The following is a 72,089-nucleotide window of genomic DNA, read 5'->3' on the forward strand; positions in this document are numbered from 1 at the left end:
TCAGCCAGATGGAATTTAGGCTTGAGAAAGTTTGAGGAGCCCATGGAGCTGGAAGTACTCTCACCTGAGGCAATAGAAAACTCCCAGGCTGAAGCTAATCTATAAACCATGCCAATCAGCCAAATATATAAAGGGGGAACATTAGGAGAAAAATCAAATCCAGGAGAAGTCAGAAGTAGAAATGATCTAAATCAGAGTACACTGCCAAAGGAGGGAACCAAGGAGATAAGATCAATCGAAATCAAATCAGGACTAATTAGGGGCAAAAAAGCCACCATGATTGTCTGCAAAGCCTGCTAGCTATTGGGGCTGGGTTTATAGAGAGGCCAGGATGTCTTGAAGGGAATAGTAGGTAGATCAGCCCAATGAGAAGAGTCAGGCATGAGGGTGATTTATATTTCCTGTGGTGCCTCGCACACAGTAAGTTATCAACACTAAGCTAATAAAAAATAATTATTCATACACAATCCTGCTGGTTTGACAATTAATATGGGATATTACCATGCACCAGAATAGAATAAATAGAAGAGTGCGTCATTGGGTAAGCTATGAGGCCTCTCTATGATAGTGAGATGAGAAACTGCTCCAGAAGTCTGATAACCTTAGAACAACTAGGATGTGGCATATGGAAAAAGGAAGAGACACTCTTAGTTACTGAACACCAATGCATTACCAGTTGCCTTTATATATTTTTATTAATTCAATCCTCCAAGGGGTAGGCAGTACTCAAAATTTTACAGATGAAGAAACTACAATCTCTGAAAAGTTAAGTATCTTGCATAAGATCACACAGTCAGGATTTAAAGCTAGATCTGACTCCAGACTCCACGCTCTTTCCAAATATTCCAGTCTCTATCAAAGTTGGGAAGAGGTGCAGACTAGCCTAAGTGACAAATCTGAAAGATTGGTTCCCTCTCAAGGAAAGATCAAGAAGAATCTATGGAGGAAAGATATATATGTCTCTCCATGAAAAGATACCTCAACTCTACTTGAGTGACTTGGTTTACTTGACCTGCAGTAACAAAGCTATTGTCCAAGTAGAAACAACTACTATTTATTGAAAATCTAAGCTCAGCAAGGTGGTGCACTCCTGTAGTCCCAACTACTGGGGAGGTTGAGGAGGAAGGGTCTTGCTTGAGCCCAGGAGTTCAAGGCCAGCCTGGGCAACACAGCATGACCCCATCTCTTAGAAAGAAAGATCGGGCATGGTGGCTCACACCTGTAATCCCAGCACTTTGGGAGAACAAAGCAAGAGGATTGCTTGAGCCCAGGAGTTTGAGACCAGCCTGAGCCACAGAGTAGGATGCTGTCTCTATAAAAAATTTTTTTAAAAATTAGCTGGGCATGATGGTGCATGCCTGTAGTCTCAGCTACTCAGGAGTCTGAGCTGGGTGGATTGCTTGACCCTGGGAAGTTAAAGCTGCAGTGAGCTATGATGACGCTAACACACTCCAGCCTGGGTAATAGAATGAGACCCTATAAGAAAGAAAAGAAGGCCGGGTACGGTGGCTCACGCCTGTAATCCCAGCACTTTGGGAGGCCGAGGAGGGTGGATCATGAGGTCAAGAGATCGAGACCATCCTGGCCAACATGCTGAAACCCCGTCTCTACTAAAAATAGAAAAAAATTAGCTGAGCTTGGTGGCGTGCACCTGTAGTCCAGCTACACGGGAGGCTGAGGCAGGAGAATTGCTTGAACCCGGGAGGCGGAGGTTGCAGTCAGCCGAGATTGTGCCACTGCACTCCAGCCTGGCGCCTGGTGACAGAGTGAGGCTCTGTCTCAAACAAAAAAGAAAAAAAAAAGAAAAGAAAAGAAAAAGAAAGAAAAAAGAAAAGGGAAGGGGTGGGGAGGGGACAGGAGTGGAGGGAAGGGAAGAAGAGGGGAGGGAAGGGGAGAGGTGGGGAAGGGGATGGGAGGGGATGGGAGGGAAGGGAAGGGAAGGAAAGAAGTTATCCTCTGTGCTAGATGCTTTACATTTATTAAGTTCTATTATTTCCAAAGCATTTTCATAGCCATTATTTTGCCTGGCAGAGACGAGGTCTCACACATGGAAGAAGGCAAGAAGCCCAGTTGTCAGAAATGGTGAAACAAGATCAGAGCAACAATGATAACCCAACACTAAAACCCAGATGGCTAGGCTGGAACTGCCTAAAGTCAGGATTGGTCCAGAGACGCAGGTAGGGTTGAATCTGTGAGTGGGTGGCAAGCAAGTTAGTCCCTGTCTATGGAGGAAGAAAAGCAATGGGGCTATGAAATAGGCAGCGCCTGATGGCAATTTCATCAAAAAAGGCAAACAGCTCATGACATCCAAATGAAGGGACAACTTGACTTTGGCACCCTGGAGAATGTGGCAAATTGGGCTTATCCTTTGAGAATTATTACCCACAGCAAATGCAACAGAACTTGGAGTAATCAAGTTGAACAGAAAATCCTTAGCAGCAGTTGATGCTGTTGCACACTGTCACTTATTGAATCATCTCCCAATCGTGGCCCCAGATTTCCATGATAGAATCTCCTGCTTTGCATATTGACTCTCTGGCCACTCCTTCTCTGTTTCTTGCAAGTTCCTTTTATCTTTTCTCAATGTCCCCTAGCTCAAAGCCACCTAGTTATGTGAACCAGAAATCTAGACACTTTACTTAGAATTTTTCTCTACCCTGCCCCATGTCCAACTTACTATGAATTGCTATAAACTTTACCTGGTAAATATCCCTTTATTCACTTCTCTCCATCACCACAAACCTGGTCCCAGACACCAACACCTCTAACCTAGAATATTGGAACAGCCTCCTGGGATAGAATCTTGGCTCTCCCACATTCCAGCTATGTGTTCTTCAGCAAGTCTCTTCACTTCTCGGAGCTTCAATTTCCTCATAGGTTAAGCAGGGACAATAACAGGAGCTACCTTACAGGGTTGTTGCAAAGATTCAGTGACAATACGTATAAAATCCCTTTCAACAGTGCTTACTGAGTCCTACATAAATGATAGCTTATAAAATATTATCTGCATTCTCACTCACCCCACTTCATTCTTCACACTGCAGCCAAAGTGGCATTTTCCAAAATAAATATGATCATGTCCTCTCCATCTGCACTACGCATAAGCACCCACAGAACCCTCTAATGGATTCCCATTGCACTTAAGATAAAGTCAAAACTGCTTAACATAGACTAGAACAAGGCAGAGTATGAGTTTCTGCAGCATGAAGCCACAAATGAATTTTCCATTGTACTTTGTTTCACCTTCCTACTAGGATGCTAGCCTTCCCTGACTCCCTTACACCCCACCTGCTTCCTCTCACCCTATAGCCTCACATAGCCTCGTTCTGCCTGCCTAAAATGCTTTTTTTTTTTTTTTTTTTTTTTTTTTGAGACAGAGTTTCACTCTTGTCCCCCAGGCTGGGAGTGCAATGGCCCAATCTCGGCTCACTGCAACTTCTGCCTCCCAGGTTCAAGCGATTCTCCTGCCTCAGTCTCCTGAGTAGCTGGGGTTACAGGCACCCACCATCACACCCAGCTACCTTATGTATTTTTAGTAGAGATGGGGTTTCCCCATGGTGGCCAGGCTGGTCTTGAACCCCTGACCTCAGGCGATCCACCTGCTTTGGCCTCCCAAAATGCTGGGATTACAAGCATGAGCCACTGCACCCAGCCAATGCTTCCACTTTTTAACTGCACCTTATTCTTTGGTTTTCAGTTCAAGCCTCACTTCCCAAGGAAAGCTTTCCTGGCCAAAGATCTATAAAATGCTCTGAAATCGCCACATACCTCCCCATATTGCATATATCACAGTGGTCATTTTTTATTACTTTGTGTGATTAGAGGATTAGTTTCTGCTTTCTTGACCTGATATTAAGTTTCGCAACAGTAAGGAACCTGTTTTTTGTTCACTGCTACCTCACCAGCATATAGCATGTGTCTGGCACATAATAAGTGCTCAACAAATGGACAAACTAAATGAATGAAAAAATAAGTGAACCTAACTTGTGCATAAAAATCAAATTGAAGCAAAAGGAAATTAAAGTTGAAATCATGTCTGTAGATGACATTGTAAAAAGGTCTGGGCCTTGAAACAGGATGTGGAAGCTAAACTTCTTAAACCAAAATCGTGTTTAAAGAAACACAGGACAGCGACAGATGGAGTTTAGACTAATAAGAGAATCAGGGTGGAAGAGAGAGGGTTGTTCAATCCACTAAATTAAAAAACAACTAAGCAAAATTCTTAAAGTTGCATGCACGCACGTGTGTGTGTGTGTGTGTGTGTATGTGTACACATATGCATGTTTGCATTTAACAGTCTTTCACTTTTCAGGTTTTTAATCACTCCTAAGCTGTTTTTGACAGGAAAAGAGAAATCTGGGGGGGATAAAAGGATAAAAAAAATTAATAAGGATTCTTTATAAAAATTGAGCAGCTAATGTATTTTTCTGACTCTGAGGCTCACAACATAGCAGTTTATAATAAAGCAAACATTCAAGCTAAGAGCCTTGGATTTGAATCCAAAGTTGCTGATGTCAGACAGTTTTATTCCTGAGTCCAAGCCTACAAAATTCATTTAAATTTTTTTTTTGTTTGCACAGAGAACATACCAAGGTCTAACTATGTTTGAAAGATGTTTTTTGTTTTCATCTTGCAGGAAATGTAAGACCAAATTAAAGTTGTACATAGCACATGGATTGGGGCTTTTGGCTTTTATTTTTTTCTTCCTATATGACATTTATAGTTTCATGATTTGTTATAAAATTTTTTTTAGAAGAACAAAACAACACTGAGACTTAACACCAAAAATGTTTTCCTAGGTCACAAATATACACATTTTTCATTATTTTGTTGTTCAGAAATCCTAAATCTTTGACAGAGTAGCTATAGGTCATTAAGCAATTTGCCTCCCTATTCCAACACTCGGTTTAGCATTTATAAAATGAGTGAGTTAAAATAAATGATGTCTAAGTTTCCTTTAATGTTTCCAAATGTTAATTGTGGTAAAAAAACACACATAACGTAAAATTTACCATCTTAATCATTTTTAAATGTACAGTTCAGTAGTGTTAACTATATTCACGCTGTTGTCCAACCAATTTCCATAAATTTTTCATTTTGCAAGACTGAAACTTTGTATTTATTAAACAATAACTCCCCATTTCCCCCCTTTGCCCAGCTCCTGACAACCATCATTCTGCATTCTAGGAATTTGACTTTAGATACATACCTTATATGGGTGGAATCATACAGCATTTGTCTTTCTATGACTGGCTTATTTCCTGCATGCTGATAATCAACATTTTGAAAAACATAAAATGTGACTGGCTGCTTATTTCACTTAGCATAATGTCCTCAAGTTTCACCCTTGTTGGCACAAATAACAGGGTTTTCTTCTTTATTAAGGCTGAATAGTATTCTATTATGTATACATACCACCTTTTTTTTTTATTTGACGAGATGTGGTCTTCCTCTGTGGCCCAGACTGGGGTGCAGTGGTGGAATCTTGGCTCACTGCAACCGATGCCTCCCACGTTCAAATGATTATCTTGCCTCAAACTCCTGGGTAGCTGGGATTACAGGCGTGTGCCACCAAGCCCAGTTAATTTTTGTATTTTTAGTGGAGATGGGATTTCACCATGTTGGCCAGGCTGGTCTCGAACTCCTGACCTCAAGTGATTTGCCCACCTCGGCCTCCCAAAGTGCTGGGATTACAGGTGTGAGCCACCGTGCCTGGCCACCCACATTTTCTTTCTTGTAATAAGTTTTTAAGAGATAGGATCTTACTCTGTCACCCAGACTGGAGTGCTGCAGCATAATCATAGGTCACTGCAACCTTGAACTCCTGGGCTCAAAGTATCCTCCTGCTTCAGCCTCGCGAGTAGCTGGGACTACAGGAGCACACCACCACATCTGGCTTTTTCTTTCTTCACAGACCGGGTCTCTCTATGTTGCCCAGGCTGGTCTCAAACTCCTGGACTCAAGCAGTCCTCCTGCCTCAGCCTCCCAAAGCACTGGGATTACAGAGGTGAGCCACCGTGCCCAGCCTACACTACATTTTCTTTATCCATTAATCCATTGATGGATATTTACTTTGCTTCCACCACTTGGCTGTTGTGAACAGCTTCTATAAATACATGTGTGCAAATATTTCCTTTGAAGTCCTGCTTTTAATACTTGTAGATATATGGTCTGAAATGGGATTGCCAGATCATAAGGTAATTCCATTTTCAATTTTTTGAGGAAACTTCATACTATTTTCCATAGCAACCACACCATTTTACATTCTCACTAACGGTGTATAAGGGATCCAATTTCCCCGTATCTTCACCAATACTCATTATTTTCTACTTTTTTTTAACAGTAATCATCCTAACAGATGTGAGGACGTATCTTATTATCATTTTGATTTCCATTTTTCTAATGATTAGTGATGCTGAGCATCTTTTCATGTGCCTGTTGGCCATATGTCCATCATCTTTGGAGAAATGCCTATTTAAGTCATTTGCCAATTTTATACCCATGTTGTTTTTATTGTTGAGTTGTAATTCTTTATATATTCTGGATATTAACCACTTATTGAATATATGACTTGCAAATATTTTCTCCCATTCTATAGGTTGCCTTTTTACTCTGATGATTGTGACCTATAATGCACAAAAGTTTTAAAGTTTAATTTAGTCTACTTTTGCTTTTGTTGGCTGTATTGTTGTGTCACATCCAATAAACCATCACCAAATGCAACATCATGAAGTTTTGCTCTGTTTTCTTCTAGCAGTTTTATAGTTCTAGGTGTTACATTTAGATCTTTAATCTATTTTCAGTTAATTTTTGTATATGATGTAAGGTAGGGGTCCAGCTTTATAACTTTATTCTTTTGCATGCAGATATTATTTTCCCAAAACCTTTTTTTTTTTTTTGTAGAGACTGTACTTTCTCCATTAAGTGATCTAGGACGCTTGTCAAAAATCATTTGACCATATTCACTAGGACTTATTTCTGGGATATCTAGTCTATTCCATTGTTCTATGTGTTTGCCTTTTTGTTAGAACCACACTATTTTGATTACTACAGCTTTGGAATATGTTTCGGCATCAGGAAATATGAGATGCCCAACTTTGTTCTTTTTGAAGATTGTTTTAGCTATTCAGGGTCCCTGGAAATTCCATATGAATTTAACGATGGATTTTTCTATCTCAAAAAAATGCTATTGGAATTTTGATAGGGATTGCATTGAATCTGTACGTTGCTTGGGTAGTAATAACACCTTAACAATATTGTCTTCCAATCCATGAACACAAGGTATCTATCCATTTATGGGTATCTTCTTTAATTTCTTCTGGCAATGTTTGTAATTTTATTGTACAAGTCTTTCATCTGCTTGGCTAAATTTATTCCTAAGTATTTTATTCTTTTTGATGCTATTATAAATTAAATTTTTTCTTTTCACATTGATCATTACTAGTGTATAGAATAAAATAAATAAATAGGAAAAAATAAAAAATAAATGAAAAATAAAAATAAATAAAAAAAATAAATGCCACTGATTTGGGGGTGTTGATTTTGTATTCTGCAACTTTGCTAAATTCATCGAATAGGTTTTTTTGTGGCGTCTTCAACATATATGACTATGTCATATATGAACAGCGACTATTTTACTTCCTTCTGTCCAATTTGGATGCCTTTTATTTCTTTTTCTGGCCTAACTACTCTGGTTAGATCTTCCAGTACCATATTGAATCCCTCTAAAACTTATCACTTTCTAAGTAAACATTTGTATATTTTACAAGTTGTTATGCTAACAGAGTTGACAGCCTCTTTCTCCTCTATCCTTTTCCTAATCATTCACTGGTGGCTGTCAACTCTCTTCTCCTTTTTGTTCCTCCTCTAGTATTGCTCCCCCAACAACTCAACTTAGACTCCTCTTTCAAAGAAAGTCTGAATCAAAATTCAGACTCTTCTTTCTCTTGATTTAAAACATTGTTTTGAGGCTGGGTGTGGCTCACACCTATAATCCCAGTGGTTTGGGAGGCTGAGGTGGGAGTATCACTTGAGGCCAAGAGTTCAAGACCAGCCTGGTCAACATAGCAAGACCCCATCTCTGCAAAAAAAATTTGTTTTTCTTTTTTTTTTTCCAAGACAGAGTCTTGCTCTGTCGTCCAGGCTGGAGTGCAGTGGTGCAATCTCGGCTCACTGCAACCTCCACCTCCTGGGTTCAAGCAATTCTCCTGCCTCAGCCTCCCAAGTAGCTGGAATTACAGGTGCTGCCACTATGTCCAGCTAATTTTTGTATTTTTAGTAGAGACGGTGTTTCACCGTGTTGGCCAGGCTGGTCTCGAACTCCTAACCTTGTGATCTGTCCACCTCGGCCTCCCAAAGTGCTGGTATTACAGGCAAAAAAAAAAAAAAATTATATTAGCCAGTTGTGGCTGTGTGAGCCTGTAGTCCTAGCTTCTCAGGAGGCTGAGGTGGGTGTATCATTTGACCCTAGGAGATTGAGGATACAGTGAGTTATGTTGGCACCACTACACTAACTCCAGCATGGGTGACAGACACCGTGTCTCTCAAGTCAAACAAACAAACAAACAAATGAATGAATGAATAAATAAATAAAACATGGTTTTGGCTCTTTGTTTGCCACTGCTATGTGTGATTATAACTGATCTTTGTAATCCAGAAGCACCTCACATAAAGAATATATACTGGGCCAGGCCCAGTGGCTCACTCCTGTAATCCCAGCATTTTGGGATGCCAAGGCAGGAAGATCACTTGAGGCCAGGAATTTGAGACCTGCCTGAGCAACATAGTAAGACTTCTGTCTCTACAAAAAATATAAGAGAAAAAATTAGCCAGTCACGGTGGTATGCTCCTATAGTCCCAGCTACTCAGGAGATTGAGGTGGGAGGATTCCTTGAGCCCAGGAGTTCAAGAGCAGCCTGGGCAACATAGAGAGACCCCCATCTAACCAAAAAAAAAAAAAAAAAAAAAAAAAACTAAAAATTAGCCAGGAGTGGTGGTGTGTGCCTGCAGTTCCAGCTATTTGGGAGGCTGAGGTCGGGGGATCACTTGAGCCTAGGAGGACAAGGCTATAGTGAGCTATAATGACACTACTGTAGCCTAGGTGCCAGAGCAAGATCCTGTCTCTAGAAAAAACAAAAACAACAGTTTATTCTTCTACTTCTAATAACCCCTACTCCTAATAGTACCAATAAAATACTCAAAATAGGCTCTTCCTGTTACCAATGCATACATCTAAGTTCGCAGACCATAGAAAATTCACACACAAAAAAAATCCCCTCACCACTTGTTAATTGCTAAATCAGTTCATCTTCCACAAAAAGAAAACTTCTATTGTCATCAGCCCACAATATAAAAAAGAGGATTATTATGTGGTATGTCCTTGGCTGCCTCACAGAGTTGACCAGCTTGTTCTTTATGTCTTTGGGCCCATAAACACAAGCAAAGAGGTATTAATACTTTTCTCAAAGGCAATCAGCCAATTCCTGCACAAATGTTCTTTTACCTCCAGGGAGATGACTGTAAGTATGAATGGTGCTTAAGCTATTAAATGTTAATATGCTTAGCTCATTAAATTTTCTTAGGAATAATCTGCAGTAAGGGAGAGTCTATTAACATTCATATGCCTATCTGTATGTCTGCCAGGGGCATATGTGGTACCCAAAGAAACTTGGGGTAAGTCTTAACCAGAGCACAGCCTGAGCGTGAATGCTGCTAAGTGGGACACCTGCTGCCAAGGGGAGCCAGCCAGTCCCAGATGTGAGTAACATGGGGGAGCACTAGAGTGCTGAATATGAGAGTTATGGTGGATCAGGCCCCTTGAAAGAAACTGTCTGCATCATTTGAAAAAGAAAGGTGGAAAACGAGGCATGAGCTACAACTTAGATTACCATCATAGGATATTCTTATTTTTCAAAATACCTACAGATCGTTAAAATTTTTAATTATTAAATATTAGATACTTACAATGGAATGTCTGTTATGTATATGCAAATTATAAAGTATAGCCATAATACCTGTAAACCCAAATGTCCATCAAGGAGATGATGGAGGTCTGCTTTTGGCCTCTGTATTCCGGCCAAGTCTGTTATTTGGTTTTGATTTTGGCCTAGGTCTTTGGAAAGCTGAACAGCCAATGCCCACATCAACATCATTTCGGTTTCCCTGAACTTGTGCATGATCAGAGAACAGCATTTGGAATTATTATATCAAAATATCAAAATATTCAGTTTCAAATGTAAGTATTCTAGATTATATTTGGGCTGAAAATTACCTTGGTGTTCTCTAGATGTCAAAATTCTCAATCACTTGGAGCATAAATGCACATCTATTATTGCAGGAATAAAATGCTGCACTAATAAATAATGGTTGAGGAAGCTGTTAAATTTATGTACAAGTACAATGACTATGCACATCAAGTAGTTAAATAAACACAGAATCCTAGCTACTCAGAGGCTGAGACAGGAGAACCACTTGAGGCCAGGAGTTCAAAACTAACCTAGGCAACATAGCAAGACCCTATTTCTTAAAAATGAACAACAGGCAAATAGATTGAGTTAGTATAAACATTTTTAAAAGAGTGTGTTTACTAGATAACTATATGAAGAAAATTATATACTTTTTGAGCTAATAAATGTTTATAAAAATTATATAATAATTCTAGGGAAAATAGTAGAGATAGATTGGATAGTAACTCAAATATTTTTTATTGTTTGATGTACTTTGTGCTTCCAACATGAAACAACATCATCTTTAAGGATTGAATTTAACTTTCGAGTATCTAATTCCATATAGGTCATAAATAAGCCCTTTGAAGGAAAAGTCCTATTTGAGGCCTTAGTATTTTGTGAGGACGAATTTAAAAAGTCAGCATTGTCACCTCTAAGTTTCACAAGGAGGACAAAATCCAAAATCATTTATAACTACATCCATGACAAATCATCTTCAGCCCTCTACATAATAGAGAATGTACAGAGTATAACAAAGATGAAAATACTAAAGAAAATTGAAGCACCCTAAAAATAGCTTGTTTCTGTACTGACCTCAATTGACAGTGAGCATCTATTTAGTTTCATAAGTGTGTGGTTCCGTGTTCACAGGAGCAATCCAACAGTTAACAGTGTTAAAAAAGAATCATTGTTCCTGTACTGAAGGTAAAACTAAAACAATTTGGATATTAAACTGCTTAATAATGGAAGGGAAGTATAGCAATAATACATTTTTTAAATGAACTTTCAGATTTGTTCTATCTCAGATGTTCATTCTACAATGATGGAATTCGGTTTGGGCTGAATATTACACCAGACATTTTAGTATTTTGTAATTGTAATTTCTTTATTGCTATTTATCATTTTATCACATATATTTCTTAGTTTTGCTCATAATTGAACTTTCCTTTTTAAATTTTTAAATATATATAATACATATAATATTTTAAAATAATTTTTCCAAAAGCACGTTCCTTTACAAACACACACACACACACACACACACACACACACACACACATATACATTGCACTTTAGGCTCTGGAGTACATGTGCAGAACATGTAGGATTGTTGCATAGGTACACACGTGGCAATGTGATTTGCTGCCTCCATCCCCCCGTCACCTATATCTGGCATTTCGCCCCGTGTTATCCCTCCCCAGCTCCCTACCCTCCACTGTCCCTCCCCTAGCCCCCCTCAACAGACCCCAGTGTGTGATGTTCCCCTCCCTGTGTCCATGTGTTGCATTGTTCAACACCTGCCTATGAGTGAGAACATGTAGTGTTTGATATTCTGCTCTTGTGTCAGTTTGCTAAGAATGATGGTTTTCAGATTCATCCATGTCCCTACAAAGGACATGAACACATCTTTTTTTATGGCTGCATAGCATTCCATGGTGTATATGGGCCGCATTTTCCTTGTCTAGTCTATGATCAATGGGCACTTGGGTTGGTTCCAGGTCTTTGCTATTGTAAACAGTGCCACAGTGAACATACGTGTGCATGTGTCTTTATAATGGAACAATTTATACTCCTTTGGGTATATACCCAATAATGGGATTGCTGGGTCAAATGGAATTTCTATTTCTAGGTCCTTAAGGAAGTGCCACACTGTCTTCCACAATGGCTGAACTAACTTACACTCCCACCCACAGTATAAAACTGTTCCTATTTCTCCACATTCTCTCCAGCATCTGTTGTCTCCAGATTTTTTAATGATCGCTGTTCTAACCAGCATAAGATGGTATCTCAATGTGGTTTTGATTTGCATTTCTCTAATGACCAGTGGTGATGAGCATTTTTTCATATGTTTGCTGGCCTCATATATGTCTTCTTTTGGAAAGTGTCTGTTTAATCCTTCAACCACTTTTGAATGGGTTTGTTTGCTTTTTTTCATGTAAATCTGTTTTAGTTCTTTGTAGATTCTGGATATTAGTCCTTTGTCAGATGGGTAGATTGCAAAAATTTTTTCCCATTCTGTTGGTTGCCAGTTCACTCTAATGATTGTTTCTTTTACTGCGCAGAAGCTCTGGAGTTTAATTAGATCCCATTTATCTACTTTGGCTTTTGTTGACAATGCTTTTGGCGTTTTAGCCATGAAGTCCTTGCCTATGCCTATGTCCTGAATGGTTTTGCCTAGGTTTTCTTCTAGGATTTTTATGGTGTTCGGTCTTTAAGTCTTCAATCCATCTGGAGTTAATTTTAGTGTAAGGTGTCAGGAAGGAGTCCAATTTCTGCCTTCTGCACATGGCTAGCCAGTTTTCCCAACACCATTTATTAAACAGGGAATCTTTTTCCCATTGCTTGTTTTTGTCAGGTTTGTCAAAGATCAGATGACTGTAGATGTGTGGCGTTGCCTCCGAGGCCTTTGTTCTATTCCATTGGTCTATGTCTCTGTTTTGGTACCAGTACCATGCTGTTTTGATTACTGTAGCCTTGTAGTATAGCTTGAAGTCAGGTAGCGTGATGCCTCCAGCTTTGTTCTTTTTGCTTAGGATTGTCTTGGCTATGCAGGCTCTCTTGGTTCCATATGAAGTTTAAGGTGGTTTTTTCCAGTTCTGTGAAGAAGATCATTGGTAGTTTGATAGGGATAGCATTAAATCTATAAATTACTTTGGGCAGTATGGCCATTTTCACAATATTGATTCTTCCTAACCATGAACATGGAATGTTTTTCCATCTGTTTGTGTCCTCTCTTACTTCCTTGAGCAGTGGTTTGTAGTTCTCCTTGAAGAGGTCCTTTATATCCTTTGTTAGTTGTATTCCTAGGTATTATATTCTCTTTGTAGCAATTGTAAATGGAAGTTCGTTCTTGATTTGGCTTTCTTTAAGTCTGTTATTGGTATATAGGAATGCTTGTGATTTCTGCACGTTGATTTTGTATCCTGAGACTTTGCTGAAGTTGCTTATCAGTTTCAGGAGATTTTGGGCTGAGACGATGGGGTCTTCTAAATATACAATCATGCCGTCTGCAAATAGAGACAACTTGACTTCCTCCTTTCCTAATTGAATAAGCCTTTATTTCTTTTTCTTGCCTGATTGCTCTGGCTAGAACTTCCAATACTATATTGAATAGGAGTGGTGAGAGAGGGCATCCTTGTCTAGTGCCAGATTTCAAAGGGAATGCTTCCAATTTTTGCCCATTCAATATGACATTGGCTGTGGGTTTGTCATAAATAGCTTTCATTATTTTGAGATATGTTCTGTCGATACCTAGTTTATTGAGAGTTTTTAGCATAAAATGCTGCTGAACTTTCTTGAAGGCCTTCTCTGAATCTATTGAGATACTCATATGGTTTTTGTCCTAGGTTCTGTTTATGTAGTGGATTACATTTCTAGACTTGCATATGTTGAACCAGCCTTGCATCCCCGGGATGAAGCCTACTTGATCATGATGGATAAGCTTTTTGATGTGCTGTTGCAATTGGTTTTCCAGTACTTTATTGAAGATTTTTGCATCTCTGTTCATCATAGAAATTGGCCTGAAGTTTTCTTTTCTTGCTGAGTCTCTGCCAGGTTTTGGTATCAGGATGATGTTAGTCTCATAAAATGAGTTGGGGAGGATTCCCTCTTTTTGGATTTGTTTGGAATAGTTTCAGAAGGAGTGGTACCAGCTCCTCTTTGTACGTCTGGTAGAATTCAGCTGTGAACCCATCTGGACCTGGGCTTTTTTTGGTTGGTAGGCTATTAATTGCTGCCCCAACTTCAGCCCTTGTTCTTGGTCTATTCAGGGTTTTGACTTCTTCCTGGTTTAGGCTTGGTAGAGTGCAAGTGTCCAGGAATTTATCCATTTCTTCCAGGTTTACTGGTTTATGTGCATAGAGTTGTTTGTGGTAATCTTGGATGGTAGTTTGTATTTCTGTGGAATCGTTGGTGATATCCCATTTATCGTTTTATATGCATCTATTTGATTATTCTCTCTTTTCTTTTTTATTAATCTGGGTAGTGGTCTATTTTGTTGATCTTTTCCAAAAAACAGCTCCTGGATTTATTAATTTTTTGAAGGGTTTTTGTGTCTCTATCTCCTTCAGTTCTGGTATGATCTTAGTTATTTCTTGTCTTCTGCTAGCCTTTTTTTTTTTATCTTGCCCCTCTAGCTCTTTCAATTTTGATGATAGGGTGTCAATTTTAGATCTTTCCTTGCTTCTCATGTGGGCATTTATTGCTATGAATTTCCCTCTAGACACTGCTTTAAATGTGTCCCAGGATTTTGCTATGTTGTGTCTTTATTCTCATTGGTTTTGAAGAACACCTTTATTTCTGTCTTCATCTCATTGTTTACCCAGTCAACGTTCAAGAGTCAGTTGTTCAGTTTCCATGAAGTTGTGCAGTTCTGAGTTAGTTTCTTATCACTGAGTTCTAATTTGATTGCACTGTGGTCTAAGAGACTGTTTGTTATGATTTCTGTTCTTTTGCATTTGCTGAGGAGTGATTTACTTCCAATTATGTGGTAAATTTTAGAGTAGGTGTGATGTGGTGCTGAGAAGAATGTATATTCTGCGGATTTCGGGTGGAGAGTTCTGTAAATGTCTATTAGGTTTGCTTGGTCCAGGTCTGAGTTCAAGTCCTGGATATCCTTGTTAATATAATTTTTTTTGATACAGGAGCTTGCTCTGTTGCTGAGGCTGGAATGCAGAGTTGTAACCATGGTTCACTGCTACCTCGATCTCCCAGCCTCAAGTGATCCTCCCACCTCAGCCTCCTGAGTAGCTGGGATTATAGGTGTGTGCCACTATGCCTGACTAACTTTTTTTTATATAGAGACAAGATCTCTCAGACTGAACTTTCTATAGATAATATTACACTATATGAAACATTCTGGATGTTAACACTGAAGGTGAAATTGCTTTTTTCACTAAATATTATGTTTATGAGATTTGTTTTCTTTCCTACATCATGTTTCATCTTATGTTTATGCATAAATTTATTTATCTATTTTCTGTCAGTGGACATCAGTCTTGAACATCAGCCTCTATTTCTTTTTTTACTATTATTACCAAAGCTGCTCTAAATATTGTTACATGCCTCTTTATTTACATATACGAGAACTTCTCAGGAGTATTCCTTGGAGTTGAGCCATTGCATTGTAGAGGATGTGCATCTTCACTAGACCATAAGAAAGTGTTTTTGAAAGTGGTAACAGTAATTTATACTCTAACCACAGTATCCATACCTATTCTTTCTATGTAACTTCACAGCAATCTTGTGACAATGCTAAGGTTTACAGGTAGAAAGAACATGGGATTGTGAAATGAGAATTATTATAGGTGCCAGAAGACCTGCTTTTGGTTCTGCTGCTAACTCACTGTAGAACTTTAGATAAGCTGCTTCATTTTTCTGGGCCTCAGCTTATTCACTTCTCAAATGAAATGTTTGGATAAGGAAACCTTTGTGAACTTTCAGCTCTAAAATTCTCTTTAGTTTACAGTTGAGAACACTAAAACACAGAATGATTTGCTCTGCCCAAAGTATGGCATATCAGCAGAGCTCAAGTTCCTCATATGTGAAGGGAAGGTAGACTATATGATCTTGGATAGCACTTCCTATTTTACAGTGCTTGTCTGATAGTCCATAATTTCAGAGCCAAGGTTAATCACCATGCATCACATTAACTGATCTATTACTATAAACATTAATTTAGTGCATTCTATGTGCAAGTCAAACATTATATCTATTAAGGAGATAACGGGAAAAGTCCCTTGCCTTTCAGGAGCTAACAGTATTAGCAGAGGAGATAGGTAGGTAAACCAAGACCTATCACACTATAGTGAGATAAGAGCTATGATGCAAATGTACACACACCATGGTGGAAAGGAATACTTGTTGAAGGAAATAATGCTTGAATGGCATCTTGAAGGGTGAGTTATCTAGATGATAGAACAAAGTCTCCAGAACTTATCATACTCTGGGTTACTGACCATCACTCCCTCTGAAATATAAGCTCTATGAGGTCTCAAATTGGATTTTCCTGCCTTGTTCTTTGCATTTTTCCAAGCATCTAGTGCAGTGCATTGCGCAGAGTAGTCTCTTAATAAATAGTTATGAAATGAATGAAGAATAATAGTACCTTATTATCCTAAAACATTTGATAGTTTACAAAAATGCTACTCTGTACATTATTGTAATTGATCTTATCAGGTCCTTTTGGTACAGTAAAAACATATGGGATTGAAAAATAGTCCCTCAAATGGTAAGCATGAAAAGAGATTTTTAAAACACCCGATAAAGTTGTTGATGTTATTTTAACTATACAAAATCTGTTCTTAGCAGATGATGTTTCTTATATATGAGGAAAAATTAAATCTGAAATGAGGGAAAAAACTGCCAGAACAACTATCTCCTATTAAATGCATGAGGCACTCTGTCTCATATTACTGCCCTGCCTCTTTTGCCTGTATGTGCTCAAGAAATCAGAAAACAGACATAGGACTAATTGCTATGAAAAATCAATTCCTGTCATTTTCCATTTTTATCATGACAATGAATGTTGGATTGTTGTATCTGAATACAAGAATGGGTATTATTCAAGTAGAAGAAATCAGACATGAAACAAAGAGCAGCTCTGTGTGAAGAGTGGGGTTGAACATTTCTGAACTACATCAGAACCACTGCCTAGGATACCTCTTCAGTGTCTCATTCCTATTAATACCTTATTTTCCTGCAAAGCTGAACTGCTGCTTCAGAGCTATATTTTTAGACAATTATTCCTGATCTCAGCAAAGACCCAATCGGAGTCTCTCAGAGTCTACAAAGGGGTTGGCAAGGAGTGGAAGCAGTGAGACTTGCTGCTTCTCCAAACTAAATAGAGTAGTTTGGTTACTTTGATTGTTAGCACCTGTGTTCCCTCAGCTGCTAAGACCTTTATCACAATGAAGCTCCAGCTCACTCAAGGGTTAATTTCTAAAATCAGCATACATGGTAAAAATAGCAGAGTCAAGATTACTATTAATAACAACTTAAATATCCCATAAAATAGCATATAGGGGCCGGGCACTGTGGCTCGCGTCTGTAATCTCAGCACTTTGAGAAGCCAAGGTGGGCGGATCATGAGGTCAGGAGTTCAAGACCAGTCTGGCCAGCATGGTAAAACCCTGTCTCTACTAAAAATAAAAAAACTTAGTCGGGCATGGTGGTGCATGACTGTAGTCCCAGCTACTTGGGAGGCTGAGGCAGGAAAATTGCTGGAACCCAGCAGGTGGAGGTTGCAGTGAGCCGAGATCATGCCACTGCACTCCAGTCTGGGTGACAGAGCAAGACTCTGTCTCAAACAAACAAAAAAAAAAAAGCATATAGGTGGTTTGTGAGTACTACCTCGTATGCAAATATATTCTGTGCATAGGAATATTCTGTATATAATAGGTTATATAGGGAAAATATAACTTTCCATATTTTAACTACATAAAAAGAAGAGTGTTCAGAGCAGAAATCACAGAAGTACACCTATTCTGTTACTCTGTTTATTGGTGTAATTATTTAATGCTTATCACTCCCGCTAGTCTTCAATATCCATAAAGCCAGGAAACATATCTTATTTTGATGTTTTCTCTATCCTAAACTCCTACCCCAGTTGTGCTCAATAAATAGATGTCAACTGACTGACTTAAAGATGAAATGGGAAGATACAGTCAGGACAAAAGATTCATTTCAGAACCAGGCTGTTCTGCCACCATAGTGACCTCAATGATGACAATGTGTCCTAAGAGCTGTTGGGCCCTAAAGATCACCCTGCTGATTAGCAACTCTCAAGCTAGCTGCTGTATCACTCTGCTTCCTTCCTGCCAGCCTGAGATGTGGACCAGAAGGAGATCTTTGGTGGGTGGCATGTGTATACTAAAGGCCAAATGATAATCAGTTAACAACAATTATTTCTAACTTGGGTCAATAAAAGTATGGACTTTTATTATTTTATAAATGTAGCCTGCAATTTTACTTTGTAAATTTCTGGTTATTGCTTTTAATCACTCCTATATGTGAATTTTATCATTTCAGAAAGGTACCCTTTCAGTTTCCAGCTCAGAGAAGGCCAAGGTACAACCTTCTTCAGTCATCCTGAATCTGGTTTGATCCAACACCAGCCACTTCATCATGCCACCTAAGTTTAACCCCAATGAGATCAAAGTCATATACATAAGGTACACGGTAATGAAGTTGGTGACACATCTTCCCTGGCTCCCAAGATCAGCTCCCTGGATCTATCTCCAGAAAAGGCTGGATATGACATCACCAAGAGAATTGGTGACTGGAAGGGTCTGAGAATTATAGTGAAACAATCCATCAGAATAGACAGGTCCAGATTGAGGCAGTACCTTCTGTCTCTGCCCTGGTCATCGAAGCTCTCAAGGGACCAGCAAAAGACAGAAAGGAACAGAAAAGCATTAAACACAATGGAAATATCACTTTTGATGAGATTATCAACCTTGCCAGACAGATGTGACACTGATCTTTAGCCAGAGAACCCTCTGGTACCATTAAAGAGATCCTGGGGACTACCCAATCTATGGGATGAAATGTTGATGGCCGCCACCACCATCATGATGTCATAGAGGACATAAACCGTGGTACAGTGGAATGCCCAGCTAGTTAAGAAATACAAAAGAAAATATTTCAATAACGAATCATTTGACAACCAAAAAAAAAGTGGGGGAGGGCAGATGGTACTCTTGCTCAAGCCTTAACAAGATCTAGAAAAATGATGGAATAATCTGCTCCCATCTGTCAATTAGGTTTCATTGTACTGACAACCTTAGCTAGCATCATAGACCATGAAGAAACAAGATGAAATCACACAGAAGGGAAAGCCTGGGACTTTTTTTTCTAGGCATGTAATAAATACATACAAATAAAATGCCCTGATGGACCAAAAACAGGGGAAATGGGTTTATGAATGAGCTTTATTTTTTTATATTTTCCTGTGTTTTTAATAGTGTTCTATAATGATTATATGTTTTTTTTAATCAGAAGAATGCCGGGCGTGGTGGCTCATGCCTCTAATCCTGGTACTTTGAAAGGGTGAGGCAGGAGGATCAATCGAACACAGGAGTTCAAGACCAGCAGGGGAACATAGCAAAACCCTGTTTCTACTAAAAATAAAAATAAACTGGTCATGGTGACATGTTCCTGTAGTGTCAGCTACTTGGGAGGCTGAGGTGGAAGAACGGCTTGAGCCCAGGAGTTTGAGGCTGCAGTGAGCTATGATGGTGCCACCGCACTCCAGGCTGGGTGACAGTGAGACCATCTCTAAAAATGAAAAAGAAAAGAAAAAGAAGATTGTGAAAAAGAAAAGTTAAGAGACGCTGAAAATCTAACTGTGATTATACTATTTTAACTGTGTCAATATGTTACTTGATTATTTCTAACTTGGATCACTAAAAGTCAGTCTCTCCCAATTAGTACTCTTTTTGAGACAAAGTTGCAAATTACAGTCTCATCACACAACTTTCTCTTGAATTAAGTTTGTTTTGCATTTCAATTACCACCTTGAAATAAGTACCATTTCTAGGAGGTTATAAATGAGAGGCTTAGTAAGGATCAGTGAAGAAAGAGGGAGACCATGGCCGGGTGCTGTGGCTTATGCCTATAATCCCAACACTTAGGGAGGCCAAGGCAGGCAGATCACCTGAGGTCAGGAGTTCAAGACCAGCCTGTCCAACATGGAGAAACCCCATTTCTACTAAAAATACAAAATTAGCCAGGCGTGGTAGTGCATGCCTGTAATCCCAGTTACTTGGAAGGCTGAGGCAGGAGAATCACTTGAGCCCAGGAGGCGGAGGTTGCAGTAAGCCAAGATCGTGCCATTGCATTCCAGCCTGGGCAACAAGAGCAAAACTCATTCTAAAAAAGAAAAAATTGAAAATAAAAAGAAAGAGAGGGAAACCAGCCACACTGCTTATTTCCACACATTTCAAGTGTGACTACCACCTTCTCACCAACCACCCCTTAACTTTTAGCCATATTGACATTCTTTTTTTTTTAAAAAAAAAAAACAGGGTTTCGCTCTGTCGTCCAGGCTGGAGTGCAGTGGCGCAATCTCAGCTCACTGCAACCTCCACCTCCCAGGTTCAAATGATGCTCCTACCTCAGCCTCCCAAATAGCTGGGACTACAGGCGCACACCATCACACCCAGCTAATTTTTGTATTTTTAGTAGAGATGGGGTTTCACCATGTTGTCCAGGCTGGTCTTAAACTCCTGATCTCAAAGGATCCGCCCACCTTGGCCTCCTTGGGTCTGGGATTATAGGCATGAGCCACTGTGCCCACCTGACATAGACAGATCACTTTCTTGCAAATTTAGCTACCGTTTGTATAATCCACACTCTTCAACTGCATTCTATAAATGCAAATATGTATGAGGAGAAATAAGGAAGTAACTGAATCACAGAGTTATAAAGACTCTCATCACAGAACCATCTAAAAAGTCATGGAACAGTTGTAGCTTCCTTGTCTTACTTTATGTCAAGTACTGCCTGATACATCTACATCCTTTTACAGATAAGGTTAATTTCCTTTATATGCCTCAAACCCCATTGAATTAGAGACCTACTGTATTATAGTTCAAAATTAAATGAATGGAATTAGATGGAATGCAATATCACGAGAAGCACACTGGGCTGACCTGAGTTCTGAGCTCTGCTGCCAAGCATGACTTTGGGTTAAATGTCAGATTAGAAAGTTGAAATAAAATAACTTCATAGGCCATTTGAGTTCTAAAATTTCATTATTTTTCAGATTCCAAATTGCAAGCATACCACAATATGTTAAGTGACAACTCTTTGCTAGCAAATAATTTTTTCCTCTAGCAGCACCAGGATTTTTGCATGATGTCTATAATTCATATCATTCTGGCATCTATATAAATATTCCTACTAGTGAAATATAAATCTCTTATAGTCTGTGGCAGATTGAGCATGCAGCTGCTTTATCTTCCTCTCTGATCCATTTAGGCTGACTTAATTCTACCAGGTGAAGCTGAGTCAATGCTCTGACAATGATCTTCCAAGGTCCACCTAGGTCCTGCCTCTAAAATTAAGCTGGAAATTGCACCCAGTGCAATTCCTACTCACTAACTAGCACAGACTGAGAGCAACTGTGTTACTTCATTTAAGATGAAACAAAACTTTGTACATTGGCATCATGATGCAATTTTACATGAAGAGTATTGGCCATGGCCTAACATGGTGGTTCATGTCTGTAATCCCATACTTCGGCAGGCCAAGACAGGAGGACTGCTGGTGCCCAGGAGTTCAAGGTTATGGTGAGCTGTGATCCTGCCACTGCACTCCAGCCTGGGCAACAGAGTGAGACTTTGTCTCTAAAAGAATGTTTTTTAAAAACAATAATCTCACTATACTTCTATTCATAGTTTTCATTAGCAATTTTTGGGCCTTATTCTAAGTGGATCACTCCTAAATTTTCATCTCCATTTCCAGTTCAGAATAATCTCCTGGGTCCTAGACTCATATTTCCAACTGCTGAATGGTATCTCTCCTCCTTTTCTGTCCACAAACAACTGAGACTCAATAAGCATCATCTCCTGCCTCTGTTCCTTAAATCTATTCCTCTTTCTGTGTCTGTGATCTCTGAGGACAGCAACGCTTTCATCTTGGGGACTTGGGTTTTAAACCTCAGCACATCACCTTTGACTACCCTTTCTCATAAGTAATCAGTTGTCATGTTCTATCAAGTCATGTCAATCTGCCCCTCAGCATCTGTGTCATCATCTTCCCCACATGTCCACAGCCCTATCCTCTAATTAGGCACTATTCTCCCTGATTCTAGTCTCCAGTTTCTCCCCATCAATCCATCTCTCACATTGCTGCCAAATAAACTTTCCAGAAGTACAGATATAAGATTTATATTCCCCAACCCCAAAACTTCCAGAGGCCCCCAATTCCTGTAGAATACGGTTTTCAGATATTTTTATTTTTCAAAAGCAAATGAATGCTATCTTAGACAAAAACCTGTGACAGAACTCCAGTGTATAAAAGACACAAAAGTGATACCTTATTGAAACCCCCATTGCAGGTTTTTGGCTAAGACAGTGAAAGAGATCTGACCTAATCACTCCATCTTGCTTCTGGCTTCCAAGCTCTCCTTGCTCATTGTTGGGTGTAGGCTGAAATAACCTTGAGAGGAACTTAGTTCATAATATGTAGTTCAAAACAAAGATGATAATAGCCCTTTCCCAAAACAAACCTTCATGCCTGTGGACTAGATTGCCTTTGTTGGACTAACAAATTAGCCGCAGAATTACAAGTTATGGTTTAAGGGTCATGCAGCCGGAGGCTACAAGATTCTGACCCTCCCTAAACTGCTCCTAAAATCAGTACTTGAGATATTTTGCACACCCTGCACTTGATGGATCACCTGATACCTCTCAGATCAATAAACTGTCTCATCTGATCTCGTGTCCCCCCACCCAGCAACTGACTCAGCACAAAAGGACAGCTTCAACTTCCCATGATTTCATCTCCAACCCAACCAATAAGCACTCTTGACTCACTGGCCTTCCCTCACACACAAAATTATCTTCTGATCCCCGAATGCTCAGGGAGACTAAACTGAGTAATAATAAAACTTCGGTCTCCCACACAGCCAGCTCTGCATGAATTACTCTTTCTCTCTTTCAATTCCCCCGTCTTGAGAAATCGGCTCTGTCTAGGCAGCAGGCAAGGTGAGCCCATTGGGTGGTTAAATTATTAACATGAATTTATTTTGTAAGTTAAAACCCATAAATCTATGTATTTTAAAATCAATCAGTGAGAAAAATGGGACTGTTTTGATAAATACAAAAATCTGAAATCAAGTGCTAGGGAACTACATTCTTATATTAACATCGAATTTGATTCTCTTTTCGTTTTTGTTTTATAATAGAGCTGGGTCTCAGTGTATTGCCCAGGCTGAAGTGCAATGGCTATTCACAGGCACTATCATAAAACACTGCAACCTGGAGCTCCTAGGCTTAAGCAATTCTCAGACACCCAAGTGGCTGTGACTACAGGTGTGCCCCACCATGCCCCACTTATTTCTGTTTTTTTATTTTGGTGGCACAGTATTGAGAAAATTCTTACTCATAGATAAGTAGATGCAAATGCTAGCAATTTTAGCAGTTCATCTTGTAAGATACTTTATTTGTACAAGAAGCTTTACTATAAAGTCTACACAAAATAGGTCAAGAGGTAGCATAATTTTAATTGTCTCTACTATGTTAATTTTTATGTATTTTACATAGTTTTATTTTTATTACAATTTTATGTGTGTGTGTGTGTCTGTGTATGTGTGTCTGTGTGTGTGTGTGTGTGTGTGTGTGTGTGTGTGTGAATTTTTTTTTTTTTTTTTTGAGACAAGGTCTGGCTCTGTTGCCCAGCCTAGAATACAGTGGCACAATCTGGGCTCACTGCACTCTCCGCCTCCTGGGCTCAAGCAATGCTGCTGTTTCAGCCTCCTAAATAGCTGGGACTACAGATGTGTCTCACCATGCGTGGCTAATTTTTTGGTAGATACAGGGTTTTGCCATGTTGGCCAGGTCAGCCTCAAACTCCTAACCTCAAGCTATCTGCCCACCTCAACCTCCCAAAGTGCTGGGATTATAGGCACGTGCCACCATGCCCAGCCCTTTCACACATGCTTAAAAAGAAAGAAAAACTTGTTTTGCTTTTTCTAATTATTGCTGTGAGAATGTATATGTAAGAAAAGAAAATAATAAAATAGAGAAAAATTCTCCTTAATCCCTAAACCCAAGTATAACTACTATAAATGTTTTAGTGTAATTTCCTTCAGAGTATGATTGATAGTTAGGTTATAAAGAACTATGCCAAGCACTTAAATAGAACTATGCCAAGCACTTAAACAGAACTGTGCCAAGGACTTAGATATTATCTCATTAAATACTCACAAATACCCTATTACGCAATTAATTTTATTTTTTTCATTTTACATTAAGGAAACAGAGGATAAAATAGGTTGAGTAACTTGCCCAAGGTCACACAGTAAATTGCAGAGCCTGGCTTCAAACGAATATGTCTGACTCCAGAGACTATGTACTTAACCACAACACTGTATGGCTTTCCTTTTCATGCCCTCTTTCACTTACTTTAACTCTGCCCACTTTAATTTACTATTCCCTGAAGACATCTCCCTCTGCTCATGCCATTTCCTTTGCTAGGATTTCCCTTTTCCCCATTTCTGCCTAGTCAAATCCTGCTTATCATTTAAATGTCACCTAGTCCTGAAAATCTTCTCTAACTGACTTTAAGCTCTCCCTTCTAGAATGCCCAATAATACCCTTTCCTGTACTTTTTCATCTACTTTACTTCCTCATCCTGTATCAACCTCCTCCCCTTCCCCAGCCTCCCACACTCTAACAAAGACAGCAGGAGTTTACTATATTTGTCGGTGCTGAGTGACTAGTGGCCTTTCTCCAGTTCCCACGCTTTGGACCTGGGGCTGAGCAGTTGCTCTAGGAAGCAGCTACTGGGATAGAGGGAGGTGGCTTGGCCCTCTGATACTAAGTAGAAACTGGAGCTCCTCTGCACACAAGTCAAGAAAATGATTCCTTCTGTGATCTTGGCAAAGGCAATCTGCCACTCCTCCCCCCATCCTCCAACCCCACACCCCTGCTCCCAGGACTCCCTGTTGCTTTTTTATCTTCTTTTCCCGTGGAGCCTGCCCTTGACGTTCCTTTGAAGAGGATTTCCTCTTGATAAGTCATTTACAATGTGGGATAGTGCCAGCTTTGTGATGTGTCCTGGGTTCTGCAAGGACAAACTTGGTGGCTAAACAAATTTTCTTTGCTTTATTTCTAAGTTTTTGTGGCCCCCTAAGGAGGCCATTACAATTGAAAAGCAACGTTCTGGATCTGAGATTATGAAATGTAGTTCCACTGGCATTTCTGAGCTTTGCAAGTCATCCCTAGGGATCCTTGAAAGAAAGTGCAGACATATTTATCCAACTCATTTGTTAAGGGTGAAAGCAATGGATTGTCTGTACATAGGCCAACTGGAATGTAGCAGTTTCAAGTGACTGGGACTAGAAGCCACGAACCTTCTGGGCACATGCCCTTTATAGAAAGACAGTTTGCTAATGTATTTCTGATATGCCACACTCTTATTACAGGGGTATGGAAAAATGTCAGTCTCAAGCCTGAACTTTGCCTTGAATAAGATTTACACATCCAACTGCTTACCAGACATCTTTACCTGGATATAGGGCAGACATCTCAAATTTAACATGTCTAAATGAGTTCCTGATATCCCCTCTGCCCCCACCTACCCCACCCCCTAGGCACAAATCCTTCTCTTCCCTCAGTCTTCTTATCTCAGCTAAGGACAACCTCATTCTTCTGATTGCTCAGATCAAAAACTTCAGTGTCTAATGTGGTAATATATTGGGGAAATAAACAAACCTAAGTATCCTTCTTGTCTCCTCTTTTCTCTTTTCCCTTCTACCTCAAGGTTTTGTACTTGCTCTTCCCTCCACTTGGAAGGCACTTCCACCAGATCTCCACAAAGCTAGCTCCCTCACTCCCTTCAAGTCTTTATTGAAAACTCATCTTCTCATTGTGGCCTTACCTCACCTCTCTGTAAAATGGAAAAAAAAATACCATGACACTTCCAATCCTCCTCCCTGTTTTACTATTCTCCTCAGGACTAGGAAGAGCTAATAAACTATGCATTTTACTTATTTAGCATGGCAGTAGGCTGACCACTCCACTAAAAGGTAGTTCCATCAGGGCAGGAAATTTGTATCTTTTTATTCACTGCTTTATCAGCAGTGTCAGAACAGTGCCTGGCACATAGTAATCACTCAACAAACATCAAGTGAATAGATGTTGAATGAATGAAAGACGCCAGATCTGAATGAAGAGTGGTTTCACCCTAGTTTATAACTTTTCAAACTGCTTTCAGAGATTACATGGAGAAGGAACCCCAAGGAGTAAGGTTCCAGACCTCCAATCCCCTGCCTTTACCAGAAAAGACCCAAATCTTACATATTGGTCTTATACACAGATTTATTTTAAAGAAACATTACTTGGATAGTTTTATTATTATTATTGTTTGAAAACTATTGTTCTAATTCCAAAGAAATTAGATGTCATAACCTCCCAGGCTAAGAACAATCACTTTGCTTCAAAGGGCTGGATCCAGCAGATGCTTTCTTTTTTAAAAAATTCTTTTCCTTAAGAGATAGGCTCTCACTATGTTGCTCAAGCTAGAATTGAACTCCTGGCCTCAAGTGATCCTCCCACCTTAGCATGCTGCATTGAATCCTGCTATACCTGGTACTTTCTAGTTCCATGTTCCTCAAATTGGGATCCTATGATGTGGCTTGCGTGTCCCAGGAAATGCCATGGAATATTAAAATGGCATATTTTCCTGAGCAGCAGTTTTATCCCAAAATTTGGGAGCAAATGAAAATTTTCCATTCAAACAAAGGATGAAGTAGAATAAAAAGTTCTTATATTTTTAGACAGTAAAAGACAAGCTTTAACAGAAATTATGTACTTGCAAGAAGCCACTTTAAACTACTCCTTGTCAGAGGGTATATACTTTTCCTTACCATTTAATTACCATTAGAATTATGTGGGAAGCACCATGTCCAGGTAATCTTTTGTACTGTGAGAGGAACAGAGGAGATTAGAAATAAAGAGGTATCAGACTGAGTGCAGTGGCTCACATCTATAATCCAAGCACTTTGGGAGGCCAAGGCAGGAGGATCGCTTGAACCCAGGAGTTCGAGATCAGCATGGGCAACATAGCAAGACCCTGTCTCTACAAAAATAAAAATAAAAAATTTACCAGCTGTAGCGGCGTGCTTCTGTGGTCCCAGCTGTTCAGGAGGCTAAGGTGTAAGGATCGCTTGAGCCCAGGAGTTCAAGGCTGCAGTGAACTATGATGGTACCACTACAGGCGACAGAGACCTCATTGTTAACAAAATAAATTAAATAAATAAAATAAAATGTAAAATAAATAAATAAAAACTTTAAAGAAAATATGTGATAGTTGGAGCATGTAGACAGAAGTACTTCCCCAAAGAAGCCTGGGCCAACAGACAGATCAGCAAAGCCTGAAATTGCAGTGAAGCATTTATTTCATTCAATACATATTTACTGAGTACCTACTCCATATCCAGCACTAAAATTTAAAGAGTATAACATGAGGTTTTTTTTTTTTTCTTTTTGGTCAACCTACTCACCAAACATGTTTTTTTAAACATGAAAATGTTTTTAACAGTTACCACAATTATAGTTATCTAACCAACTAAAAACAGTGCTGGTAGTAATTAGGGACAGTGGAGGTGGCAAATATATAAACATCTTAAGTGTCCCTACTGATTGATAAGTCTGAGAACTCATTGGCTATAATAAGCCTACATTTAGGAAGCACAATTTTTACTGGCAGCATTTTCTAAAGTAGCTATCATTTATAGTGGGTTCATAATATTTATCGACTTCTTAGGAAGGAAAGTATCAGAGTCCTGGATGAGGGGATGGTTGATCTCCACAACTGATCTATGTAGCTATTCCACATTAGGAAATATTAAAGATGAAGAGCTCTGGATTGAAAAATATGAAGAACAGGAACCCCAGCTCTTGTACTAGCTCTGCCACTAAATCACTGTGTCACTTTCCCTTTAGGTTTCCTCATCAGTAAAATGAGGACTTTGGTGGATGAGATCCTCTCAAATGTTCCTTCTAGCTCTGATATCCTATGAGTCTATGAAACCCACATTCATAACCAAGCCACACAGTGTATATACATATCTGAAAGTCAACCACCACCACCACCGTGTGAGCAAATAAGTAGTCAGGGAAAACCCTGTTAAACAAATGAATTTTGCTCCATATTCTCATTTTCAATAGAGAGGAGAAAGAATTCAAAGCCCAAGAAACAGCACCACTTCACCCTCCTCCCACCCCATTCAAACACAAGATTATTCCTTAGCACTTCAAAAGTCAAATCATAGATTGTCACAAGTCCAAATCCAATCTACCAAACCCCATTTGGCTTGTTGGCAGATGTGGGAAAGCACTGAAGAGAATGTGGTCAATTACTATTAAAGATTTAGATATGATCTGGATTTACAGCTACCATGATCTAAACAAAAAGTTAAGAAGACCAAAGGTCCACACAGGAAGGTGAGAAAGTTCACATGGGAAAAGAAGTGGATGCCTGCTCAGTACTTGGCTCCTCTTCAGTTTTCTCTGAGAGCAACAGCAGTTCTTTCTAAATACTGTCTGGCCACACACCCACCTGACCTCATTTCAGGGGTTTAAAGCATTTAGTTTTCAGGTTGAGTTTTTAAAATACTACCAAATAATGAAGGGTCATAGCTAGAGGGCCCTCAGAGAGGAACTAGGCCATGGCTCCAACTGGTAGCAAGTAGATTGTATTCAGCACATTTTGTGAGATCAGCATAAAGAAATGGTGGATTTTTTTTGAAGGAGTTTTGCTCTTGTTGCCCAGACTGGAGTGCAATAGCATGATCTCAGCTCACTACAACCTCTGCTTCCGAGGTTCAAGTGATTCTCCTGCCTCAGCCTCCCGCATAGCTGGGATTACAGGCATGAGCCACCACGCCCAGCTAATTTTTTGTATTTTTAGTAGAGACAGGGTTTTTCCATGTTGGTCAGGCTGGTCTTGAACTCCTGACCTCAGATGATCTGCCTGCCTCGGCTTCCCAAAGTGCTTGGATTACAGCCATGAGCCACCGCACCCAGCCAGAAATGGTGGATTTTTAAAATATGTTTGAGAAGAGCACAAGCTCTTCTGTTTCTCCAGGTAGTCACCACTACTGGATTTCCACTGAATAGCCTGGGGCCAAAACGCTCTTGCGTTTGAGCTAAGACTCAGAGACCAGACTTTCCCATGACACCATTGCTGCCCTCTAGTCTCCCTGACTTCTGCAGCTGCCAGCCTTGTCACCAGCCACTATCCAACATGAAACAACTCCCAAGTCAAATCAGCCCAAGCCTTCTCTGAGAAGACTCTTAACTTGGACCAACAGTGCTTCCCCCTGCACTTCCTTGTATACTTTGGCATTGCAGCAAATACGGGAAAGCACTTTCAAGTGGGCTTTCTACTCATGGCAGGCAGGAGACAAGTGCAAGCCACAGCGGGGTTAGCAAGGTGCTTAGGTGCTGTCAACACCCTGAGCTGAAGGTTCAGACAGTCATGCAAATGCAGGCGCCTCTGTGTATTTGCAATTCACTAGAAAGCAGGTCCATCCAAGGGGTCTTAGTTATCAAGGTATTGAAAAAGATAAAAATACAAAAAGACCTGGTGACAGGGGACTGCTGCCTGGAAAGTAAGCAATGTAGTGAGTCCCTAAGGTCCTTTATTTGGGTTTCTGTAAGAATGCCTTCCATGTGTCCCAGAGTGTCCTGGACATTCCCACATTTCAGTATTATGTCCCACTGTCAGATCATATATCTCAATTTGTTGTTTCAAAAACGTAAGTACTAGGCTTAGACATATATTAGATCTCCACAAAGAGAATGAGACAGTACTGGCAATATTTATTTGGCAAGGAGATGAACAAAAGTATCTCAGGTATTTTTTTTTCTTCACTTCAATTTATTATTTTTTTTTATAAAGACAGAGTCTCACTCTCTTGCCAGACTTGAGTGCACTAGTATGAACACAGCTCACTTCAGCCTCAACCTCCTGGGCTCAAGTGATCCTCTCACCTCAGTCTCCCAAGTAGTTGGAACTATAGGCACGTACTACCATGCCTAGCTAATTTTTTTGAGGGGGTGGGGAGGAGACAGAGGTCTCACCATCTTGCCCAGGCTAGTTTTGAACTCCTGAACTCAAGCAATACTCCTGCCTTGGCCTTTCAAAGTGCTGGGAATACAGATGCAAGCCACTGCAACAGGCCTCAAATTCATTTCTTATTTCTAACACAGGCTGCCTTTTATTCCCACTCTCATTTCAAATTGAGACATTAGAATTTGTACTTGGCAGTGATGGAAGCTGGCATAGAAAAGATAAAAATTATACAGTATTATTTAAATCAAATGGTGCAAATTGGAGGCCTACGGGCATTGTCTATGTGGTGCATGGTGCATATGGTTTATTGCATCTTTTTTGTAAAATGTACTAACATTTAAAAAGTGGGAGATTTCGGGAGGGGATCCAAGATGTCCGATTAGGAGCTGCTCAGGATTGCAGCTCCCAGCGAAAGTGTGGAGGGTGAGTGGATGCCGCATTTCCAAATGAATTTTTATTGCCACAGACAAGGAGATTCCCAGGCAAAGGAGCCCCACAGGTCACCAATGTGGCTGTTTTCACCAGCACGGTTGTTTGGCCGGGGCGGCTGTTCTCCATACAAAATATATGGGTCCGGGCACTGTTTTAGCTGGCAATTGGACCTCCTGGGAGACAGAGTTGCCCATTCATCTGATTAAAAAGAAGACTGACACAGGGAGCCAGGCCAGGAGATTTCTGGGCAAAAAAGTGCCAGAAATCTCAGCGCAGCACAGCCAGCACAGTGGGTCACCACGCAGGAAATCACACAGATCCTGGTGCCTTTTCAACAGGTGACTGGAACAGCTGGGAGAGAGTCGACCATTCAACTAAAAAAAAAAAAAAAAAATGGGCTCTGAGGCAGGGAGCCATGTGATTAGGCTCGGCTGGTCCCACCCCCACAAAATAACAGCAATCAGAAATGCTCTGGATTGACAGTTTCACAGCAAGCACAGGTGAACCCAGGATGGTCCAGTTCTGTAGGCGAGGGGCGTCAGCCATTACCAAGGCAGTCCACCACTATGGAGGTAGTTTGCCATTGCTGAGGTAGCCTGCCATTGCCAAGGCAGCCTGCCATTACAGTCCACCATTATAGAGGTGGCCGCTATTGTGAAGGCAGTTCTAACTACACCTGTATAAACAGGACTGCAGGGAAGTTCACACGGCAGCTGGGCGGAGCCCACAGCAGCTTAGCAAAGCCTCTGCAGGCAGACAGAGACTAGGCTCCCTCCTCGCTGGGCAGGGCAGCCCTGAAAAAAGGCAGCAGCACAACAGAAACTCATAAATAAAGCATTAACTCCCTGGGACAGAGCACCTGGGGAAAAAAAAGGGGGGGTTATGAGCTCTGCTGCAGCAGACTTAAACGTACCTGCCCAGCAGCTCCAAATGAACAATGGAGCTCACAGCTCAGTACTTGAGCTCCTATAAAGGACAGACTGTCTCCTCAAGCAGCTCCCTGACCTCTGTATATCCAAAAAGTCACCTCATAAAGGAGAGCTCAGACTGACATCTGGTGGGTATTCTTCTGGGACAAAGATAGCAGAAGAAGAAATTGACAGCAACCCTTACTATTCTGCAGCCGCTGCAGGTGATCTCCAGGCAAGCAAGGCCTGGAGTGGACCTCAGCAGTCCTACAGCAGAGGGGCCAGACTGTTAGAAGGAAAATTAAGAAACAGAAATAACCTCATTATCAACAAACAGAAATCCACTCAGAGACCCAATCTGAAAGTCAACAACTACAAAGATGACAGGTAGATAAATCCACAAAGATGGGAAGAAACCAGCACAAAAAGGATGAAAACACCTGAAACCAGAGCACCTCTCCTCCTACAAGGGATCACAACTCCTCACCAACAAGGGAACAAGGCTGGATGGAGGATGAGTGTGATGAATTGACAGAATCAGGCTTCAGAAGGTAGATAATAAGAAACTTCTGTGAGCTAAAAGAACATGTTCTAACCCAATGCAAAGAAACTAAGAACGCTGAAAAAAGATTTGACGAAATGCTAAAGAGAATAAACAATTTAGACAGGAATATAAGTGAATTGATGGAGCTGAAAAACACAACAAGAGAACTTTGCGAAGCATACACAAGTTTCAACAGCCAAATTGACCAAGCAGAAGAAAGGATATCAGAGGTCGAAGATCAACTCAATGAAATAAAAGGAGAAGGCAAGAATAGAGAAAAAAGTATAAAAAGGAATGAACAAAGTCTCCAAGAAAAGTGGGACTATGTGAAAAGACCTAAACTACTTTTGATGGGTGTACCTGAATGTGACAGACAGAATGAATCCAAGCTGGAAAATTCTCTTCAGGATATTATCCAAGAAAACTTCCCCAATCTAGCAAGGCAGGCCAATATTCAAGTCCAAGAAATACACAGAACACCACAAAGACATTCCTCAAGAAGAGCAACCCCAAGGCACATAATCATCAGATTCACCAGGGTTGAAATGAAGGAGAAAATACTAAGGGCAGCCAGAGAGAAAGGTCAGGTTACTCACAAAGGGAAGCCCATCAGACTCACAGCAGATCTCTCAGCAGAAACCCTACAAGCCAGAAGAGAGTGGGGGCCAATATTCAACATCCTCAAAGAAAAGAACTTTCAACACAGAATTTCATATCCAGCCAAACTAAGCTTCATAAGTGAAGGAAAAATAAATCCTTTGCGAACAAGCAAATACTCAGAGATTTCATCACCACCAGGCCTCCTTTACAAGAGCTCCTGGAAGAGGCACTAAACATAGAAAGGAAAAACCAGTACCAGCCACTCCAAAAACTTACCAAATGGTAAAGAGCATCAACACAATGAAGAAACTGCATCAACTAACAGGCAAAACAGCCAGATAGCATCAAAATGGCAGGATCAAAGTCACACATAACAATATTAACCCTAAATGTAAATGGGTCAAACACCCCAATCAAAAGACACAGACTGGCAAATTGGATAAAAAATCAAAAAGCATTGGTGTGCTGTATCCAGGAAACCCATCTCACATGCAAGGATACACAAAGGCTCAAAATAAAGGAATGGAGGAAGATTTACCAAGTAAATGGAGAGCAAAAAAAAGCAGGAGTTGCAATTCTCATCTCTGATAAAGCAAACTTTAAACCAACAAAGATCAAAAGAGACAAAGAAGGACATTACATAATGGTAAAAGGATCAATGCAGCAAAAAGAGATAACGATCCTAAATATATATGCACCCAATACAGGAGCACCCAGATACGTAAGGCAAGTTCTTAATGACTTACAAAGAGACTTAGACTCCCAAACAATAATACTGGGAGACTTTACACCACATTGTCAATATTAGACAGATCAACGAGACAGAAAATTAACAAGGATATCCAAAATTTGAACTCAGATCAAGACAAAGCAAGCCTAATAGACATTTACAGAACTCTCCACTGCAGATCCACATAATGCATTCTTCTAAGCACCACATCACACCTACTCTAAAATTGACCACAAAATAGGAAGTAAATCACTCCTCAGCAAAAGCAAAAGAATGGAAATCATAACAAACAGTCTCTCAGACCACAGTGCAATCAAGTTAGGACTCAGAATTGAGAAACTAACTCAGAACCACGCAGCTTCATGGAAACTTAACAACTGGCTCTTGAATGTTGACTGGATAAACAATGAAATGAACGCAGAAATAAAGATGTTCTTTGAAACCAACGAGAATGAAGACACAACATACCGGAATCTCTGGGACACATTTAAAGCAGTCTCTAGAGGAAAATATATAGCAATAAATGCCCACATGAGAAGCAAGGAAAGATCTAAAATCAACACCCTATCATCAAAATTGAAAGAGCTAGAGGAGCAAGATCAAAGAAACTCAAAACCTAGCAGAAGACAAGAAACAACTAAATCAGAGCAGAACTGAAAGAAATAGAGACACAAAAAAAACCCTTCAAAAAATCAATAAATCCAGGAGCTGGTTTTTTGAAAAGATCAACAAAATAGACAGACCACTAGCCAGGTTAATAAAAAAGAAAAGAGAGAATAATCAAATAGATGCAATAAAAAACGATAAAGGGGATATCACCAATGATTCCACAGAAATACAAACCATCATCAGAGATTATTACAAACAACTCTATGCACATAAACTAGTAAACCTGGAAGAAATGCATAAATTCCTGGACACTTGCATCCTCCCAAGCCTAAACCAGAAAGAAATCGAAACCCTGAATAGACCAATAACAAGGTCTGAAGTTGAGGCAGCAATTAAGGGCCTACCACCCAATAAAAGCCCAGGTCCAGACGAGTTCACAGCCGAATTCTACCAGAGGAGCTGGTACCATTCCTTCTGAAACTATTCCAAACAATTCAAAAAGAGGGAATCCTTCCCAGATCATTTTATGAGACTAACATCATCCTGATACCAAAACCCAGCAGAGACTCAACAAGAAAAGAAAACTTCAGGCCAATATCCATGATGAACAGAGATGCAAAAATCTTCAATAAAATACTGGCAAACCGATTGCAACAGCACATCAAAAAGCTTATCCACCATGATCAAGTAGGCTTCATCCCGGGGATGCAAGGCTGGTTCAACATACACAAGTCTATAAACATAATTCACACATAAACAGAACCAAAGACAAAAACCACATGATTATCTCACTTGATGCAGAGAAGGCCTTTGATAAAATTCAACAACTCTTTATGCTAAAAACCCTCAATAAACTAGGTATTGACAGAATCTCAAAATAATAAAAGCTATTTACGACAAACCCAGCTGATATCACACTGAATGGGCAAAAACTGGAAGCATTCCCTTTGAAATCTGGCAATAGACAAGGATGCCTTCTCTCACCACTCCTATTCAATATAGTATTGGAAGTTCTAGCCAGAGCAATCAGGCAAGAAAAAGAAATAAAGGGTATTCAAATAGGAAAGGAGGAAGTCAAATTGTCTCTATTTACAGACAACATGATTGTACATCTAGAAGACCCCATTGTTTCAGCCCAAAATCTCCTGAAACTGATAAGCAACTTCAGCAAAGTCTCAGGGTACAAAATCAATGTGCAAAAGTCACAAGCATTCCTATACACCAATAACAGACTTAAAGAGAGCCAAATCAAGAACAAACTTCCATTCACAATTGCTACAAATAGAATAAAATACCTAGGAATACAACCAACAAGGAGTGTAAAAGACCTCTTCAAGGAGAATTACCAACCACTGCTCAAGGAAATCAGAGATGACACAAACAGATGGAGAAACATTCCATGGTCATGGTTAGGAAGAATCAATATCGTGAAAATGGCCATACTGCCCAAAGTAATTTATAGATTCAAGGCTATACTCACCAAGCTACCAATGACCTTCTTCACAGAACTGGAAAAAAACACCTTAAACTTCATATGGAACCAAAAGAGAGCCCGCATAGCCAAGTCAATTCTAAGCAAAAAGAACAAAGCGGGAGGCATCACACTACCAGGCTTCAAACTATACTACAAGGCTACAGTAATCAAAACAGCATGGTACTGGTACCAAAACAGAGATATAGACCAATGGAACAGAACAGAGGCCTCAGAGGCAACACAACACATCTACAGCTATCTGATCTTTGACAAACCTGACAAAAACAAGCAATGGGAAAAAGAATCCCTGTTTAATAAATGGTGTTGGGAAAACTGGTTAGCCATGTGCAGAAACCAGAAACTGGACCCCTTCCTGACACCTTACACTAAAATTAACTCCAGATGGATTAAAGACATAAGTGTTTAACAAATGGTGTTAAACACAAGACATAACACCATAAAAACCCTAGAAGAAAACCTAGGCAAAGCCATTCAGGACACAGGCGTAGGCAAGGACTTCATGACCAAAACAGCAAAAGCATTGGCAACAAAAGCCAAAATAGACAAATGGGACCTAATCAAACTCTACGGCTTCTGCACAGCAAAAGAAATAGTCATTACAGTGAATCGGCAACCAACAGAATGGGAAAAAATTTTTGCAATCTACCCATCTGACAAAGGACTAATATCCAGAATCTACAAAGAACTAAAACAGATTTACAAGAAAAAAACAAACAAGCCCATTCAAACATGGGCAAAGGATATGAACAGACACTGTACAAAAGAAGACATACATGAGGCCAGCAAACATATGAAAAAATGCTCATCATCACTGGTCATTAGAGAAATGCAAATTAAAACTACATTGAGATACCATCTCATGCCAGTTAGAATGATGATCATTAAAAAATCTGGAGACAACAGATGCTGGAGAGGATGTGGAGAAACAGGAACACTTTTACACTGTGGGTGGGAGTGTAAATTAGTGCAACCATTGTGGAAGACAGTGTGGTGATACCTCAAGGACCTAGAAATAGAAATTCCATTTGACCCAGCAATCCCATTACTGGGTATATATCCAAAGGATTATAAATCGTTCTACTGTAAGGACACGTGCACACAAATGTTCATTGCAGCACTCTTTACAATAGCAAATACCTGGAACCAACCCAAATGTCCATCGATGATAGACTGGACAGGGAAAATGTGGCACATATACACCATGGAATACTATGCAGCCATCAAAAACAATGAGTTCGTGTCCTTTGTAGGGACATGGATGAACCTGGAAACCATCATTCTCAGCAAACTGACACAAGAACAGAAAATCAAACACCACATGTTCTCACTCATAGGTGGGTGTTGAACAATGAGAACACATTGGACACAGGGAGGGGAGCATCACACACTGGGGTCTGTCGGGAGGAAATAGGGGATGGACAGTGGCGGGTGGGAAGTTGGGGAGAGATAGCATGGGGAGAAATGCCAGATATAGGTGATGGGGAGGAAGGCAGCAAATCACCGTGCCATGTGTGTAACTATGCAACAATCTTGCATGTTCTTCACATGTACCCCCAAACCTAAAGTGCAATAAAAAAAGTGGGAGATTTCACATAAAAATCTGTATTTCCATCTTTTCTTGAAAAATCACATTGTAAGGCAATACTGAGCCCATATTCTCCTGTGTCAACAATTGGCCAGAGCTGAAAAGAAGCTGCCCCGTTAGACCAGACGTGTATTCTCTATGCATGCGGTGAGGTAGTGACATTCCTCTCCATTCCCTATTGCCTCCTTGACACCATAGCTGGGTATCAGGAGCCCTTTATCATTGCATTTGAACTGTTATTTTTCTTCCAGTAAAGAAGTTGAAATATTTCTCCTGTCCATGCCTAACAAAAATAAGAAGACAAAAATAAATATAAACTCTATATTTTAAGAAAAAAATGGGAAGAAGAGCATTTTTTACAGAAGTGAAGAATATTACTGTGTATTCATATGCAAAACAAATGTGTCTTTCCTGAAAATACAATCTGGCTTGTATCACTCATTTAAATAACCTGTCTGCCCTGACAGGCATCCGAGTTGCCACTTCTGCTTTAAATGAACAAATATTAGTCCTAGTGCCCTTTGCAGCTTAGAGGATAGTGCCTACTTAGATTCCAGAATTTTCTACTATTAGTTAAACAGATGCTGACTCAGGAAATCACATAATAAATCTTCATCCTTAGCTGGGCAGGGTAGCACCCACCTGTAGTCTCAGCTACTCAGGAAGCTGAGACAGGAGAATCCCTTGAGCCCAGGAGTTCGAGGCTTCAGTGAGCTATGAACGTTTCACTGCACTCCAGCCTGAACAACTGAGTGAGCCCATCTCTTAAAAGGAAAGAAGGGAAGGAGGGAGAGAAGAAAAGAGAAAGGAAAAGAAAGGAAGGGAAGGGAAGGGAAGAAAGGGGAAAGGAAAGGGGAAAGAAAAGGAAGAGAGAGAAAGAGAAAGGAGGGAGGGAGGAGGGGAGGAGGGGAGGAAGAGGGGAGGAAGGAAGGAGAAAATGAAGGAAGGAAGGAAGGAAGGAGGAAGGGAGGGAGGAGGGAGGGAGGGATGGAGGGAGGGAGGGAATAAAGAAAGAAAAACAAAAATAAAAGACCTCTTTAATTTTTTTTTCTTGCTTACCTTTCCTATGGTACCGATCCTTTTTATTCAAAATGCCCCAGTAGTGTAGACATATCTAATCCATGTTAGGAAATTCCACAAGGAATACACACACACACACACACACACACACACACACACACACACACCCTCTAGTTAATTTTATCTGCATAATAAACTCTCACCCTGAAGGTGGATTTTAGATGATGCTATGCTGCTCTTTGGTATCTTCCACAATAAGAGAGCGTGGAATACTAGACAAGCACTGATATACTCCTATACACTTTACATTTTGCCTAGAACTGTTTAATATATATATATTAAAAATATATATATATATCACTTTTCTATAATGTATTAGACAGTTTGTAACTCTCCCATTCACTCTCAAGTTGACTGAAAACAGAATTTGTATCCACTTCATCTTAATGTTCTTATGGCACATAGTACAGAGCCATGCCCTGAGCAGGTACTCAAACTATAGTGGATGGGTGGGTGGATGGATGAATGGATGGATGGGTAGGTGGATGGAGAATGGATAGATAGATGGATGAGAGAATGAATAGATATCTTTCATTGTCCATCACTGCTTAACCATTTTGTTCTTTTGCTTCATCATTTTTCCTTTAGGGACCTGTGGGTAGAGTTAAAAACATGGCTACAAAAGCAAGTGAAGATAGTAAAGAAAAATGAGTGTTTCACACTTACATGAGACATGAATATAGTTCCTTAGTTCAACACAGATACAGATATGTAAGACCATTCAGTCAGTGATGATCAAAGCCACCTGCTACTCTGAGACCTCCTTCATCCCATCAGACTGTTTCACCAGTAATTTGCCTCTTAGTTAGTTCAGCCTCATAATCAACTCCTGTGAACATTAGTCCTAAAAGGCACTGCCTAAAATACTGGGCTCTGTTTCTACCCAACCCGGGCCCAACAACTTACAATACAAAGGAGGATACAAATTTTGGAGAGAACATAATTTGATGGTATCTATATTCTCTCCTTTGATTACTTTGAGAGTAGACCGTGTTCCAATGTACTATAAAGTTTGCTAACACTAATTATGCTTTTTAATTTTTTATTTATTTTTATTTTTTGAGACAGGGTCTCACTTTGTTGCCCAGACTGGAGTGCAGTGGTGCAATCACAGCTCACTGCAGCCTCAACCTCCTGAGCTGAAGCCATCCTCCACCTTAGCCTCCCAAGTAGCTGGGACCACAAGTGCATTCTACCACCCCTGGCTATTCTTTTATTTTTTGTAGAGACAGGCTCTTACTATATTGCTCAGGCTGGTCATAAGCTCCTGGGTTCAAGCAACACTCCTGCCTCAGCCTGTCAAAGTGTTGGGATTACAGGTATGAGCCACCCTGCCCAGCATTGCTTATTTTTTAAAGATTACCTCTTCTACAGTCTTTTTTATTAAGAGCTAGTTCTGCCATGTATGGATAAAACCATAAGTGGTTACTAAGACTATACCTGTTTTTTTATATCATATTCCTTTTCCATCCATTCAAACAGTACTTGTTCCTATCCACCCAAACATTCATCCTAGATTTATCCTAGACCATAGACCATTATAGCCGGAAACAATTTTTACGATTGCCTAGTCCAACTTCCTCATTTTACAATGTGTTAGTTCTTTGTTGATGCTTTAACAAATTACCGCAAACTTAGTGGCTTAAAACAATACAAATTTATTTTCTTATAGTTCATAAGGCTAGATGTCCAAAATTACTCACACTGGGCTAAAGTCAAGGTGTTAGCAGTGCTGGGTCCTTCTGGAGTCTCTAGGAGGGAACCCTTCTCCTTGACTTTTTCAGCTTCTAATGATTACCTGTATTCCTTGGCTGGTGGCTCCTTTCTCTGTTTTCAAAACACATTACTCTGCCCTCTACTTCCATCATCACACTGCCTCCTCATCCTCCTATGAATCCTCTTGCCTCTTTTATAATGACCATTGTGATTATACTGGTCTCACTCAAATAATCCAGGCTGATCCCACCATATCAAGATGCTTAATTTAATCTACAATGTCCCTTTTACCATGTAAGGTAACAGTCATATCTTCCAAATATTAGGGCATGGACATATTGGAAAGGGGCGTTATTCAGCCTAACACAATAAATGAAAAGTTTGGGGTTCAGAAAAGGGTAGTGACTTGTCCTAGATTAAGTACTTAGGTCCTCTGACTTTCCAACTACCATTTATGACACAGCAAATTTTTATAGGGTTAAGCACTTTGTGTCTTCCAAGGTAACAATCAGCTAATCTGATAAACCATCTTGAAATGGCTAGAAAACGTTCAGAATCCACCTCCCTTTTCCAGAGAACATCTTTTTATTCTAGCATGGCCTTCCTGGGTTACTTTATGGTGAGAATGTCAGAGCAGGTCAAGAAGAGGGGGTCAGTGGGAGTGACACAGAGGGGAGGTGGGCCAGACTAGGGTTCTCAGGGTGATCAAAAGTGATGGAGGCTGAGCTGATTAGCAGGAATGTATAACCTTGTTGAGAATTCTGAAAATTATACAAGTAGAATATAGAATGCATTATAATCAATATATGAACAAATATATAAATAGTGTATACTGTCTCCTATTGGTATCCATTAAAGATCAGAGAAAATAAACATTTTTCAGCAAAACACATGAGGGAAATTATTATGTAACATTTTTCAGCAAAATACATAAGGGAAACAAAATCACATAAGGGAAATTATAAAGTATATTCATGGATAATGAATCAAATTGGTATAATTAAGCTCTTATCAAAGCAAATGCATTTTTTTCTTAAAGGTATTAATGAGATATTTTTAAAGGATATTTTGAAATACAGTAGTATGAGGAGCACCATATTCCTAAATAATTTCCTTCACACTTAAGCAGAATCTATAAATCTCATACTCACCACAAGTTGAATTCACCACCTCCTAGCCTGACTGTGAATGAGTTGTTGTCACTTTTCAGACAGCATACAGAAAACTTTCATTTTCATTTATTCTGACACTACGTAGGAAGCACAAATTCTATTTACAATAAAGAAACATGACAAAGAAGCACTCCATCTTTTGGTTACAGTTAAATTCACACTAAATATAAAATTATTGATTGCTGCCCAGACATAAGCTACAAAGCATAACTCTAAAAGTCAACGAATTTAAATGGCACCAAAACTGTAGTGAACATCCAGTCAGACAATAAATTTAGTGCAGTGCATCCCTAAAGGGGAATTATCATTAGACTCAATACTTTATCTATGTGGGCAAACACGTCTGCACAGAAACGGTACATTCCTCTCTACAGGCAAGCCATAGAAATCTAGTTTATGTATCCCATTACTAACAAAGAATTCACAGTGAAAACAAAAAATAGTCTTTTGAAGAAAATGATGGGACCTCCAACCAAAACAAAGCCAAACAAATTCAATATCTTCACACATAAGTCTGATTATTCAAGCACTGGATTCTTATTGTTTTTTCTCCAGGTTAATCAACTACCATTTAACCCAGTCATTGGAGATGCAAGCCCTCCCTTGAGGGTGACAGGTCCTATCATTGTTCAAACACAAGGCATCTTTTCTTCAGTCACCCAAGCCTGATCTACCAAGGTCCCTGGAGCTGCCAGCCCTTCTTTAACAAGCCTCCTTTCTCTTGCTGTGTGGGGAAAGTTTCCATCCTCTCTAAGCCTCAATTTCCTCATCTGAAAAATGAGGATAAGAAAACAATAAATATCTCATAGATTTATCATGAGAATGAAAGATGTAACTTTAATATAGAGAACTTGGTTGGGTGCCTGCCACATAGTAGGTGATTATTAAAATATAACTAAAAATGATAAGAGCAATGACCATTATGAGTTTTTTCCACTTAATTTATCTCCATCTGGACAGATGAGATCCTCACACTTGCTGTGTTTCCATCAACTTAGATATAATAATTCCAATGTTTTCTGCAAGGTATTTTACTTGGCCAGCCCTACTCCCTATATCTGGCCTGAACATAATTTCTGGCCAACTGCCAATCTTTGGAAATGATGAAAATAATGTATCTAAAGCCCACAGTTAGACTGACACAAAATCATGGAATTTTGAGCTGGAAAGTACCCAAAATATCGATATCAACTAGTCCAGGGTTTCCTAACTTAGATTGTACTGTGGCCTGGGTTAGTATTGAAATTCCTTACCCTGGACAGCAGGAATAAGATAGGGAAGGTGAGGAAGGGCAAGGAAAGAACCAGGAGTTCATTTAAAATATTTCCTTACTTAATTATGGATTGGCTGTTTGGAAAGAACAGTCAAACCCAAACATCTTCTTATTAGAAATGGAAAATCTAGGAGCCATGCAGGTTAAGTGATTTGCTCCAAATCATACAAAACATAAGTAGTATAGGTTGAATTAGCATCCAAATTTCCTGGTTCCCAATCCAGTGCTCTTTCCTCTATACCATGCTGCTTCTGGGCACAACTTTGTATTTGAATAGACTCTACTGAGCTCAAGGCTGTAAAATATCATTAACATATCTGGTCTAACCATTTGAGATGTGGATTCACACCATTATGGGTCTTTTATACAGCCAGGCCCTTTCCAAAAGGATAAATTCTTATCTGTTTGCCTTATCTGCACAAGGGCTCCAGCTCTATTCAACTCTAAACTATACTGGCTGCTGGCTCTGCTACTCATCACACTCTATCCACCTAGCCCTTTATAGCTACATAATATTATTTTCCTCCTGGTAATAATCTCTGGTATCTGGCCCTCAGTAACTATTCAATGTGTACCTGCAGACTAACTGATCAAATGAGTAACTGCAACTTTGACTGTCTGTATTGACAATGGAGCCTCATGCATCCTTGGATAACAACCAATTTAGAATGACCCAATTCTCAGGACCTGCCTACACAGCAGCAACTATAGGTGCTGGGAAGATGAGACTCAGGGAGCTCATTGCTTAGGACAGGCAAGCTGTTCACAAGCTGATGACTGGAGGTGAGCAACACAGCTCTTAAAAGACTGGTTTTAGGCTGGGCACGGTGGCTCACACCTGTAATCCCAGGACTTTAGGAGGCTGAGGTGGGTGGATCACAAGGTCAGAAGTTCGAGACCAGCCTGACCAACATGGTGAAACCCTGTCTCTACTAAAAATACAAAAATTAGCCGGGTGTGGTAGCACATGCCTATAATCCCAGCTACTCGGGAGGCTGAGGTAGGAGAATTGCTTGAACCTGGCAGGCAGAGGTTGTGGTGAGCCAAGATTGCGCCATTGCACTCCACCCTGGGAAACAAGAATGAAACTCCATCTCAAAAAAAAAAAAAAAAAAAAAGACTGGTTTTAAATCCCAGCACTTTGGGAGGCAAAGGTGGGATGATCACTTGAGGCCAAGAGTTTAAGATCAGCCTGGGAAATATAGTGAGACCCTGTCTCTACCAAAGGGAGAGAGAGAGAGACAGACAGACAGACAGACAGATACTGGTTTTGATCCTAACAAGTTGACACATTTTTGACCTGGTGACCTCCCGACTAGAGTTTTTCATAGGTTTAACTTCTGCCTGATTTCTACTTCATTTTGCCTTTCTTCACTGGACAACCTTAGCAGAGCACCTGGCAAATAGCAGGCAAGCACTCCACAAAGGTGTAATGAACTCAACTTCCTCTTGCTACTTGAAATCTGTTTCCCAATCTTCTCCATGACATGCAACTGGGAGTCATATGGAGTTCAGTTATCCTTAAATTTAAAAGAAAAACAAAGATGTTCTTCAGCCTTATGACCTTTGGAACGCTGGATTTTTTGGCAGTGCTGACCTTATTTTTTGCTTTGTTGGCTTGGGGGTTTTATTTTCTCCATTTTCTGCTACCTATGGCCTTACTTGCCCTAAGCAGTGTAAGTGTAGGAAGCTGCCTGAGTTTTGGCAATCCTTCCCTCCAACTTCAGCCATGACATATACAACACGGCATGGGCAAGATGCTAGCTAAGTGGAGGGCTTTGACAGCTGCCAGACTTGGATTCAATTCTTGGCCACCACTTACTTCCCAACTGTGTGACATTAATCAAGTTACTTCACCTTTTTGTGCCTAAGATTCCTTATCTATAAAATAAGAATAACAACAATATGTATCAGTGGTATAAGAAAAAATGTACTTGACTCTGTCCCTGGTTCCTGGCACAAAGCTCCTAAAACCCTTGGAATTTCCTGAGTGATAGGAGTGTCTTGTTATTCATAACGAATCTTTTTCAAACAGACCTGGGTTTATTCTATTCAGTTGATGCAGGGTAGGGCCCCTATATAGCTTCTGGATGGGAGCTGGTCACCAGAAAGACTAAATGTGACTAGAGTATTGGAACTTTCAGTCCTACTCCCAGACCTCCAGGGAAGGGAGGAGGGCTGGAAATTATGTTCTATAAAAACTCTTGAAAAAAGAGATCTGGAGAGCTTCTGGGTTGGTTAACATGTTGATGTGCTGGACAGAAGGGCATGCAAGCTCCATGTATCCCCCACCCCAGGCCCTCATGTCTTGCCTTATGCATTTCTTTCATTTGGCTGTTCCTAAGTTGCATAATAAACCAGTAATAATAAGTGAAATGTTTTCCTGAGTTATTTGAAGTTTTATTTTGTTTGTTGTTTGGTTTTGGTTTTGGTTTTCTGAGATGGAGTCTTGCTCTGTTGCCCAGAGTGTGGTGGCACTACCTCAGCTCACTGCAACGTCTGCCTCCAGAGTTCAAGTGATTCTCATGTCTCAGCCTCCCAAGTAGCTGAGATTACAGGTGCCTGCCACCACACCTGGATAATTTTTGTATTTGTAGTAGAGACGGGGTTTTGCTATGTTGGCCAGGCTGGTCTCAAACTCCTGACCTCAAGTGATCACCTGCCTCGGCCTCCCAAAGTGCTGGGATTATAGGAGTGAGCCACCATGCCTGGCCCGAGTTCTTTTATTTATGGAATTATTGAACCTGAGAGGGGTTGTGGGAATCCCTGAATGGTAATCAACTGGACAGAAGTGTAGGTCATATGAGAACCACATCTGTGGCTGGTGTCTGAATTGGGGCTAGTCTTGTGTGATGAAGCCCTTAAACCATGAGGTCTGGACTAACTGCAGGTAGCTAGTGTCAGAATTTAATTGAATTGTTGGACACCCAGTTGATGACCACAGTGAATTAGAGAATTTTTTTGTCTGTTTGAAAAAAATATATCCTGTATGATGTCAGTAGAAAAAAACAACAGACTACCTCACAGAGTTGCTGTGAGGATTAAATAAAATTATCTGTGATATACAGATTAGTTAATAAAGAACAGCTATTCCTATTAGTTGCATGACTGCTTCTTCTGTAGTTCCCGATTCATGCCCAAAGTCTTCTGCCAGTCCCCATCGAACCCTATGTGCTGCTTTTCTTCTCGCACTAGACCTATCTCTCTCTCCCTAGCTACTAGCTGAATTAGTGCTAAAATTAGATGATCATTCATACCCAGCCATCTACCCCAAAGCATGATATTGCCATGTGCCTCACTCATAGCTCCATCTGTGCTACTAGGCCCAAACCATCAGATGAGACCCTCTGGACATAAATACTTGCCAATTATGGGTGAAATTTTTCTCATCTCTTCAGATGCTGAGACATGGATAGCAGGTGACTATCCTTGGATGAGAGTCTTAGCTGCTGATTCAGCTCAATCTTGGGCTTCTCCCCATCTCCGCTGAATCTCAGCATGCCTCACAGCTGAGTACATATGGGTTTGACTTAAAAGGCAGAACAAGACATTAAGGTAATGGTGGTCTCATGACTTGCAGGGTGACTGACACTACCAAAGATCTTAACAGTAACTTCAAAAAGAATTTAAGACTAATCTTTATCTTAGAATATAATTACTAATATTCCTGGGATGTTCAAGAAGGTTACCTTTTGTCTAAAAAACAATCAGATCTCTTTCCATGTCATTCACACATCACCAGGAGTCTCTGACTTCTTTTTGAGAGTCTATATATTCCAGCAAAAAAATTTAAATATTATATTTTCTACTAACACTCCCCAGGGAAGAAGTACATAGAAAGGACTGTTGAGACCATTATGACTCTCCTGCAACAAGAATCTGCTTGTCTGAGACCACCACAGGAGGCAGAATGAATGGTACTTCTCTGTTGATTTTCTTAAGGATTCTAATCCAATTACCTTCAGTTCCTAAGTCAAAATAAGACTTTCCTGAACAAAGATAGAAGTGAATTCATTTGGACAAGTGAAGTCTGTTGGTTCAAAACCAAACCCCAAACCGTCATGCATATGTATCTTTCTTTATATAACAGACTTGTTACTAAATGTGCTGCACGTGAAAAGGCTATTTAAAAATAAATTGGCCCACATTTTGAGCACACCAGAGGAGCTTGCTATTTAAAAGAATCTCTGTGAGACATTTTTTAGAGCAAATAACCATCCATTAATTTATTTGCAAATTTTGGATTTCCACACATTGCTTTTACTTTAATGGGAAAATGGTAACATATTTTCTACTGATTCCCAAAAGTACAAAGTCATGACCAGATCATGCCAAAATCTTACCATCTCTGCATTATGACAACAATCAGCTAGAACTGTCTTAGTTCCTGGTTACTGACACATAGTGCCATAGGATCTCAAAGGGCCTTGATGATCAGGATCCCACTCTACAACAGATCTAAAATAAGCTGCCACCCCAGAACCAAGATTACCAAAAAAATGACCAAGCTGGTGACAAAGATATTTTTATGCCTATTCCAAGCACAGATCACAGATCATATACCAGGTACACATTCTAATCCAAGTGATAAAATGCTGGAATCATGTGCCAAAAGTGGCACCAAATGTGCCACCCAAGATGGCTGCAGGACACTTACATGCTAGTGCAATCAACAATGTGTGAGTGGAGTCACTGGGAAACTGCAGCCAAATTTTCTACAGGGGATGTCTGGAAGCCAGGAGGGAGAGAGCAGCAGTCCAATTTAGAATTGATGAGCTGGCGGACATTTAGAAGCAATGAGATGAAGAGAGAGAAGTTTTCTCCTCATTTCCCAGGCAGTCAGCACCCTGCCCCATTCTCTTCCCTAAGCTTTTCTACTTTTTACAACTTCTTTATACTTTTTGACATTTCAGAATACACAGGCATCCAAAAGCCCCACATTTCCTGACAACTCTCTCTCTCTGTTTACTCCCAGCTTATCCACCAAACAAACCCTTCAGAGTTTCTCATCTTTGTTAACATGTATAGGGCTCCAATGATAGGGTTGATTTTGTCTACTTTAAACAATAATTCACTTTGAATATTTATGTATATGCTCCTTTCTCCTATCGAGCATTTAGGGTAGCTTTTATTTAAAAACACAAAACAACAGAAGAAAAAGATAAACACAACTTTAGGGTTTTTTTGAGACAAGATCTTGCTATGTTGCCCAGGCTGGTCTTAAACTCCTGGGCATGAGAGATCCTCCTGCTTCAGCCTCCTGAGTAGCTAGGACTGCAGGCATGTGCCACTGCGCCCAGCTGAAACAGAATTCCACAATGGCAATGTTAAGGGGATGTGGTGTAATGAGGGTGGAGAATAAAGCAACATAGTTCAGCTACGTAACTTTTCTGGTGAACGGACTAAATACAGGGATATAACTTAGAGAATCCTGGGGAATGAATGGCAAATTTGTGACTTTGACTCTCCCTCTCAAATATCAACTGTCTTAGGCTTCCCCTGAGAGAATGGGGGTATACTTGAACTGGGCTATAATTGGGGAGATTTCCCCTTAGGTGGTATATAATTAAGTGCCAAACTGAGTGGCAGTTAGTGCTCTCAGAGATCAGAGGCAGAGAGATCAGTGGGCAGTGTAGCAACTGCGAAAGCTTTCTGGAGCAAGCCAGAGACGAGGCTGGAATTCTGCATACCTGAATTGCTTCTTTTCCACTACTGTTTCTCAGTGATCACGCCTACCCTCCCAGAAGCTTGGTAAAAAGGGCGCCTGTTTCCCATATAGCTATTCAGCAAATGAATGAACACCCCATCTCATACAAATTTCAGGAGATTAAACCTAAATCTTTATAACTGAAAAGTGAAAACATTTGGCCATTTGGGGTCCAGGGGAGCCAAATAGTTGGTGACTATAATTACATGGCCTTCACTAGGACAGAGGCAACTGCCCCTGAAATGACCTACTGTTGTCTGTAGCCTGGGGAAACTGTGTCTATTACTTGCTCAGGTGCATTAACTCTTGGCAGAACTGATATTTAAGAGTCCTGAGGTATGTATGGGGTCATAGGCTGGGCTCCCTGCCCAATGTGCATATTTGTCTAAAAATGCTGCTTCTCATCATACCTGATTTGGCCTGTCAGAGACGACACATATTTACACATGTATTCAACACAGCTCTCACTGGAAGGACATCTAATATGTGTTTAAAATAATTAAACATAGGTAACATTTCTATAAGACTTATTTTATGCCAAGAGCTGTTCTAAGCTCATTACATATATTAAATCATTTAATCCTCACGAGGTAAATGTTATCATTGTCATTTCACAGATGAGAAAACTGAAGCACAGAGAAGTAAAGGGACTCACCATGAGTTTCACAGTCAATACATGGCGAAGCTGTGATTTCAGCCCAAGCTGTCTGACTCCAGTGTCTTTGCTTTTAAATATTATGTTATGCTTTCTGATCTGTAGAGCAAGAGGCAAAGGACTAACTATCCTGTATCACCTACGCTGGTCCAGATGGCATATAACATATAGCCCAGATAGCAGGGTGATTATCAGGAGAACACAGACTAGGCTGCCAACTACTTGTTATAATTTGAGAAGAGCTGGACAGAATTGCCTGCCCAAAAATCTCTCTCACCTCCTGCAAAAATACCCCAAATTTTCACCATCAGAAAGTCACTTCTTAGCCGGGCATGGTGGCTCACTCCTGTAATCCCAGCACTTTGGGAGGCCGAGGCAGGTGGATCACCTGAGGTCAGGAGTTCAAGACCAGCCTGGCCAACATGGTGAAACCCCATCTCTATTAAAATACAAACATTAGCTGGGTGTGGTGGTGGGTGCCTGTAATCCCAGCTACTCAGGAGGCTGAGGCAGGAGAATTGCTTGAATCTGGGAGGCGGAGGTTGCAGTGAGTCAAGATCACACCACTGTACTCCAGCCTGGGCAACAGAGCAAGACTCTTTCTCAATAAATAAATAAATTGAATAAATAAATAAATTAATAAAATAAAAAACGAAAGTCACTTCTCTATATCTTAGAGTCTTTTCCATTTTCAAAAATCCCCTATTAAAAGGTATCACTGAGAAAGGTAATCTCTTAAATAATTATCAGGCATCTACAGTGTGATTTTTAAAACAGTAAATTGGGCTTCCAGTCAGAAGAAGGGTTCTAATTCTGACTCTGTCAATTATTGCCTATGTGACTTTGGGCAAAACAAGCGGATTTTGGTTTCTTTATCTGTTAAGTGGCAATGCTAACACCTTCTGCAACTCCCTTATGGGATTGTCATTGGAATTTAGTGGTTGCAAAAGCATTTTGCAGACTTTAAAAGATTATACAACTATAAGGTATTATTGTGATCAGGTAAACCTCTAGTAAGATTAGATAAGTTAGTTGACAACCTGAGAAATGTATGCAGCCAGTGTAAGATGGACAGACTGACAGGGTGTAGTCCAAAAAGAATCATGTCACAAGCTAAGCATGGTAGTACATGCCTGTAGTCCCAGCGTCTCAGGGGGCTGAAGTAGAAGAATCACCTGAGCCCAGGAGTTCAAGATTTAAGACCAGCATCACAACATAGTGAGACATTCACTCTCTCTCTCTCTCTCTCTCTCTCTCTCTCTCTCACACACACACACACACACACACACACACACACACACACACACATACACACACACATTATGTCACAGGCAATTCAGAACTCTCAGCCTGGGTAGAGATGGCCACCACCCAACTGAGTCTCTTTCAGGCAGGCTAACACTTTAGCATGAATCTCCTCTGGTTGTCCCTGGCTCTTCTTAGCTTTGGCCTCTGTGACTGCATACTCTGTATTGCTATTTCAGAGCCCCAGGCTTGGTCCTAGGTTCTGGGCCCTAGTACTCTTTCTTGAACTTTCTCCTCTAGTGTGCTGGTCCTGGCAGCAGCTCCACCTGTGGTCCAATATACCTTTCCACTGACTTCCTCAACTCACTCAGCCTTCCAGTTACAGCAGTGCTCCAGATCCTTGCTTCTCTGCCTTGGTCAACAAGTATCTATTAAGTGCCTGGGTTTTTTGTTGTTGTTGTTATTTTTCGTGGGGGTGGGGAGGGGTTGTACCAAATTTCTTTATTTGAAGGAATGGTACAAATCAAAGAACTTAAGTGGTACAACTTATAGAAAAGGTAAAGGAAACCCCAACATGTATGCACTGCCTTGGTGACGAGGGAAGTCACCCATGCCTATGGGAAAATTAGCGTAAGGCTTAGCTCTCATTATCACTGTCTTCCAGGGTGAGCTTGTCAAAGAAATATTCTGCCAAGCCAGATTCAGGGGCTCCCATCTTGTGGGAGTTGGTCACATGGTCACCCAATTCTTTGATGGATTTCACCTGCTCATTCAGGTAATGTATCTCAATGAAGTCAACACAGTGGGGGCCATTTTTGTCAGTGGCCAGTTTGTGCAGTTCCAGTAGTGACTGATTCACATTTTTCATCAAGTGTAATGCATACTGCATTGCATTCAGCCCACTCTCCCAGTCATCATGGTCTTTAGTGACTGTTAAATGACAGGCACAGTGCCCCTCCACCAGGTAAGTGGTTTCTATGGCTGTAACAGCAGGTAACTGGAGGTGACAGGCAGGGCACAGGGGCACCATGATGAAGGAGAGAAACATGGAAAAGTAACGGGCAAAAAGGTAGACAGGAACGGTCACTCATACGTGTAATCCCAGCACTTTGAGAGGACCACTTGAAGCTAGGAGTTCGAGACTAGTCTGAGCAACAAAGGGAGACCTAGTGTCTATAAAAAAAATGTTTTAAAATTAGCCAGGTATAGTGACACTTGCCTGTGGTCCCAACTACTTGGGAGGCTGAAGTGGGAGGATCGCTTGAGACCGGGAGTTTGACACTGCAGTGAGCTGTGATTACACCACTGCACTCCAGCGTGGGTGACAAAGTGAGACCCTGTCTCAAATAATTATACAAAAAAGTAAAAGGTAAAAAAAAAAGTCTTGTCTGCTTCACTCTTCTGCATTACAGAGTGTAATTGTTACATAGGTAACTTGATGAAGCATCTACCCTGCGTTGCACACTTGGGACAGATAGAAAAACATGCTCCCTGAACTAGAAAGACAATATAATGGGGGTAAATAGACAATTACAAGTCTCTCCAAAGGCCTAAGCACCTCTAAGGAGACATCATTTTGTAAAGAATCTCTTTCTTTGGTCATCAGTTTCTCCCCCTAAAGTTGCTAAAGCCTAAAAGGCCTTAAATAAAACATAATACAGCAGTTTGAATAGTTGTGCCAATGCTGTTTGAAATATAAATTGTGATGGACTACTTTTTTTTCTGCCATACATATTTTCCCCTCGTTTCTTTTTTAAGTTTTGTTGGGATTTAACATGCATACTGTAAAGTGCACAAATCTCAAGTGAATCACTCAATAAAATTTTACTTATGTATACACCCATGTAACCACTGCCCACATCAAGATATAAAATATTCTAGCACACCAGAAATCTCCCTTGTACCACAAAATCAATCCCATCTGCACCACAATGAGATAACCACTATTTTGAGGTCATGTAGTAGTCTTTTTTTTATATATATTTTTAGCACTGGGAAGTTAGATTTGTCTGGGGAGCTCCAGCTCCTGAATACTGGACCTTCTTCAATGTACTTGGGCAGCACAACCCCTAAATATTTTGCCATCTTCAATGTGCTTAGGCTGTTCACACTCTATTTTTCTGACTACTCTCCCTCCTCCTTAAAAACATCCAGCTGTCACTAAAAGAAAGAGGGACAGCTAGAGGGAACAGACACAAGTAAGGTTTATTACACTGTTGGAACTTACTGACAAAGTGTTATCACTTTGCTAGAGGGCCAAGAAAAGATTCAGCTTTGTTGAGAGCCCATGGGGTATTAGGACAACTCCACCTAATTTATTACCTATTAACAGCATGCCTTACTTGAAGCAGAATGAAAATGCCACTCTTATTTCCCCTTTGGAAATGTCCCTTTATTTTCTCCACTGGAACTCAGGAGAATGGAGGGTATCATCAGTTTGCTTGTGCTCTGTCCATATGGTGTGAATCTGTGTTGTGTTCTAAATGTCCACCCATCTAACAAGACTGCTCTTTGCTTCACCTGTGCAACTAAGGAATGAGTATTTAATCAAACCAACATATAATGGAAGCAATAATTACACAATATCAATTATAATGAAGGTTGATTCATGGTGCAATGGGATACAAGAGGAAGGAGAATCTGAGTGCAAAAATCCTTCCCAGAAGAAGGTGTGCTTGAGTTCACTGGAAGAGGGAACAGCATTGACACAGGTTGGAATATATAAAGGCATGGAAATATCTGGGGACTCAGCTCAGCATTGCTACAGCACGAAAAGATGGACATATGAGGAGATAACTCTACAGAAAAAGATAAAGCCCAGATCATGAAGTATTTTATATGACCTACAACGAAGTTTAGATTTATACTATAGGAAATGGAGAACCACAAAACTAAAGAATTTTGAGTTTATGCTCAACCGTTTTCCTGCATGGCTGTACAATTTTGCATTGCCATCAGCAATGAGTGAGAGTTCCTGTTGCTTCACATTCTCATCAGAATTCGGTGTTGTCAGTGTTCTGGATTTTGGTCATTCTAATAGGTTTGTGGTGGTAGCTCACTGATGTTCTAATTTGTGTTTCCCTGATGATATATAATGTGGAGTGTCTTTTTGTATGCTTTCCATACATATATTTTCTTTCGTGATCCATTAAGGTCTTTTTCGTGATCCATTAAGGTCCATTAAGGTCTTTGGTCTATTTTGTTAATTGTATTATTTTTATTGTTGATTTAAATAATTCTTTGTATATTTTGGATAACAATTCTATAACAGATATTTATTTTACAATTTTTTCCCAATTGGTGGCTTCTCTTTCCATTCTATTGTCTGTGTCTTTCATACAGCAGAGATATTTAATTTTAATAAAGTCCAGTTTGTCCATTCAAAAAAAAAAAAGAATTTTGAGTTTAAGAATGATTCAATCAGATTTGTATTTTTCAAAAGTTACTCTTCCAGCAGTGTGGAGAACATAATAGAATAGGGGTGAGACTGAAGACTACTGCAATGATCCAGCTGGAGCCTGATGAGATGACAATATAACATCCAGGTGGAGATATTCTATAGGCAGTCAGGTTTGGAGCTTAGAAAACTAGGCTGAAGGTCAGCTTCAGAGTCATATGTATATAAATGATAGTGCTTAGACTGTTCAGGGAGAAATACAGGACAGAGTACAAGGTCAAGGTTAGAGCTTTGTGAAACAACACTGAAGGTGTCAGCCAAGGAAGAGGAGCCAGAGAATGAGGTAAGATAAATAAACAAAAACCAAAGATTATCACAGTAGCCAAAGGATGGAAGCTTTTTAAGGAGGGAGTGGTTAATATTTCATATGCTGTAATGCATTGCAAGATAAGAAGTGGCCAGTGGTTTGATATGGAGGTCACTGGTGACCTTAGCAAGAACAGTATCAGTACTAGATCACACCACATTAAAGAGTGAACAGGAATGAGGAAGCAGAGGCAAGTAGTTAGCTTATCTAGAGCAGGAAGAAAGGACATAGAATATCTAGAGGGGAAACCACAGCTGAAAGGAGCTGTGTATACAATGGTATATAAGATTGTTAGAAAATATTATTCCACTGGAGGTGTTATAAAAGGGAGCCAGGTATCAGATGAAATACTGGCCAAGATAACTTTTAAGACAGAGATTTTATGATTCCGACAGATAAAGGGTGATATGGCTGAAGCTTTCAACATAAAAGTTTTCTCAGGTTCACAGGAGCTTCCTGAACTGTCAAGGTAGAACAAAAATAATTAAATACATTTAAGTGCTATAAATACAAAAAAATGATTGGAAAGTGTGAATGCAACCAAAACCATTTTGAGGCCTTTGGTGTTTAAAGGCCTAAGGTTAAACAAAAACACAACCTATGGAAAGGTAGGATACAAGTCATTTGTCTTTCTAGGATTTTACCGAATTGGTGTATAGATACAATTTTTAAAATCCTGTGTGGCTGCAATTTACTGACAGAAAAAGCAAGTCAAAATATAATGACTCAGTCAGGTGTGGCGGTGCATGGCTGTAATCCCAGCTACTGGGGAGGATCACTTGAACCCAGGTATTCAGGACCAGCCTGGGCAACATGGCAAGTGACTCTATCTCTTTAAAAAGGCCTACAATTTATAATTTAACATATTTTTGTTTTAGAGACAGGGTCTCACCGTCTTGTCCAGGCTGGCCTCAAATTCAATTGATCCTCCCACTTCAGCCTCCCAAAGTGCTGGGATTACAGGCATAAGCCACCACACCTGGCCTATTTTTCTTACTAAGTACGGGAAAACATCTTTAATGTCTTCACAACATGGGCTAGGAAGATGCGTAATTAAAACTGAGAGCTAAAATACTCATGGGTGATTCATATATTCAGCCAACAAATATTTAGGGAGCACCTATTATAAGCCAGGCATTGCTCTAGTCACTGGGTGTTAACAACAACAAAAACGATGTCTTTTTGCCTCTTCATACAATGAGTTAGAAAAAAAAAAGATGTTTGTGTAACTCTTCCTGAAACTTAAGACATTTAGAAGAACCGCCATATTTCCAAAATATTTGGGTATGCAGTAATTCATATTTTAAGGCCATATTTATCTTACTATATTTAAAGCATGGCATATTAGAGCTGGGGGACCATAAAGGATCACTGGCCTACCCTATCCCATTTCACAGATGGCAGAACTGAAGTGACAAGAAGTTTAAAATACAATTTTTAACTATTAGAGCCAGGGTTACAACCCAGAATTCAGCACTCTGTACCAGTGAAAATTACACAAATAAAACCACATCTCTCCTCAGCACCTGCACTCACCTCTACTACCTCTTTTGATCAGTTTTTCAATAATCAGTTCCGCATTTTTTCTCTAAAATAAATAGCAAAGTGTCTATGAGTCTATGACCCTTGGGCACTTTGCCCGGATTTAAAAGATAGAGCTTAGCAACTGCAAACATCTCTCATCAATGCCTTCGTTATTGGGAGGTGGAAGTGGGGGCAGCTGGCAAAGATTGCCTAGCTTTGGGCATTTAACTAAAACGTCCAAAATTCCAGGAAGATACTGGGGATGTTTTATCTTCATTGTCTGGCTTCTAGGGAGGAGAATGTGTTGTCTTAAAATTTCTATTCAGAATTTTAATTAAATTGTGGCCTGTGGCAAAATAGAAAGACATTAAAATCAAATGCTAGTGTCTCTTTTTTTATTTTATGGGCTCTCATCTCTGACTAGTTCTTGCTGAAATAATTTAATGTCTTTTCAGCAAATGGACTGTTCAGGCTATTTAGTTTAATGCTTCTTATAACCTGGCAAGTATGTGCTTTATAATTCAGTAATTTCTGCTCTCCCCCACCCCCATCCTCACGTACACACTTTTCTCCACAACCTCTGCCCAACAGAATGGCATGAATGCACCTGAAGGCGAAAGCTTCCTCACATAGACTGGTGGAGATTGTTGTACGCTAAGCACATTGCATTTGACATTAATGGGTCAGAGGTGCTTCTACATTGAAATCAGAAGGTGGGGAGTACTCACAGTGTAGTTAATGAGGCCTGCTGGTCTGAGACTAATGCCTGAAATCTCATCTTTACTGATCCATTGTACTGCATGAAGGGAAAACTGCTCTTAAAAATATATAAGATCTAGGCAGGGCGTGTCACTCACGCATGTAATCCCAGCACTTTGGGAGGCCAAGGTAGGCGGATCACTTGAGGTCAGGAGTTCAAGACCAGCCTGGCCAATATGGTGAAACCTCATCTCTACTAAAAATACTAAAATTGGCTGGATGTGGTGGCATGTGCCTGTAATCCCAGCTGCTTAGGAGGCTGAGGCAGGAAAATCGCTTCAACTCAGGAGGCAGAGGTTGCAGTGAGCTGAGATCATGCCACTACACTCCAGCCAGGGTAAAAAAGCGAGACTCTGTCTCAAAAATAAAAATAAATAAAAATAAAAAATATATATACATATATATGTATGTGTATACATATATATACATATATGTTATACATTCTATATATGTATATATAATATATATATACATATATAATGTATATATAATATATATATACATATATAATGTATATATAATATATATATATTATACATATATATACATATATATGTATGTACGTATATATTACATATATACATACATATATATACATATATATATGTATGTATATATATTCCACATGGGAAAGGGGACAGCAGAATTTACCTGGAGGGAGTAGGGGAGATGCTGTTCTTCTATCTAGCACAACACCATTATACACCCTTTCGTGATAAAGCCAAAGCCTGAGGCACAGTCTGAAATGGGGAGATTTAGTCAAGGGGGTCTAACTGCCTGCATAATAAAGTAGAAAGGAGAACTTTCTTGGGATAAAGAGATTGTTCTTGTGCAAAATTATCTTTCCTTCCCCTGAACAGAGCCCCAGAAATAGGAGCTGGAAAGAGAATGCAAGAAGAGAGGGTGAAGATGGTAAAAAATCGGCTCTGTATTTCTAATAGCTAACTTCCAAGGCATGTTTACTATGTTCTTCCAGGCATGGGGTGAAGTGCCTTTCCTCATTACTTCATTCAATCTTCCCAACACTCTTATGAAATAGCAACCATTAGTCTCTTCATTTTGCAGATCTGTAAGTTGTAGTTCAGTGATATTACATGACTTACTGAAGATCTCACAGATACTAAGTAACAGAGTGGGCAGTCATACATGTCAAACCCTCTAACTTCTCTAAATGAAAGGGGGAAATGGTGCAAACATTTAAAACCTGGGCCTACAAGCTCTTAAGCTCACTTCACCTGAATAATAATGTTGATAACAGTGTTGGCAATAAGCTGACAGGTATTGGGTGCTCATTATGTACTAAACACTGTGCTAAGCATTTTACACAAGTCAGTTTATTTACTCATAACAATACTGTGGGGAAAATATTTTAATTCACTCTATTTTACAAATGAAAAACTGAAGTCTTCAAGTTTAAGCAACTTGCTCTAACTAGGAAATGGAAAAGCTATGGAGTAACAGCAGCCCCCCACAACATTATGGGATAGTAGGGCCTAAGAAGAGAGCAAGCTACCCGTAAGACATTCTTACAGAGACAGGAGACAGCTAGGTGTCCCCTGGAGAAACTGCACGCCTTCAAGCCTAAAACAGCCTGAAGACTGGAAAACCAGACTGCTAATCCCAGATGAAGCCCACCCTTTCCCAACTGATTCTTCTGAATAATGCCCACTTGTGCACTGGGAGGATAGGGCGGAGCCTCGGAAAGTTCTCGACCTTTGCAGGTGGGAAGAGCCTGGGCTTTCCTGTTCCTGTGTGGTGACCTAGGATTCAATCTGTGAGGTTGGAAATCTGCTACCAGGCTTCTCTATCGTTTTGCTGAGACTAGTTTTCATTTTTCCGTTTTGCCTAATAAATTCCACTTTCCTAACCCTTCTGTGTGTCGGTGAGCCTAATCTATCTTGGTCATGTGACAAGACCCCGGTTTTAGCTGAACTAAGGAGAAAGTTCTGCTAAATATGGGCATTTTTGCCCATTTTTGTGAATATGGGCATTTTTGTCATGTTTAGATTCTCTATAATGGGATGCAGCCAGGAATCTTCTGGAACCCGGATATTTGATATCAAATTTTACATTGCTCCTACTCTATACTGTGATCTATCCTGAAAAGGTAAGTCTTGTGACATTTATACCCTATGCAGTGGAGACATAATAGAGAATTAAATATTTCAGAGCTGAGATAAGGACTGCTAAAAATAGAGAAAAGAAAAAAAGAAATACTTGGTGAATGAATTAGTTCTATCTATAATCACTAGTTTTCCACTTTTAAATTCTGCAGCCCTGTAAGCTCCGTCTCTATGATGAGTTGAATCCTTTTATATGTGTTTTGAATGCACCAAAGTTTTTGAATAATGAAAGGTAATAAATAAGGGAAATGACTTATTTGTGCTTAAATAGGACGTGGAAAAATCTAAAAGGAAATCGTTCTCCCAAGGCTCTCATTGTCTTGGTAAGGGGAAATCTGCTGTGAGGGTCAGGCATCCAAGGAGAGAAGAAAAGTAAAGAATGCCAAGAGGAATGCTGGAAGTGAGCTAAAAGGAAACCAACACTTACTGAGTGCCGGTACCAGGCCCTTTTATATACTATAACTCATGTAATTCTCACAGCAATCCCAATAGCTCTATTTTATAAATAACAAAATTTAGATTCAAAAATTAAATAACTTACTCAAAGATTGACATATAGAAAGTGATGAAGCTGGAGTTTCATCTCTCATCTGACTTCGAGTTTGAACTCTGTCTAGAACACTCACTGCCTCTTCAAGTAGAGAGTTGAAAACAGAAGGGCATTTTAATTAAGTGAAGAAAAGAAAACATTTCAGGCTTAGAAAGACAAAAATATATGGCAAAGAACTTGTGGAAACGTTCAAACCAAAAAAGGAAGACTTTAGGAAGCTGAAAGGCAGGCTTTCACTGAGATAACCTTTAGGGAAGCAGTAAAGCCTGGAATTCTAAACTCTCTGTTATCAGTATTTCCTCACTTGGTAATTGTAGCAACTCAGCTGCAGCAAAAGAGTAACAGCTGTGGCCAAGAAAGCACACCAGAGCAAGCAATGCAAGATGGTGGTGAGTAAAGATAGCAGTGTCCCCAAGGCCACTGCTCAGAGACCTTTCCCTAGGCTTTGAATGGCAGAAGGGGATGGCAGGACTTACTGTCAGCCCACAGCATCTACCCCTCACCTCTCTTGACCTTATTACTGATAATATGACCCTGCACATATAGCTATCAACAACTAATTTTTATCAACAACTAGTTTTTTTGGAGCCTCACAGTTTTCAGTCTTCTTTTCAGGGTTATACCAGGTCATGCAAGTCGTATCTAGGCCTTGGAAGTAAACACTGTTCCCTACATCTAAAATACCCACTTCACTAGTGTTTTTCCAGTTCCTCCAAGAAGTATATGTTAAGACCATATTAAACATTGAAAGATGTTATCAGGGGAAATGCTCGTATGAAAGAAAATCTGGAGTGAGCTATGATGAAAGTCTGACCCTGAATGAGGAAGAGGAAGAGGAGGTTGGGTGGAAGCATCCTATTGTATAGACTAAAGAAGCTTTTGCAAATCCTTGAGCCAAATTTGGCCAACAAAGGAGTCCACATGTCTCTCAGGAAGGAGTCTGTCTTACTTTCCTCACAGTACTCAGTTATGGGAGGCAACAGCCTATGGGAAGTGCCACAACACAGCAGCTGAAGCTGTCTGTCAGTTACACTCTATTTTAGGAGGTCTTTCAGGCACATTCTAATGGCCCCGACATGACTTCTGTCATCTCTGTCACTTCTTCCACAAATCTAAGCTCAAGGATCATTTTATAAGAGATACCTTTCCTGACCCCAACCCTCCACCGCAATCAAAATAAACTCTCCTTCAGAGAAATTATCTCAGTTTATACATATATATTCATTAGTGTGATTATTAGATTAATGACTATTTCCCTTGCTAAGTTATTTTTTGTTATATATATATATATAATTGCACTTTAGGCTCTGTGGTACATGTGCAAAACATGCAGGATTGTTGCATAGGTACATACATGGCAATGTGGTTTGCTGCCTCCATCCCCCCCCCATCACCTATATCTGGCATTTCGGCCCCTGTTATCCCTCCCCAACCTCCCTACCCTCACTGTCCCTCCCCTATTCTCCCCCAACAGACCCCAGTATGTGATGCTCCCCTCCCTGTGTCCATGTGTTCTCATTGTTCAACACCTGCCTGTGAGTGAGAACATGCAGTGTTTGATTTTCTGTTCTTGTGTCAGTTTGCTGAAACTGATGGTTTCCAAATTCATCCATATCCCTACATAGGACATGAACTTATCATTTTTTATGGCTGCTTTAGTATTCCACGGTGTACATGTGCCACATTTTCCTTGTCTAGTCTATCACTGATGGGCATTTAGGTTGGTTCTAGGTCTTTGCTATCATAAACAGTGCTGCAATGAACATATGTGTGCATGTGTCTTTATAATAGAATGATTTATAATCCTTTGGTTATATACCCAATAATGGGATTGCTGGGTCAAATGGAATTTCTATTTCTAGGTCCTTGAGGAATCGCCACACTGTCTTCCACAATGGTTGAACTAATTTACACTCTCACCAACAGTGTAAAAGTGTTCCTATTTCTCCACATGCTCTCCAGCATCTGTCTCCAGATTTTTTAATGATCGCCATTCTAACTGGTATCAGATGGTATCTCAATGTGGTTTTGATTTGCATTTCTCTAATGACCAGTGATGATGAGCATTTTTTCACATGTTTGTTGGACTCATAAATGTCTTCTTTTGAAAAGTGTCTGTTCATGGGCTTCTCCCACTTTTGAATGGGTTTGTTCATTTTTTCTTGTAAATTTGTTTTAGTTCTTTGTAGATTCTGGATATTAGCCCTTTGTCAGATGGGTAGATTGCAAAAATTTTTTCCCATTCTGTTGGTTGCTGGTTCGCTCTAATGATTATTTCTTTTGCTGTGCAGAAGCTCTGGAGCTTAATTAGATCCCATTTGTCTATTTTGGCTTTTGTTGCCAATGCTTTTGGTGTTTTAGCCATGAAGTCCTTGCCTATGCCTATGTCCTGAATGGTTTTGCCTAGGTTTTCTTCTAGGATTTTTATGGTGTTAGGTCTCATATTTAAGTCTTTAATCCATCTGGAGTTAATTTTAGTGTAAGGTGTCAGAAGGGGGTCCAGTTTCTGCTTTCTGCACATGGCTAGCCAGTTTTCCCAACACCATTTATTAAACAGGGAATCCTTTCCCCATTGCTTGTTTTTGTCAGCTTTGTCAAAGATCAGATGGTTATAGATGTGTGGCGTTACCTCTGAGGCCTCTGTTCTGTTCCTTTGGTCTGTATCTCTGTTTTGGTACCAGTACCATGGTGTTTTGATTACTGTAGCCTTGTACTATAGTTTGAAGTCAGGTAGCGTGATGCCTCCAGCTTTGTCCTTTTTGCTTAGGATTATCTTTGCTATGCGGACTCTTTTTTGGCTCCATATGAAGTTTAAGGTAGATTTTTTCAGTTCTGTGAAGAGGGTCATAGGTAGCTTGAAAGGGATAGCATTAAATCTATAAATTACTTTGGGCAGTATGGCCATTTTCACAATATTGATTCTTCCTAACCATGACCATGGAATGTTTTTCCATATGTTTGTGTCCTCTCTTATTTCCTTGAGCAGTCATTGGTAGTTCTCCTTGAAGAGGTCCTCTACATCCTTTGTTAGTTGTGTTCCTAGGTATCTTATTCTCTTTGTAGCAATTGTGAATGGAAGTTCGTTCTTGATTTGGCTCTCTTTAAGTCTATCATTGGTGTATAGGAATGCTTGTGATTTCTGCACATTGATTTTGTATCCTGAGACTTTGCTGAAGTTGCTTATCAGTTTCAGGAGATTTTGGGCTGAGACGATGGGGTCTTCTAAATATACAATTATGTCATTGGCAAATAGAGACAATTTGACTTCCTCCTTACCTAATTGAATACCTTTATTTCTTTTTCTTGACTGATTGCTCTGGCTAGAACTTCCAATACAGTACTATGTTGAATAGGAGTGGTGAGAGAGGGCATCCTTGTCTAATGGCAGATTTCAAAGGGAATGCTTCCAGTTTTTGCTCATTCAGTATGATATCAGCTGTGGGTTTGTCGTAAATTGCTATTATTTTGAGATATGTTCCATCTATACCTAGTTTATTGAGAGTTTTTAGCATAAAAGGCTGTTGAATTTTCTTGAAGTCCTTCTCTGCATCTATTGAGATAATCATGTGGCTTTTGTCTTTGGTTCTATTTATGTGGTGGATTACGTTTACAGACTTGCATATGTTGAACCAGCCTTGCATCCCCGGAATGAAGCCTGCTTGATAGTGATGGATAAGCTTTTTGATGTGCTGTTGCAATTGGTTTTCCAGTATTTTATTGAAGATTTTTGCATCTCTGTTCATCATGGATATTGGCCTGAAGTTTTCTTTTCTTGCTGAGTCTCTGCCAGGTTTTGGTATCAGGATGATGTTAGTCTCATAAAATGAGTTGGGGAAGGATTCCCTCTTTGTGGACTGTTTGGAATAGTTTCAGAAGGAGTGGTACCAGCTCCTCTATGTATGTCTGGTAGAATTTGGCTGTGAACCCATCTGGACCTGGGCTTTTTTTGGGTGGTAAGCTATTAATTGCTGCCTCAACTTCAACCCTTGTTAGTGGTCTATTCGGGATTTCCACTTCTTCCTGGTTTAGGCTTGAGAGGGTGCAAGTGTCCAGGAATTTATCCATTTATTCTAGATTTAATGGTTTATGTACATAGAGGTGTTTGTAATAATCTCTGATGGTAGTTTGTATTTCTGTGGAATCTGTGGTGATATCCCCTTTATCATTTTTATTGCATCTATTTGATTCTTCTCTTTTTTATTAATCTGGGTAGTGGTCTATTTTGTTGATCCTTTCAAAAAAACAGCTCCTGGATTTATTGATTTTTTGATGGGTTTTCTGTGTCTCTATCTCCTTCAGTTCTGCTCTGATCTTAGTTATTTCTTGTCTTCTGCTAGGTTTTGAGTTTTTTTGATCCTGGTCCTCTAGCTCTTTTGTTGATAGGGTGTCAATTTTAGATTTTTCCTTGCTTCTCATGTGGGCATCTATTGCTATAAATTTTCCTCTAGACACTGCTTTAAATGTGTCCCAGAGATTCTTGCACATTGTGTCGTCATCCTTGTTGGTTTTGAAGAACATCTTTATTTCTGCGTTCATTTCATTGTTTAATCAGTCAACATTCAAGAGCCAGTTTTTCAGTGTCCATGAAGTTGTGTGGTTCTGAGTAAGTTTCTTAATCCTGAGTTCTAATTTGATTGCACTGTGGCCTGAGAGACTGTTATGATTTCCATTCTTTTGCATTTGCTGAGGAGTGATTTACTTCCAATTATGTGGTCAATTTTAGAGTAGGTGTGATATGGTGCTGAGGAGAATGTATATTCTGTGGATTTGGGGTGGAGAATTCTATATATGTCTATTAGGTTTGCCTGGCCCTGATCTGAGTTCAAGTCCTGGGTATCCTTGTTAATTTTCTCTCATTGATCTAATATTGACAGTGGAGTGTTAAAGTCTCCCACTTTTATTGTGTGGGAGTCTAAGTCTCTTTGTAGGTCGTTAAGAACTTACTTTATGAATCTAAATGCTCCTGTATTGGGCAAGTATATATTTATGATCATTAGCTCTTCTTGTTGCATTGATCCCTTTGCCATTATGTAATGCTCTTTTTTGTCTCTTTTGATCTTTGCTGGTTTAAAGTCTATTTTATCAGAGACTAGAATTGCAACGTTTTTTTTTTTTTTCCTCTCCGTTTGCTTGGTAAATCTTCCTCCATCCCTTTATTTTGAGCCTATGTGAGACGGGTTTCCTGGATACAGCACACTGATCGTTTTTGACTTTTTATCCAATTTGCCAGTCTAGGTCTTTTGATTGGGGCATTTAGTCCATTTACATTTAAGGTTAATATTATGTGTGAATTTGATCCTGCCATTTTGATGCTAGCTGGTTGTTTTGCCCATTAGTTGACAAAGTTTCTTCATTGTGTCTATGCTTTTTCCCATTTGGTACTTTTTTGGAGTGGCTGGGTTCTGGTTGTTCTTTCTATGTTTAGTGCTTCTTTTAGGAGCTCTTGTAAGGCAGGCCTGGTAGTGACAAAATCTCTCAGCAATTCCTTGTTCATAAAGGATTTTATTTCTCCTTCGCTTATGAAGCTTAGTTTGACTGGATATGAAATTCTAGGTTGAAAGTCCTTTTCTTTAAGGATGTTGAATATTGGCCCCCATTGGCTTGTAGGGTTTCTGCAGAGAGATCCACTGTGAGTTTGATGGGCTTCCCTTTGTGGGTAACCCAACCTTTCTCTCTGGCTGCCCTTTGCATTTTTTCCTTCATTTCAACCCTGGTGATTCTGACGATTTGCCTTGGGGTTGCTCTTCTTGAAAAATATCTTTGTAGTATTCTCTGTATTTCCTGGACTTGAATATTGGCCTGCCTCGCTAGGTTGTGGAAGTTCTCCTGGATCATATCCTGAGGAGTATTTTCCATCTTGGATTCATTCTCTCTGTCACATTCAGGTACACCTATCAAATGTAGATTAGGTATTTTCACATAATCCCATATTTCTTTGAGGCTTTGTTCATTTCTTTTCACTCTTTTTTCTCTATTATTGCCTTCTCATTTTATTTCATTGAGTTGATCTTCAATCTCTGATATCCTTTCTTCTGCTTGGTTGATTTGGCTATTGAAATTTGTGTATGCTTTGTGAATTTCTCGTGCTGTATTTTTCAGCTCCATTAAGTCATTTGTATTTTTGTCTAAGCTGTTTATTCTCGTTAGCATTTCGTCAAATCTTTTTTCAGTGTTGTTAGTTTCTTTGCATTGGGTTAGAACATGTTCTTTTAGCTCAGAGAAGTTTCTTATTACCCACCTTCTGAAGCCTGTTTCTGTCAATTCATCAGACTCACTCTCCACCCAGCCTTGTTCCCTAGCTGGTGATGAGTTATGATCCCTTGGTGGAGGAGAGGTGTTCTGGTTTTGGGTGTTTTCATCCTTTTTGCGCTGGTTTCTTCCCATCTTTGTGGATTTATATACCTGTGGTCTTTGTAGTTGGTGGCTTTCAGGTTGGGTCTCTGAGCGGACATCCTTTTTGTTGATGATGAAGTTATTTCTTTCTGTTTTTTAGTTTTCCTTCTAACAATCAGGCCCCTCTGCTGTAGAACTGCTGGAGGTCCACTCCAGACTCTGCTTGCCTGGGGATCACCTGTGGTGGCTGCAGAACAGCAAGGGTTGCTGCCAGTTTCTTCCTCTTCAATTATCTTCGTCCCAGAAGGATACCCACCAGATGTCAGCCTGAGGTCTCCTTTATGAAGTGACTCTTTAGATATACAGGGGTGAGGGAGCTGCTTGAGGAGACAATCTGTCCCTTATAGGAGCTCAAGTGCCGAGCTGTGAGCTCCATTGTTCTGTTCAGAGCTGCTGGGCAGGTACGTTTAAGTCTGCTGCAGCAGAACTCAAAACCGCCTTTTTTTCCCAGGTGCTCTGTCCTGGGAAGGTGGGGTTTCATTTTTAAATTCCTGACATGCTGCTGCCTTTTTTCAGAGCTGCCCTGCCCAGCATCCCTTGCTAAGTTTTAAACTCCAGGAGTGCAGGGACCATGACTATCTTTTTGACTGCCTTGTCCTCAGTGCCAACCACAGTGACTAATAGTTATTTAATGAATATATATTGAATGAACAGATGTGCATAAATAAAAGTCAATGAACAGATATGGGTTAAATAACCAGTTATGCTCCTCAACCTAATGGAAACTATAAAAAACCCAGGGTTAGGATAAGGGAGACATAGCTTTAAGAGATGGGAGCAAATATGTAGGTGGTTCAGGATAAAATGCCAGCCAAGGATTCTCAAGCTGACATAAGCAAATACAAGCTGTGGCTGGCACCTGCTAGAACAAACTGACTGGGATTTATGCCAGGGAAATTATGGTTAAAAAAAAAATGAACGAATGAATGAATGAAAAGTAAGGCCATGCCAACAAGGTCTGTGGATCTTGGCCCTATTTTTAGCTCAGGTCTTCCCTGGTAGCCCCTCCTAGTCTTAAAGGGACCACATCCTCTGGTGAAGACAGATTGGGTTATGGGGTGGTAGTCATTGCTTAACACCCATCTATGACAGCCCTGCAATCCTCCAAGAGCTACTTGAAATTTCACCTTTCTGAGACTCAGCTTTCTCTTCTCTAAAAGGGAAAAAAATTAACTTCATGGAATTCTTAGATTAGGATTAGAGAGAATAATATGATATTATATCTAATAATATGTCATGGGATCTAACATGGTTCTCCACAAGCTCAGTATTTTTGTGCCAAAAATAAAAGGAAGAATAAAAATTAAAACGAAATTTTCCCAGTGATTCTCCTGATGAAAACATGGCTTTGGACACCAATATGCACAAAATCTTTACACATTCCAAGACATTTTGGAAATACCTTGTTAAAATGTACAATCACTGATTTAGTGGACTCTGAGTATGGCCTGTAGGTCAGATGATGTCAAAAAACACAGAATTCTAGGATTTCTCAGCTGAGAGGGTCTTTTAAGTTTAGTCCAGTTTGCAGTAGTGAGCTTCAAGGATGCTAGAGAAAAATCACTCATTGTCAAGATCATGTATTTGTGCATCTTCACACATTGGGACTTTGAAAGACCATTGCTAGAATTCATCATCTTCTCCATAGCTAGAGCAAAAGAGGAATTTAGTCCACAGCCAAGCATAACAAAGATAAAGCTAATTTCAGCCTAGGACTAGTGTATAAACTCATGCATATTTCTTAGAAAAGGCATGCTGAGTCATTAGGGTAATTAGCCAACACTGTTGAAAATCACATAAACAGTTAATCTGTTCCAATTTCTGATTGTGATTATGTGGTCCTTAAAGTCCAGTCTTGTTCTATTCTTGTCTCTTACTGACTCACTAAGTGAGGGCACTAACTCATTTAACCTTTCTATGTCTCATCATCTGTAAAATTTGAGCTACAAATACTTAAACTGTGTACAAAGCCATTTTTTACTTCATCATTTCATTCAGAGCATAACACATCACCTCCTAAGTTAGAACAATAGTGCTTTTGTTAAAACACTAACTCCAAGGATGGGCATCTATTGAATTTGTTGATTATGTCTTGGAGCCTACTACAGTGAGAACACAAGCCAGAATAAAATGCAGTTCCCGTCCTAAAATGGTAAGTCCCAAACACCAGTCCACAGACTTCAACTGGTCTGTGACAATGTTTTTACAAGTCCATGGCAAAATAAAGAAAAACAAAGAAGGTAATGAAGGGAATGTTTCATGACTTTAAATTTATATTCAGTTTTAAAGACTTTATTACAAGTCTATTATGAGTATTTCCTTTCCATTGTTTTCTGGGCAATGAAATATTCTTTATTTTATTGTGGCAGTTGCCTCTTTTTAACATCCTCACTTAGCATAACAAAAAAATTGGCAACTGTTGGTCAGTCTATTTTTTTTTCAATACTGTTGGTCTGTTAACTCAAATGTATGTGAACCACTAAATCACTTACCACCTACTTAAGGAATATGATTAATCCAGTTTATAGTTTGTTTAATCAAGAAAATTGCTTACATTTGTTACTTAGAAGTTCTGTTCTGGGAATTGTTTGTATTTATAATTAGAAGCTCCAGAAAAAGAAAACAGATTTTAAGCTCAAGATATTGCTAAAAAACAAAACAACAGCAAAAGGAACAAAGCCAATAACAACCAAATGGTACCAGGCACGTAAAAGACCCTAAATAAATATTTTTTGAACATGTAAATAAATTATCAAATGAAACAAATACAAATTCAAATAATACCTAGCCAGCAGCTACTGAAAAAAATAAGCCTGGGCTGGGCGCGGTGGCTCATGCCTATAATCCCAGCACTTTGGGAGGCCAAGGCGTGTGGATCACTTGAGGTCAGGAATTTGAGATCAGCCTGGCCAGTGTGATGAAATCCCCTCTCTACAGGAATACAAACATTAGCAAGGCGTGGCAGGTACCTGTAATCCCAACTACTTGGAGGCTGAGGCAGAAAAATCGCTTGAACCTGGGAGGCCAAATTGCGGTGAGCCGAGATTGGGCCACTGCACTCCAGCCTGAGTGACAGAATGAGACGCCATCTCAAAAAAAAAAAAAAAAAAAGCCTGATGAGTAAAAGTAGAATTTTTATTCTTTGGTCAGAATAACATGGAAAATTGCTTCTTTTCAATTAGAGATAACTATTGAGTATTACAACCTCAGCCTAGGAAAGGGCTGTAACTCATTTTTCTCTCTTAACAACAGAAAATGAAAGCAGTCAAAGAAAACTGAAAACATTTAGGAAATTATTTAGACTCATAGAAATTAGGAACAGAGACCAGAAATCACCCAACTCATTCCCTTCCATTTAAATAAGGAAATAGACAAACATGCCGGTTATCCATGCTTTGGGGTTTGGACCATAAGAATAAAACCAGATGTTTTTGGTTTTGTTGCTGCTGTCATCTATTGGCAGGATACCCTAACTGCAGGAAAAAAATAGGCCTTTTTTTTTTTTTTTTTTTTTTTTTGAGACAGAGTTTCACTCTTGTTACCCAGGCTGGAATGCAATGGTGCAATCTCGGCTCACCACAATCTCTGCCTCCTGGCTTCAAGCAATTCTCCTGCCTCAGTCCCCCGAGTAGCTGGGACTACAGACGCACGCCACCATGCCCAGCTAATTTTTGTATTTTTAGTAGAGATGGGGTTTCACCATGTTGACCAGGATGGTCTCGATCTCTTGACCTCGTGATCCACCCGCCTCGGCCTCCCAAAGTGCTGGGATTATAGTCATGAGCTTTTATTGAGTATTCAAACTACAAACTTAAAAGTTTTTAAATACTTTCAAAGGTCAGTTGAAACAGAGACATAAAGATAGGAACCATTCAAATTAGAATTCATGGAGGAGGGAATGTACTCTGAGGGTAGTGAGTTGCAGAAGAGCAAAGGTTCAGAGACAAAAATGAATATAAAGTATTTGAGGAATGTTGAAGAACAGTAAGCAATAATAATTGACTTGTGAAAATATCAACTATCTTCAGGATTTCTCCTTTGATATCATTCATCAACACCAGATTAGTAAAAAGCTTTTACTAGTGACCAGCCACTAGCACATGAAAATAGTCTTGCTCAACTGAAGCTCACATTAAAAATTATACTCATGTTACAAAAAGATACACTGAGTAAATACAAAATAGCATATGTGCAAGGCCATTCAAGGCAGCGTTATTTGCAGTAGCAAGGGACTAGAAACAAACAAATGTCCTCAAGTAAAGAACTAGTTGACAAAAAATAGATGTTGGCAAGGATGCGGAGAAAAGGGAATGTTTATGCACTGTAGTGGGAATATAAATTAATACAACCTCTACAGAAAATAGTATAGAGATTTCTAAAAGAACTAAAAATAGAACTACCACTTGATCCAGCAATTCCACTACTGGGTGTTTACCCAAAGGAAAAGAAATAATATCAAATGATATCTCCAATTGCATGTTTATCACAGCACTATTCACAGTAGCCAACTTATGAAATCAACTTCAGTCTCTCTATGGATGATTGGATAAAGAAAATGTAGTTATCAATGACATACCATCTTACACTAGTCAGAATGGCTATTATCAAAAAGTCAAAAACAACAGATGCAGAGAAAAGGGAACATTTATACACTGTTGGTGGGAATGTAAATTAGTTCAGCCACTGTGGCAGGCAGTTTGGAGATTTCTCCAAAAACTTATAAATTCCTTTCAACTCAGCAATCCCATTAATGGGTATAGACCCAAAGGAAAATAGATCATTATACCAAAAAGACACATGTACTTGTATGTTCATCGTCATGCAATTCACAATAGCAAACACATGGTATCAACTTAGGTGCCCATTAACGGTGAACTGGATAAAGAAAATGTGGCACACGTACAGCATGGAATTCTACACAGTTATATATTTTTTAAAAAGAACAAAATCATGTCCTCTGCAGAAACATGGATGCAGCTGGACGCCATTCTCCTAAGCAAATTAACTCAGGAACAGAAAACCAAATGCCACATGTTATCACTTATAAGTTAGAGCTAAACATTGGGTACTCATGGACATAAAGTGGAAACAATAGAAACTGGGGTTTACTAGAGGGTAGAAGAAGTGAGATGAGGAAGGGTTAAAAAACTACTAGGTACTCTGCTCAGTACCTGGATGACAGGGTCATTCGTATCCCAAACTTCAGCATCATGCAATATACCCAGGTAACAAACCTGCATATGTACCCCCTGAATCTAAAATAGAAGTGGGGGCAAAAAATGTGGCACATATACACGATGTAATATTATTCAGCCATTAAAAAAGAATGAAAACATGTCTTTTGTGGTAACATGGATGTAACTGAAGGCCATATATACATATATATATTTTAGAGACAGTCTCACTCTGTTCCCCAGGCTGGAGTGCAGTGATGCGGTATCGGCTCACTGCAACTGGAGGCCATAATCTTAAGTGAAACAACCCAGAAACAGAAAGTAAAATACTGCATGTTCTCACTTATAAGTGGAAGCTAAACAATGGGTACACATGGACATAGACTGTGGAATGATAGGCATTGGGGACTCCAAAGAGTGGGAAGTGGGTGGTGGATGAGAAATTGCTTAATGGTTACAATGTATACTATTTGAGTGACAGTTACACTAAAAACCCAGACTTCACCACTATACAATGTATCCATGTAACAAAACTACACATGTTCCCCTTAAACTTATACAAATAATAGATTTCTATAAAAAAGGACTAGTTGAATAAACTATGGTACATTCACACAATGGGCACTTTACAGCTGTTAAAAGGCAATCTCATTACTGGGTATATACTCAAAGAATTATAAATCATTCTATTATAAAGACACATGCACACATATGTTTATTGCAGCACTGTTCACAATAGCAAAGACTTGGAGCCAACCCAAATGCCCATCAATGATAGACTGGATAAAGAAACTGTGGCACATATACACCATGAAATATGTATATATTCCATAAAAAAAGATGAGTTCATGTCCTTTTCAGGGACATGGATGAATCTGGAAACCATCATTCTCAGCAAACTGACACAAGAACAGAAAGCTAAACGCTTCATGTTCTCTCTCATAAGTGGGAGTTGAACATGAGAACACTTGGACACAGGGAGGGGAACATCACACACCAGGGCCTGTTGGAGGCTGGAGGGCTAAGGGAGGGATAACAATAGGGCAAATACCTAATGTAGATGACAGGGTGATGGATGCAGACAACCACCATGGCACGTGTACATATGTAACAAACCTGCATGTTCTACACAATGTACCCCAGAACTTAAAATACAATTAAAAAATAAAATAAAATAAGGAAGATTTCTATATACTGACATGATGTATCTCCAGGATCTATTATTAGAGGGAAAAACAAGTGTAAAACAATGCTTGTAGTATGCCCCCCCGCCGCCTTTTTCTTGAGACGGACTCTTGCACTGTTGCCCGGGCAGGAGTGCAGTGGTGCGATTGCGGCTCACTGCAACCTCCGCCTCCCAGGTTCAAGTGATTCTCCTGCCTCAGCCTCCTGAGTAGCTAGGGTTGCAGGCGCCTGCCACCATGCCCAGCTAATTTTTTTTAATTTTTAGTAGAGACAGGGTTTCACTATGTTGGCCAGCCTTGAGTATGCCACTTTTTAAGTAGCCTACTCTAAAGGAAAATACACACACATCCCTATGTACACATATTTGCTTATATTTTCAAAAAGAAATGAAGGAAACATAATGACTAATTAAGATGATTATCCATAGTGGGAGGTGACAGGGTGGAGGGGGCAGGGATGGCCTTGAGACTTCTTTAAATATATTTTGTTATATTGTTTTTCTTTGGAACAAATTAATCAAAAAGAAAAAAAATCCCTAAAAATAGAAAGCAAACTGAAACAAATGAACTTAACTTTACAATAAGTTGGTGAAAAATCCATATAGAGAAAAAAATT

This window comes from Sapajus apella, unplaced genomic scaffold (genome assembly GCF_009761245.1).
Source record: "Sapajus apella isolate SASKATOON/1434 unplaced genomic scaffold, GSC_monkey_1.0 scaffold102, whole genome shotgun sequence".
Taxonomy (NCBI): Eukaryota; Metazoa; Chordata; class Mammalia; order Primates; family Cebidae; genus Sapajus; species Sapajus apella.